We start from the raw sequence: 72,089 nt of genomic DNA, 5'->3' as shown, positions 1-72,089 counted from the left end.
TTGGCATTTTCAACCTTCAATCTAAAGGGTGAGGACCTACATCAATAGACCAAGTGTACATGGGTACAGGTCATGGTGACGAGCTGCTCCGTTAAGTTCAAGATTGTTTGAACTTGTTTCAATGTTTACCAAGCGGCAGAAGGGATGGATAAGCTGAAAATAGAACATACTTGAACCCTGCACAGCCTTCATGTGCACATCCAAAGTGTGTGTGTGTGTGTGTGTGTGTGTGTGTGTGTGTGTGTGCTTTTTGACGCATACTTATCATATTGATGTATAAAACAGAACTAAATTATCAAGTGACATGTTTTCAACAAAAATAACAATTGACTTTTGGCCTACAATCGCAAAATTCTTTTAAGTGCACCCCAGTTTTCCAAAAGGTTGTATAAGTGCATGGGCCTCCAAGATGATTACAGCCAAGTCTTAAAGTCTTGTTAGTATAACCATAAAGAAAAAACATACGATGAAGCAGTGGAAATAGGTTTATTTCCTTATTTGCTGCTGCACAGCGTTTTTTTTTTATATGAAATGGTATGTAATAGATATAAGAAAAAAAGATCAATCTGCCAAAACTAAACCTAAACATGCAAAAGGCCAGTTCATTTCCATTGCTTTATCCAATAAGCTCTATCACAGAATCACGTCAACATAATAAATCATATAAAATGAAAATACATAAGGTGTAAATCTTCTGGTCACAGATTGTCATGAGGGCAGTCTTTAAAAAGGCACCCTTTTGATTTTCATCACACAAGATAAAGTGTTGTAAGTGCTACGTTTTGTAACAAACTTGTGTTCCCCAAATGAGGTATTTATCAACAGAATTTGTGTGAATAAATTATCATGAAAAAACCGTGTAAATGCTCTAGAAAGATAAACAAATTATAAAAAAGAAAAGAATTTGTGTCATGCACAGATATGATGGTAAAACAAAACATGCGTGCTAACTCAAAACCTGATCAAATTTTCTCAAACAGTTCAGTTGCAATGTACAGACATCTGGAGATATATCCACTGAAATATAACAAAACAAGTACTGTATGCTGTAAGATGAATAGGTTTATTGAGGACAGCAAAGTAGAGACCAGTCAAGGGCAGACAACTGTCAGTGGGCTGCCCCGTCTCCAGAGGGAGCTGGCTCTCTCGACAGAAAGCATGGGCAAATCCAAGTTTACATACCTGAACCATATCATCGTGAAGAGACAAGAAAACAGCACTTGACAGAAAATATTTCATAACAATGCCATTGTATCATTGACATCTCCTATTTTACAATGGCTAAATAAATATATGATGTATGCATAAAAATTACAGAAAATAGTGACATGATGGTCGACAGCAGGTGAGAAATAGATGGTCAATTCAGATCAGGAAAAATCAAGAGGAATGCACTTTCAGAGATCGAACTTAGTTGTCTTGTGTACTTTGATGTTAAATGCAGATTTAAGATGAGTAACACAGGTCATATTGCACAACGTGCGAGACAGTCTACAATGCCATGCTTGTCACATAGAACGGCATTAATGGATTCTACCATCAACATTCAGTTTACAGTAAGCGTAACTGTACAATATAATCAACGAATGAAACGAAATTCACCCACATCACTTTGTTGTAAACCAACTGTGGACCTTGTCATGGCGACTCAACCAGCAATAATCGTCAGAATATTGTTTGAAATTGTGAACAGGCACACAGAAATGACTTATGGGTGAACAGCAAATATATCAAACTGTGCGTTTGAGGTAAAAACTTTTTGTGGGTTATTTACAATTCATCATATTCACATTTGTGGCTCAAACACCACATCCAATAGTTTATCATTTGATTTAAAATGTATGGAACAAATGAAATCAAAATAACGACATTACAAACTCCCTATACCTTGAGACTGCAGGTTTTGTCAAATAATAGCAGCCCTAATACCGAAACTATCTAGTTACCTAATATTGGTTAGAAACATTTAGGAACTAAATGGGTACAAAAATTGATCCCTTTTGGCAAAAACGTGCAAATAGTTTGTATGGAAGCCTGAGCAGACCCTGCTTGTAGTTGAGTATTCAAACTACCTCCCTTCATGTTTAAACGCCACTGTCAAACATGGATGCACTCAAAGTCAATGAACACTGAAAGCGTTTCCGATGAGAAGACGTAATTGTAATTTCACATGGAAAATGCTGGTGGCAAGAACTTACAATTTAAACATTTAAATGAAAATATTAGAACAGTTGGCAGTGCTGCCAGATGAGGCGCTGACTTGAAACCATCAAATAAGCATACAAAGAAATGTTTACAGAAGCTTTGCTGATTTGATCCAAACCCACAGTAAATACAGTTTATCCAAACTCAAAGAGCAAAGCATGTGTATATGTCAATATTCATAAAAATCCAGGTATGAAAGAACAGTAACAGAAATCATAATATACAAGCTATTTTCTCAAACTCAACAGAAACCAACACGAACTGAGCTGGTATCCTGACTTGGAGTTGTGGCTTCAGTTGTTGTGTGGAGAATGATACATCCATGTCAACGATAGGGCTCCTTCAGGAAGCAGCCAGCTCAAGTGACCAAGCTATATGCACCAAGCGGGCCGGAAGTCCAAACATGAGTTCACCACAGTTTGTGGGCCACACCCCCAGGGGGGTTGAGGACTCGGGAGGAGGTGTGCACCCCGGGCTGTGCCTTGCCCTCTCCGGCCTGGAGGCTGGCGTCACCCTGGCCACTTTGGTCTGATGCAGCAGCTGAGGGGCTGGCCGTCTGAAGCACAATATAGAACATTGTTACATGTTGGGGAAATGCTACGTTACATTTCTAAATTGCAGTTAGTTTGGTTTCTCTTTTAGGACCAGTTTGAATAACTGGGTTTTATTGATGATGGAGTAAGCATTCACAACAGATACTGACTTATTGATTGTAAATTTACTAAATTATTGATGAACCCCTGAACCAACCAACAACAGTAATTTACAAGGATATGTGTGGAATAATACTAAACAAATAGGCTTGAGCTTTTATGATGATTTTGAGTGAGTGAGTGAGTGAGTGAGTGAGTGAGTGAGTGAGGTTCTATGCTGCTTTTAGCAATATTCTAGTAATATCACGGGTGGGGGCACCAGAAATGGGCTGCACACATTGTACCCATGTGGGGAATCCAACCCAGGCCTTCAGACTGACAAGGAAACATCTTAACCACAGTCAACCTTATCGCCCCTTATCTTGTTTCAGATATTATGATCAAAATCGAGTGAGTGTGCTCTCGGGCTGCTTTTAGCAACATTCCTGCAATCATGACAGGGGACACCAGAAACTTGCTTCACACTTAGTACCCTGTGCAGAATTGAGCGTACACTTCAACGAGCGTACACTTCAACCACTTGGCTACCACATCTATTTGTGATTCCTGGGGACTCTCAGTAACTCTTGTTGTTTATTACCCCGATCAGCAATAATCTAGCCTATCATGACAGCTCACAAATAACTGTCCAGAGACAAACCTGTGATTTATATTATGGCCAAATTCCTACAAAAAGGGGCTCAGTGACTTGGAATTAAACAAACTCACCGTACACCCATTTAGATGCCTCTTACAAACAAATTTAAATGTTACTGGGGACATATTCGAATCCCCGCGGGTATACCATCCCACCGAGACAATTCATACTTTGGTGAGTGAGTATGGTTTTATGCCGCTTTTAACAATATTCCAGCAATATCAAGGCGGAGGACACCAGAAATGGGCTTCACACATGTGGGGAATCGAACCTGGGCCTTCAGGGTCACTATGAACACTTTAACCACTAGGGTACCCAACCGCCCCTCGATTCAAACTTTAATTATTGGGATGAAGTAGAGGTATTCTGACCTGTTGCGGTTGCTGTGGCTGTGGCTGCTGCTCCTGCTGCTGCTTCACAACAGGAGCTGCTGGGGCTGCAGCGGGGGATACAGCATCCTCGTAAGGTTCTCCAGTGATGGGGTTGAACTTGCCTGGAAAGCAGATCAGGTACACAATGAGTAATGTTGTTTTTGGTGTTTGAAACATTGATAAAATTAAATTTAATCACTTGATTATAAGTCGTTATATCAGGAAAAGAATGTTTACTCATTTATTTACAATAATTACTGTTATGAGCTGGACACAGCCTTACAAACAATCAGTTTTCCATTGCACACTTATCAAACTAGTTCTCATAGAAAGTGCTACAACTAGTATGAGTAAAAACACTATGGATAGTGTGGAAGAGTTTTGATGGTGCACTAAACTCCAAGCATAAAATAAGATAAATAAAGATATGGCAAGCCATTATAATAATTCGCTACAAACCTGACCCCAGAGGTTGGCCTAATGAACAAGAAACCAAATATATTTTGGGACTAAAGACCACTGCAACTGTCGACGTCCTTTCACAGAACGTGTGTCCTTGGATCCAGGTTTTCTATTTGACTTAAAATCCAAACTTTCACATCAAAGCCTGACAAAAATCATACGATCACTCACTTATAGACATTATGAATACTAGTTCTAATGTACTGAAGTATTTCTACAGCAACAGAAACCTTTTGTATACACTGCCACAGTTGTTTTCAGCTCGACCATGGGATGTAGGTCACAGTGACCTACTTGTATATATTTAAGTCGTTTGCAATGTACCAAAAGCCTTTCAAAAAGTTAACTTTTGCATGAAAGTTACACAAATTCTAAATAATGTTGACGTTAATGATATCCCTCTTACAATGCTAAACACATTCTTCAAATATTTGTCCATTTTTGAAAGGATTTAGTCATACAATTTAAGTCCTCCTAACGTTAATACACGTACTGCTGCCACGCCCAGTGCTGTTACAGGCAAAGGTCAAGTCCCTGGGGCAAATTTAGCTGAGGTCTGTCATGCAAGAAAGGATACACCAAAACCCATGCTTTGATAATATCCTGAAATCCAGTTATATAAAATCATTCTGCACCAAACACTTTCCCGCCTGAAAGCCCAAATTTGTTCATAATGTAGCACACTCAAACATATGGGTATGCTTACATGACCAAACAGGTATAACTAGGCATGGGCTTCAGGCTAGTAGATAAAGGTGCAGACTGATTGACAAGTACCACAGGCCACGCTAATATAGAGGGTTTACTAGACTCCACAAAGCAAACAGATACCTGACCTACTTTAACTCACACCATAGGATGCTCAGTGACATCCATTCAAAAGAACATGAGCAACTGAGCGATATTTAAGTGTAAGGAAAGATGTCTCATACAATTTAAAACATGTACAATAAAACTAAAAGATGCAACAAATGACCTTTTGGCAGTGCGCAAACATGCGTCACTCGACCACACATCAAAATCTTCCAAAATTTAGATATTTCTAATCCTATATTGTGTATTTCGGGCAGTATTCTAGGCCAGCCAAAACTATCAATTCTAAAATTTATGCAACTGATTATACAAAACATCTTTCATTCAAGAGCAGGGCTCGATTTAAGGAACTTGAATTTACTTGCACCAGATGCATGTTGACATGAAAACCCAGGTGTACCAGGTGTGAGTCCAGTACGTATAAATGTAGAGAATGGACGCAGAAAAAAATATAATAAAAAATACTGTGTAACAAGGAATGTCGTGTGGACAAATAAGGGTTATGAAGACAGAAATCTCGACTCTTTTTTACATGCATGCTGACAATAACATTATTTCATTCTTCAATACCAGGTTGCACTGGTGCATGTTATACAGCTAAATCGAGCCCTGATCTGCAATATCAGTTATGCTCTTACGTCCTATCATGCGTCAGCAAGCAGTATCATTGATAAGGTCACGACAAAAAGAAAAGCGACATCAAAAAGTGTGTCACAAATGTGTGACCAGAGGGGCAAAGCTGTACTAGAATCAGACACTACATGAACGCTACTAAAGCTGTACTGGAGACAGACACTACATGCATGCCACTATCAGTGCTGGTGCAGGTTAACAGTGCAGGTACAATCAGGACACCTACAGAACAAAGCAGTCACCGTCACACCTACCAATCAACAGCACCTTTCCTCAGAACATACAAAAATATGTTCACATGTTAAGCCCATATCCAATGTTACAACAAAAAGAAAATTCTTACATCAAGATTAGTAAACTATATCTGTCAATGAATCTGCAATGTTACCATGGTTACTTTAAGTATGCACAGTGCAAGATAATAAATTCTGTAACTGGTTTCCTCTATCAAACAAGTTGGATAAAATAACAAAAAAACAAAAACAAGTCCCATCTGCACCCTAAAGCTGACTCGCTGCAGATCAAAAACTCAAACAAGCCCTTTTTAAATCAATCTTGTCAACCACAACTTGATCTTGTTGATTATCGATTGTAGAATCGAATACCAGAATTGGTGCAATGACTGCTCTGATTGGTGTGAAGAGGAGGTTACATCTTTCACCAGAAGGTAGATGGTTCCATTGGGCAGCCACCTTCTGTTGAACTGTGTTGCGATAGGTAAGAAGACATGCTAAATCTACAGGTACCCCTACTCTGATTGCGGCCTTTCCCTGCCAGAACATGTGGCTCCATTCCAAACAAATTGGACTGAGAGCTATTGTTGGCTTGGGCACGCGATGGAGAAGGTTCCTCGGGCCCGCCGAAGATGTTGGATCCGTTCCTCTGGTTCTGCTGTCGTGGAGCACTTGTAGGAGCAGTACTTGTCCCGAAGATGTCGCTGGACGCACCACCTGGGGGTCTCAGCACTCTGTTAAACAAAAGGCAATGATGAATATACAGTACAACACGGATATAACGAACTACTAGGGACCAGAGAAATCAGTTCGTTATATCCGTTGTTCGTTATACACGTTTTCGCTCGGAAATGTCCGCCATCTTGGATAAGACAAAACACAATAAACACGTAACTGCAGCATTATTTGTATTAGCAGTGATCATTCAATTTGATACCAATTTACAACATTCATTTAATAACATTAAATTCATAACATTTTCTGAAGATGTTATCAAATACATGTAGATTACATGTACAGGTAAGATTAACACAATGCAAATTTAACAAGGTTGATCCGTCACCGCTGATTGTATTGATTCGCCGCCATTGTTTTGATTCACCGCTGATTGCATACAGCCAATTGTCAGTGACACTTGACACTGAGTGAGATTTCTCAGTTCGCTATACACGTTGCTAATTAGTGATAAATGGGCTTGTCGGTGATCAGATATCAGTTCGCTGTATCCGTTAGTTCGCTGTAGAGAGTTCGTTATATACGTAAATTTTATATGATATTATATAGGAGATAAATCGGGGATTTTTTAACAGTTCGTTGTATCCGTTTGTTCGTTATATCCGTGTTCTACTGTATGGCCAAGATATATGACACACAATCTGAATCAGCCCACACAATCCCCATTCCTGTTGGCTCTAAGAAACGTGAGATTGGGAATCTTTGTTTTCTTATTTACATGTCATAACAACTGTATACTACTGTACAGGTGAGGTTTGTAATATGTATATTCATAAAATATTGAGGACCTGTTCCAATACTGGATGCTCACAAGGTACTTCTAATAAGAGTGAGTTAGGTTTACATCACTTTTTACAGTATTCCAGTTATATCACATCTTTCCGAGGCAAGAGAGTTAACTGACCTTAAAAGTCCAGTTTCCACCCTTGCTGAACTAGGCTGGAATTACTGGGGTCGATTGTATTACCCGTTATTTCCCTTCTATGCCTCTCCTATGGACCAATCAGATTCCACCCCTCATATCACTTGCATTTGCTTCGAACAAAATGGCGGCACCCTGTAAGGAGGATCTGATAGATAATCAAGATCTATATTGTGATTAAACGGGTCTTACATCGCGAAATGCATCAAATCACGTGAGCACATTGATTAAAAACATGAAAAGATTTGGAAAATATCTGCTTACAAAGATTTGACAGTACACATGCTCTGCAAACCCTGTAATCGACCGAAATCTGTACGACAGTTTACGAACCGTATTTCGATTTATATAAACTCGATGCATAAACTCGTTAGTCCAGCCAAAATGTAACTCCATAATACAAGCCTAGTTCGGCAAGGGTGGAAACTGGACTTTTATAGTCAGCTAGCTCTCTTGCCTCGGGAAGATGGTTATATCAAGTGACAGTTTAGTGGGAGGAAAGTACAAAGTGATGCAGGTCTCAAACGTTGACGAAATTGGTGAAACCCATGAGCACGGGATTCGAACTGGGATTCGAAAACCACTATTGAATAGGGCTGGTGATTTAGATCGATAATCGTAATTATCATCGATGGAAGAAGGTTGTGACGATTATCGATATGAATATAATGCTATCGATAATGACATGTATTTTTTCGACAAATAAAAGTTTTTACTGCAACACATTTGACTTATTTGTTTTGCTATCCTTGTAATTATCGCTAGATATAAACAGACAGATTCACCCTAACATACAGTTTTCTCCCCTTCGCTTGATGTTTAGTCGCAAATAAAAATCAAATGTTTGAAAAAGTAAAAAGTTCTGCTTTGAATCGAACGACGACGCCATTACGTGTTGATAGTGGGTAATTAAAATGTAGTCACAGGCATCTAAATGCGGAGTCAGGATTTTAGAAAATATGTATATTTTCGAAATAGTATGAAGTATCATGATTAAAATAGGTTTCATAATACTTTAATTCTTAAAAAGAATTCTTCCCATTCTATTTCCTAAAATTTCAAATTTTATGTCTATTTGGTAACTACGTATTCCAGTCTGTTTCGATTTTTTCAATGATCATGGTTTTCGTTTTTGCCGGTATTCTCAACTCACAGCCCACGTGAGGTCCACGTGGGGTTTGACATTTTTACGATATGGCAGCAAAAATTCCTAATTTCCCCGTTATAATCGCACGATGTTTGTTTAATATCAGTCTGCCACCCAATCTATTACGTATCACACCTGTGAACCTAGTACAACCTACTACGTAGCACACACCTGTACACACCTGACATTCACAATGGCGGAATATTTGATGATTTTTTATCTGAATAGTTTCGTGAATACTGTACATAAATGACAAACGACTATATCAGGTGAAATTACATTTAATTTCTCAATTACCGTATTTTCTTGAGTACAGTGCGCACCCATGTATAATGCGCACCCCCCTCTAGCGGGTTCAATATTTTGGAAAAAAAGAAATTTGAATATTATGCGCAGAAAAAAATTACACCGTACCCTTTCAGCGAAGTCCGGCACACGAACGGGTGATGAGAAACTTCGTCAGTACAAATTCGAAATTTGAGAAAAAAAATCACCAGACATGTTTATTTACCGTTTAAATAGTATTTATTGTTCTGCTAGGCATTGTTTTATATCCCGGGATTAAGATTACCTTGTGTATTTTCTCGTAAACTAAGCCGGAAACAGCAATCAGCTGTACACACGTTTTCTTGGAATCGACCGGTGATTCGGTCAAGACACACCCAATGAAATAACTTAATAGGATTTTTAATGCAAGGATCGGCAAAAATTGTATATGAAACTATTTTTTTTATCAAGAATAATATATTCCATTATTTTCTTAATTATATACAGCCTTTACTAAACATATTTAAAATAGATAATAACCCTAAGCGAAGCAGCTGATCGCTATTCCCGGGTATTACTTTTTACATGGACTCAGTCTGACCAGTCACCGTCAAGGCTCACGCGCACGTGATCGCGAGAATTTCATGTTGACATAGAATCGTCAAACAAAAACAAATATGACTTTAAACGAGTCAAAGTATGTCATTTATGATATATGTATCCATTCTCTGTCAACTAAAGTTCGTTTCAAGACGTCAATAGCGGTATTCTGACCGTGGTTGCTGTTAATAACGGTGAGTTGTGCGATCTTCCGATCGCTTCACACACGATTTCGCCGAAATTAATAAAAACAATATTAAAAGGAATACTCAAGAAAATACGGTATTCTCACTTTATAGAAATAATAATTGTCTTTGACGACATGAATCTTAAACTCAAATTGTTCATCGCTAAAAATGCGATGTAACGTGCGTATTGTTGAAACACTGAGTCTCCGGAGAAGTGAAATGCCATTTTTCTGTAATGTCATTTTACCAAAATAGAATTCTTTGATATTTATCGATTATTGATCGATATGTGACTACCGATAATCGATCTGAGAAATCCATATCGATAACCAGCCCTACTATTGAAGGTTTTCTTGCGTGTCCAAGGGACGGAACTCTGCACAACAAAGTGACGTCTTTGGCAGCTGTGCCACCTGTGCCCCCAATAAGAATAAGAACTAAAATAATAAATAGGGCTTTGTATTGGCATAAAACAATTGAATTGAGATATATTACGAGCTAAAGTGCAGATAGCGTTAACTTAGAAGCCTAAATGCTGATTGGCTGTGTAGAAAGTTCACCTGACATGGCAGATCTTCAGGCAGAGAGTTAACGTATCTGGAGCTCAAGATTTTAATGAGATTGGGTACCACTGCTTAATTTGCATTTGGGCAGATTTCTAAGACAGAACAAAAAAATGAGTGAGGTCGACTGGTCTTCTACATTCCTCCAAAATTTAAACACTTTACAGGCCAGTGATTTACAGTTACAGAGATTTCTAAAACTGAAAACTGTAACCCAATCTTAATATTGTCACATCTGCGTCCCTTACAAATATAATATTTCAAAATTGGAAATGCCTCGCCTTATTCTGATCAATTTTGAATACACTTATTTTGCTGCACAATAGTTTATGCATAAATCTGCGCATTTGTCACATGACTTACAGCTACAAGGATTACATTACAAAGCTCTATAACACAATACCTTCAACCTTAACAATATAAATGCTGAACATCATAAAACCATGATCTATTTCATATTAATGACAAGCCGTTCTTTCTCTCAGTTTAGGTAGGTACATTGTAATCATCTTCAGTGCTTAGGGAGAAATTAGATTTTTGATAAATCATGAGGATGATGGTATTACAGAGAGGGGTAGGAAAGATGTGGTAATGGTCCCAGCTATTTTAGACTTGTTTATACATGTTAGACGAAAATCTTTTGTTGCTGACTGAAAACAATTGGCAACTAAAATTTGAAATGTTACTGGGAGACTTTAACTTATATGTCTCTAAATCAGACAGATTGGTATCTCCGAAACAATCATGTAATATAGATCTATATTTATCAAATTTAATCACAGATGTTTAGGGTGTGTAATGAATGATCAAGCATCAATTCCTCACAATTATCCATGGGCAGATGACAAAACAATTCGTGACCAACTTGTCCAATTCTGGGACAAGCCGAATGTTGACTCATGCCCGTCTGCAAGGTTTCCATATTGGTGTATGAACATGAGAACTATTTCAAACAAGAACAATAACTTTTATTCTACCCACGTCTTAAATTAAAATTAATGTAGGTGTTACAACAGGGCTCTCTTGTTCCTGCTGTAACAGTATTGAACCTCTCTGATACAAATATATTCATTTGTACAAAAGTATATTGAGCCATTCAACTCATTCTATCTCAGCTGTTTCTTATATTCGCAAATTATTGAGTTTTACATCAGACATTAAATTTAGATGAAGAAAACTGACTAGACGAAGGTGATTTTTGGACTTCAGTAATTTCAACAATGAACTTTCAAGACATGTTCAAGTCTAGCAAATTTGACATTGTCTGTTCAATGCTCCAAACAACATTTCTTCAAACTCATTTATTTCATGACTGAACTGCTCCTTTCATAGACAGCCTTGGCGGATAGTACATGTTTCATATGAATTAATTACAACAAAATTTTGTAGGAATATCATATCCACCATGTCTAGAGATACATAGAAGTATTTCTAAACATATACAAACATCATAGTGAGACCATGTTAATATTCAAATCCTGCAGGGATTCCTATGTAGCCTATGCTCGTCGTAAGAGGTCAAACTCGGTAACTTGGTTGATTGCATACAATCATATCTCAATCATGTGGATCGTTTATTACAATACCAACAGTTGGTTTGCCTGGTGACGTCTAGATTATACAATGTCTGAGCAGCCGCAATATAGTTTGAATATCTCTTAGTGTGAACAACAAACAAACTTCAATATTCAAAACTTGTTGAAGTTTAAGGTGTAAAGAAAAAAGGAAGAATTACAATCTTTTTAACTAATGCAAAAATGTGTAGCTGAATACAATACATGTGCTGGCTATAACTCATAGCTTTGTTAAAGTTGGTATTTAACTTATTAAATTGTGTGGGAATATCATTCTAGTCTCTTAAAGGTTTAATAAACCAGAGAATATGTACGTCATTCATAATGTTTCAGGGTAAACAGAGCTCCAGCTAAGCTTTAGCTTTTCAGTAATTCTATCTGGGTATTCAAATTTCTGTTACCCACTAGTTTTTACACATGTGGGTATTTAAGTTAAATATTTAAAAACACTATTCATCTAGTCCCTGCAAACTGGTATTGTGTGGGTTCGAGAGCTTTTATAGGACTCAAAAATACCACGATACTTCCACAAGAAAGTGTTATGACAAATGATCATGATGTAACTGTCATCGTGGAGTTTAGCAAGGTTGATGGAATGCCCGTTTATAATTTCAAAATAAGTTGCTGATTTGCTAATCGAATACGCAGGGTTACTTCACAATATTTTGATAATACGCACAAGTTTTATTTTTGTAGCGTATCTGTAATGTTCGTTGCATATTTGATACACTTGGATTTTATTTTACTGCGTATTTCTGCATTTCTGATGCGTATTTTACGCAGATACGCAGCTTATCTAGAAATCTGGTATGTCATCATTTCCACATACTTCTTGTGTTAGGACCTTTCTTGTCCTGATTGAACTACTACAGACAGAATAAATCCAATGCCCCCCACCCCCACAGAGTTTGATAGGTATGTGAATAATTTGTTTTGCTATCTATGCTTACTTAATTACTTTAATACATATAATATAGAAAGGGATATTACACAGAATGTCGTTTTTGATAGCCAGGTCTAGTTATATCTGAAATGAACAGATGTCGCAGTCTAGTGAGCCATTTCCCTAATGCAAACAAATGCATGTGAACGTTTGAATTTATCATCCAAGCAACAATGTCTCTCTCTATATATATCACATTTCTGTCATATGTATACACTGTGGTGTGGAACTGACAATCTACATTTTTCCACATTTTTAAACAAACGCATATTGCCGAAATATGTAAATACTCTGCATCATATTAATTGAAGTAATCTTATCCTGATGCGCATTCTGATTGGCTTGTGCCGTTTCATCGCATGGTGACCATCGAGAGGGGGACAAGCCTTGTAGGACATGGAAACATGCGAGTGATGATAAATGATGACAATACATCAATGACAAATTAAAATATGAATAATAAACATCAACGCTGCACTCGCCTACCAACTGACATCATGAAAAACACAAAAACTACATTTGTATTTGCTTTCAAAAGCAGTTGATCCCAAACATATTTTGCTTGAAGACGTGTGTGGGTATCCATTCAGGAAACGATAAATGTTTTCGAGATTATCAGAGGTATAAACCATTAGTCCTAAATGATCTGCATACTAGCAACATTTGCCAAATGGTGCCTTACCCCTGATGTTTTACCAGCAACTTCCGAAGCAATCAGATTATCAACTCAATCTATATCCTGATGGATCTGTACGGATTTGTCATGTCGGACAATGTTGGGAAATCATTGTCATGGCCGAGATACTTGCCAACCTATCACAATACTATTGCAATGGACCCACTGAATTTTCTGGATAAAAAACATGTCCCCAGCAAAATAGAGGCCATCAAATGGATGCAGTGGTCAGGCTCTGTGACTATACCCTATTTTGCGTTTTTACATTTTCAACCAAAAGCGAGGAGTGTTTTATCCTTAACATACCAAGTGAGCAAAGTATTCTGAGCAGCTTATCCAATTTCTGTGTCTTGAAAACAAACTTAAATGACCTATTCCGAATGTTAATGATGAAGGTTGTGTGATTATGTTATACTTTGGATGTTTCACACAGTCTAACCTTCTATGGAGAGTCGTCAGACCTTCTCAGAGCGGTATGATATCCACATATAGACATGGCTAATCTATCTAGATGGACTGGTTGCTTAATTCCTATATTTAGTTACTTTACGTAACCACTAGACTGAAATGAACAGCTGACCAGTTGGATATGACCAGCCATGTCTACCCCAGATATCGGAGAAAATGACTTGATTTCAATTAGATTTGTTAACACTTAAGGTAGAGGCCTGCAACGTCAATGTCTAAATAGGGGCCTTTGAAATACAAACAATACCATTATCAAGGATATCACAATAAACATATAATCCTATCTATGAATGACATGATACATGAATTTATAAACATCTGCACTGATAAAAACCTCTGAAATATTTTACAACTGAAATTGCAACTGCAGTCAATGTATATCCTTGTTGACAGAAGAGGTACAAACTGTCTTTGAATTGATTCTAGTTAACAAATTAACTATTAACCTCTCTACATGTATAAAAATACAGACTCAGGTATTAAGCTGTCAGCAAAGTCACAGTGAGTGAGTGAGTTCGGTTTTATGCCGCCTTTAGCAATATTCCAGCAATTTCACGGCGGGGACACCAGAAATGGGCTTCACACATTGTACCCATGTCAGGGTTCAAATCCGGATTCGGCGTGACGAGCTAGCGCTTTAACCACTAGACTACCCGACCGCCCCAGCAAAGTCATGGTCTATTGTTAAAATCAAACCAGGGTATGAGACTGAAAAAAAGTAATCAGCAGTGAAGATAAAGGTGTCTGTAAACCAGTCTGCTGTGCCAGCGTTAGAAATTGGCACTAGTCCTGTAGTCCTTACCAAACTGCCCAATAGTAAAAGTATCCTAAGGCAGCGGTAGAAACTAACATTTTTGGTCCTCTAGTCCTTATAATGATAATATATAGCAAAACCCCTAAAAAAACCCAAATATCTACTAGTCCTTATGATACCTTAACTATTGGGCAGATTTGCAAGGACTACTTCAAGTGCCAATTTCTAACCCTGCTAAGGACGAGTTGAAAATGGCCCATTGAGGGTTTTGCTATATGTTATCATTGTAAGGACTAGTGGACAAAAACTGTTAGTTTCTAACCCTGTGTGCCAAGTGCATCTTGGAATATAGGGCTGGGACGTGTACAAATTTACAACCCAGGTACCCGATCCCCTATTAACCAAAACCTACCCGGATACCTGCTGTAGTGTCAATAGTTGAGTACAGAGTGTCCAGTTAGGAATTGTTTTACTGGACCCCCGGCAAAAAGTATTTAGGTACATCTATAAAAAGATGTGGTCATGCATACACGGAAGTTGACTGAAGCTACATCTTTACTCAAAACATAAAGTTGGAAGGAATGGGCATATTGTCAGAAACATATGCGAACATTAGTGACTTGTAGGTAACCATTAGTTGTAATAGTAAATTTTTCCCATTAAATGATACATCATGTGACTAATCAAGGTCCAAGTAGTCCTGTGGATACCCGGGTCCTTCTCAGTACCCACCCGACCTGGGTAACCCGTCCCAGGCCTATTAGGGATATATCATTTAGTAAAAAGAAATGGCATCATAGATTCTTTTGTAAGACTTCTGCCCATATCTCCCCTAAAAAATACATATAAGTAAATGGATTCCGCGGCAATGCATACATATATAACTTTTGGGCGGGGGATACAGGCGAAGTCTTTCCGATTTTTTACTAAAATAATCTTTTTGGCATCATAAGCATACTATGTTCCTGACCAATTTACTCCAAAAGATACTGTTTCTGTTGTATGAGACTGTTAACTGTTTAATGCTGCACTTTTCCAGCTATATGACAGCCGCCTGTAAATAATAGTCTCTGCCAGATAATTATGTGATTCATATTATGATCTATAATTCACGCCTTAGGGGCATGATGACATGGATGTCAAACAAGTCACGGAGTCTGACATCTTTGGATCTGCAAAGGTAGCTGGGGCCCAGTTCTAACCCAGAACAATGACAGGGCTGGGAATGCAACACAAAATCAAGGAAGTTACTGAAAATCAAATTTTCTCATTATAATTTAAAAATAGGTTAACAAGTAAAGGCTCCAGAGGTAACGTAGGTATAACCTAATGGTGATGATTCATGCTAAAATTGATTGAAACCCACATGACATTCCGTGGGACGGTGTGGCCACAGCAGCACGATTCAGACATGCATAGTAAGTAGGTCACCCGAGTATGCATTACAATTCCTAAGCAATCAGGGGCACGTTGAGACAGAGTGTTGATCCAATATATAAACATTTACATAAACTGTACATCTCATTGATTTCACAGGAAGTGGTCACACGGCAGCCATGCCTTGCCTGTCTTTCATTCATAATCTATGTCACAAAACATGAAATTCACCTCGATGATGGCTTTTCGTCTTCTTTCAGCCCGCACATGTTCGATGTCGTGGTCATTTTGACGTGGAATGTAGAATTCGCTGTCGCTAATGTCCTACTCAATATTTCTTCTGCTGAAACCTCCCTCAAAGTAACACACAACCAGCTTGACGACTGTCTCGCTCACCAACCTTTCGAATTTCACGCACACCTGTGTGATGTCATTACATTCCGTCTGATAGTACTACCCTCGTGACAACAACCTCAAACTGACATTATATCAAACAGGCTTCTGTTGATAAGACATCAAAATCTCTTGTCATGTCGGCATAACGAATATGGTCCATATTATCCTGGGGGATATATATGAATTTTATCCACATGGTAAATAGATTAAAGTGGCCAAAAATAAACTATTTTGTTTAATTTCCCCGTTCTGTATTTATACATAACGATAAACACTAAACTAACCTAGCACACGATCCATTTGGGCGTAACAAAGCAATGAATAAGCCGCACTATTCAACGTCGATTAATCCCATTCTATTCTTTATTGCTAATCCGATTGTTTGATTAATTAAGTTTGTTATCTGCCTATTGGCAACAACTGTTTCTTTAACACACACGCACGCACGCACGCACGCACGCACGCACGCACACCGTGTTATCATCGGGTGTAGGTTAAACATCAGGCAGCTAAAAATATAATTAGTCATTGCGCAAAGTTAGTATATATTATAACACCTGATTCAGAACGACAACAGAGTCAGTGGGAACTGTATACTCAAATACTTATTGCATAAAATAGATTAAAATTGAAATAAAATTTAGATTGAGCTTAGAATGAACTTTTCTTTTGTCTAAATGGTAATTTAAATTGTTTGTACAATGGTGTATGAGCGTCGTTGGAGATTACATAACGTATCCATGTATGTAATTATATATTTAGGGAGCAATGTTTAGGTCAGGAATAATTGTAGCATGTTCATAACAGCGTGATACTCAAAGTTGAAATCTGTTACACGATACTCGGATTGAAAACATTTGAATATTTATAATTTTAGGTAAATACAGAACAGTGTTTGACTATCCTTGTTTGGAACTAAGCTGCACGCCATATTGAATGTGTGTGGCAGTGTAACTCGATTGCAAAAATATCACTCTGCTGGTAGTGAATGTAAAAATAATTTGTGAATCATAAATAAACTTTACTTCTTCACATATGAGGACGAAATCAACAAAATTCAGTAAGTTATAGAAAATCTAAAATGCACATGTCCAACAGACGTCTTTGTATTCAAAATCAGCCTTTAAGTTGTGGACAAGAAAGTAGTTTACGATTTATTCCAGCTGGTGTGGTGTCGGTGTCGCTTGACATTTGTTGTAAAAGGAAAGGGGAAATCGCAAACATAATTCACTATTGTAATAGTTTACAGTGTTAGTATTTGATACAATGGTATCGCTTGGTTTGCACGTATAGGCACATCTTTGTGTATAAAGAACATTTCCCACTTTGACCAATCAGATTCTTCGTTACAAATGCGAATGTCAAAATAATATATGTCGGAAATTGTCTCTCTGTTCGACTTGTATAAAACATAACGTTAACAGTTTTGACAATAATTCAAAATTCTATCATTTCGCTTTACCCGATTTCGTTAACTGTTGTTTCTATTTTAATAGTGGGCGGGCATTAGGGGAGTTTTCCAGTCATGTGACTCCATTGACCAATCACCGCTTGGGATTCCCCTGTGTGATTCCCGCCAAGTCAAATGACAACAATCCTTACTTTGCCGGTCCTGTGCCACGAAAACAAAACATAATCGGTCTCAGGAAAGCTGGTAACCGTTATATACATGTGATGTGTTGGTAATAACATTTCACAGAAGCACAACCTTGCTTGTCAACGTATTATTAGTCAATAAACAATGTTTTAACGCAATATTTAAACCAAAAAACATGAATTGACAATTACATAGTGTATGCGTGTAAACAGTAAGCACTTGAAATAGATTCGTCATAGTATCAAGTATGTTTCAACTAACATAAAATTCAAAAGGTATAATATTTATAAGAAAAAGTGTTATTGATGTTTCTTCATCTACGGGGACAATTAAACGACAAACTACCAAAACGCCATAAATTTTCAACTAAAATGTTTGGAGCATTTTTTGCGTTTTCTATATATCGGAAAAGTAAGATGAATTTACCTTATACTTATTGTTATTACTATGAAGAGTATTTATTTCAGTTTCATATACACATCTAAACGTGTATTTCATAATGTCAGTAATAATTTCATTATGTATGTGTCTGCATCAATTTATTTTCCCTTGAACCTAAGCAATATCGTGTGATATAATGGGTGTGCGAAAACCTATATTTCATTGAAAACCATCTATTCAAACATGTGTTTTATTTTTCTTTCGCTGCCTAATTTTACAAATCTTTATGCAAGTGTAGAAATAAATAAATAAATTTACAAGTGTAATATTTTTATTTTGTATTTCAATATCCAAACCTGAGAAATCTGTCACATGACCTTGTACTTGGGCTCTAGGACTTGTCATGTTAGAACATAACAAAAGACGAGCTCAAACGATGTTTAGTTGATATTTTATTTGCGAACATAGCTTATTTCACATGTTGTCCATAAATGGTCCATAGAGTTTTGTAGTTAAACATAGTTTGAAAGAGGTGGATTTATCTGTTCTTTTAAATATCACCACTGTGCATCGGAAGAAAGAAGCCAGTTCGCCGCCGCTGCCGAGTTGTGGACTGACGGGATTTACACACAGGCCATTTGAGGACACTTGTGAAATTATGTAGACATAAACTTGTGTCAAGGTTGCGTGCAATCAGTGTATATGCCACCGGGAAAACGAAGGAAAGTTTCTCAGGATGAAAACAGTGTTCGGGACGGTGTTGGAAGTCGGTAATGTTTCGTTTGTGAAATTGTCTAGCGCCATATTGCCATCTCAAAACACGACATGTTTTCGTTCTATTTCTGAAGCTGTCGCACTATCTGTTGCCACAATATTGCGTACGGTTAATCCATAGGGTGCTTAGAATTTAATGGGTTTGTCAATTGTCGTTAGAACCTCAAAGTATAATTATTTTCGGCTAAATTATTTTCAGTGTTGCTTGGTCGCGAGTTTCGTGATGGCAGCCATGTTGAATTTTACTTTATCGGTAATGAGATCCTTGTTTTTGTTTTGACGCCTTATTTATTCATCTATCCCGCAATCGACTTGTATATTGTATCATAAGATTGTGCAACGTATTAATTCTTGATACTGACAACAAGTTACGCGGTAACTACGAGGAGGGAGGGTCGGTCGTAAACGCGGATCGTTTGAACAGCCCGGGCGCAGATTCGGATCGAGAGGTCAATCTGCATGAAGTAAACAAAACTTAATTTAGCTCTTTCAAAAGTCTTCGTGCTTTATTATTTATTTAATGTTATACACACTATTTTCCACATCAGTTACGATTAATTCAAACAACTTGGCAACTTTTTGCCTAGCGTTTATTGTAATGTTGACACATGTAGAACTGGATCATCAAACACATTATGAGTGTCGTGCCATTTCCCAGGAACAGACGCATATGATCTAGATCTAGGCTTACTATAATCTTACTGATACTAGCATACAATTTTACTATTCTCTCATTACCTGTCACATTCTAATCATGTTATACCTATCCGCTAAGGCAAATGTGAATAAGCATATGAATTGTTATGAATATCACAACAGTCAATGAAATGGATTTTTGCAAGAATGTTTCACAGATTTAGTGAGCGGGTTGGGGGTCTTTATTAGCCTTTATCAAAGCTTTCATTTATATTCTCTGTAACACAGAGGTTTAACACAAGATATTGACAAACTTAATCATGGATCTCTTTATATGAATAATAAATATGTGAGTGTGAGTGAATGGCACAGTAAGCATTTTTTTATGCCAGTCTGCAAATAATCAAGTCAGGATCAGCATTGTCAGAGAAACCAGTGGTTGATAACAAGCCTCAATGCAGTCAGGTTACAGTGACATAGTCGCCCAGGTCACACCTTGTATCAACTTTGTCCACATTCTGAGACATGTATGTCAGCTGTGGGCTCTGCCCCCAATTCCCCACTGGGATAAATGGATGATATCAGATGAACAAAATGACATTACTTTCATACATTGAAAACACTCATTAACAAGCTATGATCACTCTGTCATACTGATAATTTATTTTTGTCCAACCCCAAGACCTTATTAAGTGTCATGGAGCTTTCAGTCAAGTAGGGCTGGGACAAGTCCCAATTTAGTACCCTGGTACCCGACCCCTATTATCCGACCCTACCCGGATACCCGCTGTAGGTCTCAAGAGTTGGGCACAAAATGTCTGATTAGGAATTGTTTTACCAGACCCCTGGCAAAAAGTATTTAGATACACATATAAAATATTCTGGTCACGCATACACTGAAGCTGTATCTTTACTCTACTCATATAACTGTCAGAAGGAATGCGCATATTGTCAGAAAGATGTCTGAACATTTGCGACTTGTAGGTAACCATGGAGTTAGTAGCGAATGTTTATTATTAAACAATATGTCACGTGACTAACCACAGGTCCGGGCAGTCCTGTGGGTACCCGGGTCCTACTCAGTACCCATCTGAACCCAGTACCTGAGTTACCCGTCCCAGCCCTGTTCAACAAGATGAAGATACCCGTGAAGATACGGGGGAGAGTAGGTCTCCAGCAACCCATGCTTGCTGTAAAATGGCGACTATGCTTGTCTTAAGATGCGACTAACAAGATCGGGTGGTCAGACTCGTTGCCTTGGTTGCTACATGTCTTCGTATCCCAATTGCATGGATAGATGCTCATGACATCAATCACTGGATTGTCTGGTCCAGTCTCAATTATTTACAAACCACTGTCATATAGCTGGAATATTGCTGAGTTAAGCGTTAAACAACAAACAAACAAGTTGAAGAAATCTCAAACTGAAATGTTTATTATGATCACCATATGATCCATGTTTGTTATTTCTTTGTAGGGTAACACCATCCCCTGCTGAGGAAAAAGGTTCTCAAGAAGAGGAAAATGCCAGTCCAACATCAACCAGTACAGAGAGGCGCATGCGACAATCGACGAAGATCGATGTGCCAGAGGCTGCAGGGGATGATGGGAAGGGGGCCGCACCCCAGGTGACTGCCCCCCAGGTGACCACGGCGAAGCGGTCAAGTACACGTGTCGTGAAGAAGACGAGGCGGGATATAAGCCCGCAGTGGTCACCTGTCAAGAAGGTTTCATCTGGTTTGTATATTTTGTTTATATTTTTAACAATATTGTGTTTACATATGTTTATTATCTTAGAAGTAGAAATGTGAGTTTGAGATGACTGATCTTTTTGGTTTATATTTTCAGAGTTTATACTCCTCTCAATAAGTGAAACAGCAATAATCATTTTGAGTAACTGATTTAGCTTCAACTCCCAAAAGATACACACTGAATTTTGTAACCCACATGAAGATACAAATGGGGAGATACTAAATTTGTCTGTCTCAGGTGTGTTGTACACGGTTGACCTCATTTTATTTGTTTTGATTGGATAGCTGTGACCTCAGTCACCCTGGAATTACATTTTTCATTTATGAACAATCACAAGATGTCATTCACTTTAACACCTTTATACACAAGGCAGAACTGAATCAGATGAAAACGAGAGACATTTGTGGACACTTTGTTCGACAAAACGAGGTAGTCACACGCATCCATTTTGCTTTGCATTGTATATTAATTACTCATAGATCTAAGACCGACATTATATAATCAAATTAGGCCCATTTGCCATGTACGAATAGACATAGATCATTGTCCCTTGGAGACATTAAAATTGATTTAATTTAACAAGTTTGATGTGGCAAAATAAGTCAGTTTAATCTGTCTCCTTATAGATATCTACACACATACATTGGATGCTACGGCTGTGTCATCATTATCTTCTTTGAAACATTTTTTGTGGCACTGTTTCTGAAAATGTTTCTGAATGAACATAGATACTTAAAGTGACCAGGCCTTTGAAACGCTTTCCTACCTACTAACAACTATTCCCGTGAATTGCAGATGGTTGAAGAAATTCTACAATAAAGATATTGTTCATCGGTGTTATGTTTGCACATGCATAGAAATGTCAACAATGGCATATTTGGGCATATATAAAAACCCATCAAATATAGTAAACTAAGTTATAACGATGTCCAGTAATCTGCAGTTGTAACAAACTCAAAGGAACCACTAATTTTAGTTTGTTATAAGTGTAGTTTGTTAAAAGCATATTTACAACATAAATATAGCGAATGGACTGGACCAAATAAAACAGTTTGTTGTGTCTGTCATTAAAATCAGATCTTAGTTCTCGCTGCAGCTAAACAACGATCTGAGAACACCCCATTACGGGTCATGTCAGACCGACCTTGCGCGAACCTTGACCGAACAATGGAATGACTGACAAGAAGTCGACATTAGCCATTTAGAAAGCAGCTTTCTCGTGCTTTACGGCACTAATTTCAAATGGGCAACTACACTTCGAAACATGGTTTGACAAATTCTCAATTAAAAATTTGAAACCTGGACAAAAGAACAATCTGGAATGGCTAATAGATGGTCTAGATTGTATGGTTTCAGTCGTTTACCCCGTAACTATCATTCGGAATACCCCGTGTTAAGTTTTCGAGGTTGCATGATGTCCTCAGGTCTTTGTTTAGCAGCAGTAGAGCTAAGATCTTTTTTTAATGAGATTGGTTTCAAACAAAATCAGTAAATGTTTGCAAGACATCTTATTCTGAAGATATCTTATTCTGAAGATATCTAATTACGAGAAATAATACAACATGACAAGCAGTATGGGAATTCTATTACTGTTACTATTTTCTGTGGCAGAAATAGTTAACTTAATAGATCAAAATCAGTTTTCTACATCAAATATCCCTGATTTAAAATTTGCCCAGTGAAAAAGAATGCTACTGCTATGATCTCAAATGAAGACTTCTGTAGATGGACAAAAATCAATAGCTGGGCAATCATGGCAAGTGGAAGAATAGGTCCTAGCCACTTGCTGGGTTTGATATGTAAGCCAATCAAGTGTGGCTTTGCCAGGTATATTTACTCACAGGAATGACTAACGTCAGCTAATTACCTTAATGGAGAGTCAGTGTCAACATAAAGATCATTAAGGAGATTAGGCATGCCTTTTTCGTACTCTAGGTACCTTGCTATTGATTTTGCATATATAGGATGATGTCAGTTTTTTGTTTATTTTCTATGAAGATCTGAATTTAGCCCGCAGAATCAATGATAATACACTTGTGATGAGTGTTATTTAAGCATTAATTATGATGAGTCACCAGTTTGAAATTAAGCATGACGTTCAAGGGATCCTTGCCAGAGTCCTAATTTTAAAGTTAGATATGAGTTGTGTGGCAGGACTTAATTTCTTACACAGCAAATAATTTCACAGCTTTTTAAAAATTTGACTGATGGGCAAGCGTTAACTTTGATCAAGGGAACTTGCAAATAATCTTTCTTTTCACCTGCCTCACTAACAAAATGATATTTTAAGGTGGAAAATTAAAGACCTCATTGCAATCTATTTTACGTAGCACCAGTAAAGATCCGGGTTAGAATAGGTCTTCAGCAACCCAGTCTTGTCGTAAGAGGCAATTATGCTTGTCGTAAGAGGCGACTAACATGATCGGTTGGTCAGGCCTTGCTTGATTTATGTCATATCCCATATGCAGAGGATCGATGCTCATGATGTCAATCACTGGATTGTCAATTATTTACATGCCGCCGTCATATAGCATGATACAGCTGGAATGTTGCTGAGTGTGGAGTTAAACAACAGGCAAACAAAGAAATAAAATTGATGCAGACTGATGTTGCCGCACAACTCTTCATGCATCAGTCTCTGGGCATTGTGACACTATCACTCTGAACAGGTAGATGAACCCTGTGATGACCCCCTCGTGACCTGCAGCTGGGTCCATCTGCACAAAGCAGTCTAAGCGCTACAACTATCTTAAGTCTTACAGTATGGAAGTTATTATTGTCGTAGCGCTAAGATCCTTTATGCAAGAGGATCCTGACTCAGAAATGTCCCCAGGGACCACTTGCACAAAGCAATCTTAGCGCTAAGATTATCGTAACTCCCATGCTTTAACATGGACTTATAATAGTCGTAGTGCAAAGATTGCTTTGTGCAAATGGGCCCTGGACCCACTTGCACAAAGCGATCTTAGCGTTAAGACTATCCTGAGCCTATGTTAAAGAATGGGAGTTACAATAATCTTAGCACTAAGATCGCTTTGTGCAAGTGGGCCCTGGACTCTATTGCTATTGTTACAGCTGATTAAATGGGGTGATGAGGCCAGGCTTGTTTGATAATTTGATTGTATGCCTCTGTATCCCAAGATGGACTACTGGTTTGTCTAGTTCAGCCTCCAGTATATCCAGGCTGCAGTGATATGGTGGAATATCATCAGTTGTGTTTCTGTCTTGCAGTTCAGTCCAAGTTGAGTACCCCCGAAGCCAAGACAAAACGCCAGTGGGAACAATGGATGGAAGAAGACATCAAGACGTTCTTTGATGCCTTGTTTGAGGTACCTAACTCAGTCCTGTGTACCTACCCGTGAAGATCAGTGGTAGAATAGGTCTTCAGCAACCCATGCTTGCCTGTAGAAGGTGTAAGGGGTGACTAACTGAATCAGGTGGTCAGGCTCGCCGACTTTATTGATGTAACTATGTCATCGTATCCCTATTGCGTGGATCGATGTTCATGACGTCAATCACTGGATTGTCTAGTCCAGACTTGATTATTTACAGACTGCCATGATGTAGCTGGAATATTGTTGAATGCGTCATTAAATAACAAACCGAACCAAACCCAAACCTCTACAGTTTCTTTGTTTCATTTGGATTCGATAGTTGTCCGTTTTAGCTACGCACAACCACCTTTGAACCAAGTGCGCATGATGGAAACACAACTGTTGCATTAGGGGTAATAAATAGAAGCACTGAATGGCCAAACAAAAGGCTGATGACCTTGCTCAGTGGATATGAGCTTAACTGTATCTCTGATGAAGGCTAAGCTGTTAAAACTGCTTGTTAAATAATTGTTTAGGAATTGGTGAATTGTTTAGGACTTAACACAAAACTTGGATATATTTCCGTTTCCATTCCGATTATTGTCATCAAAATGTTAAAGATCGCTATTCTTTTTGTGAAAATTATAAAATATGGTTAGTTCATACTTAAACAAGTTTATCCCAGCATTTATAGGAGCATCTGACCCATGAAGATGAGGGGTAGAATAGGTCTTCAGAAAGGCGACTAATGGGATCGGGTGGTCAGGCTTGCTGACTTGGTTGATGCATGTCATCGTATCCCAATTGCGTGGATCGATGCTCATGATGTCACTCACTGGCTTGTCTGGTCCAGACTCAGTTATTTACAGAATGCTGTCATATAGCTGGAATATTGCTGAGTGCGGCGTTCAGCATCAAACAAACAAAACAAAGAGGAGCATGTAATAACCTTAGTTGACCTTCTCCTTCAGCATGGCAAGGACTTCGATGCCATCCAGTGTGTACTTGCCCAGCGATGCAAGAAGCGGGGTGTCCACCCATCTCTCATCAAGAACAAGAATCAAGTTCGATTTTTCTACTATCGTACATGCCATAAGATCAACAAGTTCATTCAGACCACAAATGGTATGTCCACAGTAACCCTGTGCTATATTGGATCACATTTTTTTGAAGCATTGGAATTATTTTTTTTATTCAATGGAAGTAAAAATGAAATATGCGGCAGACTTTATGATGATGTGGCAGTGCCTGAGAACCAAGACTGTTGTTTTTAAGCCTTATGGATGAAGAGATGACTTTTCAACTACAGTCAAGTCCTGTTAATCCGACATCGATGGTTGCATATAATTATGTCGTATTAACGAGCATGTCGGATAAACGAAATTAAGTAGTATCAATGTTTGTGATCGAAAATGGGACAACTACATGATAGACAAGGATTCAAACACGTAATAAAAAATATAAAATAGATATTCATATTGTTATGTTACACTGTTGGTGGAATCTGTTTTCTAATCATACAACCTCTAAAGTTTAACACAAAACAACTGTTACGGACTGTATGACTTATTCAAAATACTTTAAAAAGCATAGTCTGGAAGTCGCAACTTTGAAACTGGTACCCGAAACTTAAGAAAGCTGCTTTCTAAGTGGCAAACGTCGACTTCCTGTTGGTCATTTCATTGGTAGGTCATAGTTCGCATAAGGTTGTTCTGACGTGACCTGTAATGGGATGTCCTCGTCGATAGCGAGAACTTTTATCTGATTTTAATAAGATTGAGGTAATCTAAGGATGTGATTTATCCTGTTTTCTTTATTTAAAGCATTAATTGTTTATTGTTAAGCAAGTTTTTCTCTGCAGCTGTTGTAATATGCAGCTACCAGCCGATTCGTTTCGCATCAAAACATGGGCTGTGCACTTGCAGGCAGATGACCACGGAGTATGCTGATCACTGTGTCGGATTAACGAGACTGTTTAATGAGTGATTTCAGTAATTCGTTTCAAATTAGGTGCGTCAGAGTCGGAGTGGTACACTGTCGGATTAACAGGTCTAAATGACACTCATTTAATCGGTTCCAATCATTAGTGTCGGATAAAACTGATTGTCGAATTAATGAGTGTCGAATTAACGAGACTTGACTGTATTTTGATGCAATGCAGTGTCACCCTTTCCTGTGTGGTAGAATAGGTGTTCAGGACCCCATTTATTTACAGGCTACTGAAATGCTGCTGACTCACTCACTCACTCATCCATCTTCCCGAGGCAAGAGAGTTAACTGACTTTAAGGTCCAGTTTCCACCCTTGCCGAACCAGGCTGGAATTCCTGGGCTCGATCGTAGCGCCACCAGTGGCTGTTACGAGTTATGTCACTTCTGAGCCTCTCCTATGAACCAATCAGATTCCACCTCTCGTATCACTTGCATTTGCTTCAAACAAAACAGTTGCTCCCAGTCAAGACGATCTGATCAATAATCGATAATTGTGATAGAACAGGTCTTGCATCGCGAAATGCATCAAATCACGTGAGCACCTTGATTAACACTCAAAAGATTTTGAAAATATCTGTTGACAACGAGTTGGCGGTGCACATGCTTTGCAAATTCTGCAATTGACCGAAATCTGCACGACAGTTTACGAACCGGATTTCGATTTTGTTGCACAATTTTGATTGGACTATGCATAGACTCGTTAGTCCAGCCAAAATGTAACATCATAATACCAGCCACGTTCGGCAAGGGTGGAAACTGGACTTTTATACTCAGTTAACTCCCTTGCCTCGGGAAGATGTCACTCCTGACAAGAAGTGTGTGCACAATTAACCAATGATAGACTACTCAAAAGAAGTTTAAGAACATATTACGCCATGACAGATTAATAACCTGGTGTTCTTTAACTTCTTTTGAGTAGTATATGTTACATTGTTGAAAAACATGTCCCTGAGATAAATGATTGAACGTCATCATGATCATGTTTGACTGGGAGCTTGGTTCGCTGTGCAGAGTTGCATCCCTTGCCATTCCAGAATCCTATGATCTTGGGTATAAAAATCAGATTCACCTTGTTTAGGATGCTTGGTTTGTCCGCACCATACCTGTGCTCATAGGTGTCACCTTATTAGTTGATATCTATGACCTTGTGATGTCAGGTTTGCCTCCTACATTTAGCAGACACACTGCGATATGACTGAAATACTGTTCACCCACTCACTCATGTTTGAACTATTGTGTATTGCAGATGTGAAGAAAGATACTCAAGAGTTGTATGCCCTCATCAACTATGGCATTCTTAGAGAAACAATTAAAAGCCGTAAGTAAACCATGCGTTTAACTTTGATAAACTGGTATGGCCATGCAATATTTGCAGCATATCTTCACTCACCTTAACATACTCAATATGATGTAATGATATTTTTGCACATGTTGCATGTCACAGTTCTTAAACTTTCAACTAGAAATTCTTCCAATGGCTTTGGGGGGCACGGGTGGCCCAGTCGTCTAAGGCGCCGCGATTCGCTGTGAACCTATGGTTGTCGGTTTGAATCCCGGTTCGCCCCAATATGTTTCTAGGTTTGTCAGCACCATACCCGTGCTGGAGGGTTTCACCAAAGTGGTAAACGTCTGAGACCTGCATCACTTCGGGCTTTCCTCCAACATTAAGCTGACACGCCGTGATATAACTGGAATACTGTTAAAAGCGGCGTTAAACCCAACTCACTCACTCACTAACTCTTACATTGTTTCATAGCAAGTCAGGAGCACTCTGCTGTGACCTGGCTAGATGTATCACCACTTCACGAAGTGTATCCACATCGTGTGAAGGGGTTTGGGATACAGGGTTAGAACTGGCCCCCAGCAACCTATGTGAGCCGTAACAGGCGACTCTAGGGATCAGGTAGTCAGGCTCAGTGATTGGTTGATGGCATGCCAACGTACCCAGACAGTGTGAATTGCTCATACTATTAATCACTGGATTGTCTGGTCCAGCCTCAAATAAATTACAGGCCACTCTCATATGCCTGGAATATTACTGAGTCTTGCGCTAAACAACAGCCACTAGTCGGAAGCCCATGTTTAGTAAAATTCTGTTCAGTCTAGTAACATCAGCTAACAGTAGTCCATACGATTACACTGAAATGGTAGAAATATATGCTGAAGGCCAGGTTCAGGCTAGTGGACAGACTGCCAATACCGTATTTGACGTAATAAGCGCCTAGGGCGATCTCATAATTAGAAATAGGGGTCTCTTATTAGAATATAATTTTGGTGAAAGAGTTGAAAGATCGTAAATGTTGTGGTTTATGCTGACAGACTGAAATGATACAAAAGAAAAGTCTGTGCGTTTTGTTTGTACACGACAAATATCTTTTTCGAGAATTTAATTGCCCGTAATTAAGGGTGCATATAACACACGAGTGTGTATTATACACAAATAAATAAGTCTTGTGTACATTAATCAATTGGAAGGGTGCCAAATGGGATTGTTCACTAGCCAATATATTAGCAAATATCGCCACGGGTGTTTATTTAAAAATAGAGCAGGGCGCTTATTACGTCGAATACGGTAGTTTTCAGACAACACTCAGTTGGGGATTGCTGCCATTTTACAACTGTTTAAACATCAAAATCTGCACCAATCTCATTAAAAATCATATCTTTGATTAGAATACAATAGGTCTCAGCTTGAAGATCAGATGACACATAATAAGGTCTTGTGGATATTTTATGCACACTTTCGTTTCTGAACATCTTTATCTTAATAGAAGTTTCATTGAAGGAATATTTGTTTTTCTGTGGGTTTACATCAGAATTTACGAATTGAACTGCCGAAGAAATCAATCCAAACTGTTTGAGAAAGCTGACAATCTGATTGGTTGAAGAACCCACTCCTCCTTCATTCAGATTTGGCAAGTCAAAGGTCGATCATAGTTTTCCCAAACCTTTCTATGGCAGTGTAGTCCGGTCTTCATGAGGAGAGATATCTTATCAGAGTAAATGTCTTAATGATATGAATTCAATGAAATTGATCCCAGCTAATTTATGTGGAGACAATGAATAAATAAGATTGGAATTCCTCTGTCAAGAAATTATTTCAAATATGCTTGTGGTCATGTGGCCTATCAGCAGTAGAAATGGCATTATCATACCTCCATGTCAGAATGATGAGATCTGATTGGTCCATGTGATCACGGATAAAATACTGTGTAACCCGCCCTGGAGGTAATAAATTTCGCAGCTGGGGAATAAATCTTTTATACCGTGCCACGAGCACTACAGTCTGCACGTGCATTTCTGAGAGAAAGAGTAAATCCTTTATACCCCGCTTCAAAGAAAAAGCTGATGCTTTTTCCAAGCAAATTGTTGTCAATTGACTTTGCACAAGCTTACTTCAGCTCAATGGAGCAGCTGTTTTATATCAGTGTGGAATTGATTTGAATGTTTTTACAATGTCATATTAAAACATGTGGGTTAGATAAATTTGTTGCAGCAGGATCACTCGGGGTACATGGGGTTTTTATGCGTCCCTTGTTTGGTTTTATACCACGAGATGGGGCATAAAACCCCACGTACCCCTCGTGGTCCTCCTACAACATACATTGGGCTTGAAAATCTGTGGCCAGGTTGGCCAGATGAGATAGTGGTGAACTTCACACCATTTTCATCAGTGAGTTTGTTAATCACTAAACATGATGAACATTTTGATATTTGATAATCATGTCATCTTTTATTATCCCCCGTCCAACAAAGTTGGTGTCTCAGGTGTCTGTTGCTATTTGGAAAATTTAGAAATTTTTATTTTTTACGTTTCCATGGCAACAAGATTGACTTAGGTTCTGTGAGGGTAGGGTTCGTTTCCAGAGCATAACTCTTAAACCGTTCAATATTTTTTCATGAAATTTTCAGGTCTGTAAGGTACATGCTGAACTGGTGCCTTTTGCTGTTTTTAGAAATTTTAGGAATTTTTATTTTTACATTTCCATGGCAACAAAATGGACTTAGGTTCCAAAGTCTTCTTTTTTTACAATTTCCATGACAAGTTCCACCTTGGTTAAAAAAGTTTAGGGTTTGTTTAGATTTAATTATACCATAAATTCTGCAACAGGGGCGGGGGATATAGCCACGTGGCAAACTCTTGTTTTTTGTGAAATGAACATAATCTTTGAATTAGGATTCATGTGGCATAGTGAATTTCAATATTCTATTTTGAAGCCATTCAGTGAAGCATTGTGTAACTTGTATTACAGGTTTAAATGAGAAGACAGCTCTAAAGCTTTATGAGCTTATACACAAAGGGTGAGTACACTGCCAGAGATGGTAATAATTTAATTTGGTTATCATCACTGTCAGACTTGAGTTAAGTTATTCGGTTGTTGTCATGAAGGGATTTCACCACTGGTGACTAGGAGTGTGTGGTCCAAGGGACACAACTCTTGTTTCAGAAAATTAACTTGCATGACACTCATGGTTGTCATGGCTCTACAGTCGGTATTATTGACAGAAGATATGTATGTTTAGTCCAGAATATAGGATGTAAGTTAAGTTCTTTAATATTTGGAACCAGATATAACTGAAATACCTTTGTTACTGTTACTGTCCTCTGTACAAATATAAGAGGAATTATAGTTCAAGATGTCTGATTATCTCCCCCTGCCTGATAAAGAATTTGATGTTGGCTGAATGATCCACAATTTATTTATAAAGAAATTTTTATGTTATAGCAATTAATAAATGCATTCCCTATATTGTTTGCTATTGATACAAGGGGATCATTTTGTTCATGATTTGAAGATAGCTTGTTTTTTATTTCTTCCGAGAAATTCTTTGATTCACATTATCCTATTTTTTTATCCATTGGTAGGGTAGGGGTATATTTACCCCTGAAGGTTTATAGAATCTAAACATAGAACTTATGTCATTAGAGAGAGAGAGGTTGATAATTGAGGTGTTGCTGTCTGTCTGTCACAGGCATACGTTTGACAGAGGAGTAAGAGATAGATTTCTACTCACCAAGTGATAGGTATATTGAAGGGTCTGTGTCCATGGATCACTTGTACTGTAGGGAAATGTTTGTGGAGTGTGTAGATGAGGCTGAAGCTCGTCCTTTTGCCTGTTTCAGGTAGGTCGACATTGGAATGTTGATCAATGGGGTGGTCATGTTTGATGATGGATAAAGTCAGCTATTAACAGCTCGGAGTATAGATCTGTGATAGTACTCAGCTTTGTCATCATGTGGGTGGGGACGCATTCTTTGTAGGTTTTTTTCGGTTGTGTTGGTGTTCAATTAGCTATTGTTAGTGAATATGATCAGTATTAATATTGATGACTGGGCATTTCCTTTTTAGGGGAGATAACTCTGAGATATTGTGATTTGTAATGATTAATTTATTCCATTTTGGAAATATGGCACTGAAATACTAATTCAATTGTTTTGAAATGACAAATTCCAGTATTTTATTGTGTAAAATCCTGTGTTTTTTTGTGTTTAATATATATGTGACATGTTTTGTTTATTAGTCTAGTTTGGTTTGATTATTTTCCACATTCATGAATCTTAGTTTGTAAATATTATGAACGTTTTTTTTACTCATAATGATAATGAAAAGAGAAAACAACAATTATGAATTTTTTGTTATTCTATTTTTGGGGTTACAAACATGATTTGACAAGTTGCTGTGACTTAGTAAATCACAAGGGAGGTAACTCTGCTTTGATTATCTGGCATATATCTGTTTTATTACTTCCTCATGTGATTGAGTCTGTTAGTTTCAATGAATTCTGTCATGATTTGTCATATGTATATGAGTCATTTTTTTGTTTTCAGTGTGACAAATGTTAGGATCAAAGGGAAGAACAAAAAGTAAGTTTTCTTTTGATCTAAACACAAGGCTAACATTTTATAGTTTGATGCCTTTTATATTTTCCTCTAAATATGGATGAACAATATAACATCCCATAAGTGATACATAGTTTTTTATGTTGCTGTTTCTCTGTTTCATAGGATTCGGACGCCAGCATGTAATGCCTTGAAAAAATTGAATACCTTTGAAGGTATGTACATATGTTTTTTGTATTCATGAGATTAGTTGATTTCAGGAGTACCCTGGTATAAGGGTAACGCTATTTATCAGGGTATTATCATTTGCAGAAGCTCGAGGTCTTCCATTAACCGCCCGACGAAGGAGCGCGGTTGAAAAGACCAAGGACTTCTGCAAATGATAATGCCCTAAAAAATAGCGTTACCGTTATAGCTCAAAATGGATGGAATTTGTTTTCAGATCAAAAGAAACAACAATATCGGTTTGGAAACATTTACTGCAATCGACAAGAATGTCACTGACCCTCTTTTACAAATATGGAAACATTAGAGAACAAACCAGATGACGTCACTATTGAACGTGATGTCACCAATCCCTATGACTTCACCTAACCATCGGCATTACAATGGCCCGTCGTAAGGCAATATGAGGGCATTATCAAGTTACAGTGGCCTGCTCATTTCTGATAACATCTATCCATTTTAGCTATGATATTTTATAAGATGCTTTTAAGTCTGATCTGTGAATATTCTGAGTAAGAATGTAGTTCCCCAGCAACCTATGCTTGTCATAAGAGGCATGGTTGCATGTCATCGTGGTCCTGTTATCAGTGAAATACAAGACACTTTGACCAAGCCATCATCACACTAGTTTCAACAGCAGGCAGTCGGAAATTTGTGATTTCAATTTCGGAATTTTGTTCTGACAATTGCTGCAGACATGGGGCCAAATATTGGCCTCTAAGTTGGTCTGAATAAATCCCTGTCAAAACAGTGTCAGCTTGATTATTGGAGGAAAGCCCAAAGTGATGCAAGCATTAAACTTACTACTTAAGTGGCAAGCCCAAGTCATCATAAGGGTACTGTTATAAGACATAAGTGACAATAAGGATTCTGCTGAGAAAATAAAATCTTGCATGTTTGAGTTTGACGAAACAGGGTTTCTCTGTATGTTGATTTGTGGTTAATACAAGAGAAATATTTCATTTTCCTACAGAGCCCAGAGAAGAGCCATTACTACAGCCAGTTCCAGATAAGATCACTGTGGAGCTGGTTCCAAGGACGAATGAAGCATGGTCACACGTCCAGTCCGTAGCCCAGAACCCCAGGGTCCGCTTCAAGCTGGCGGGGGATCGGAGCGTCGCATCCATAGTTGGCTATCTCACACGCAAGTGGAAGGAGCACAGAGTAAAACTTGTATCCTTTCACAGCTTAGCTTTAGATTGATGTGACTGTGGATTGGTAGACACACCCATAATGTGTGAATGTGGGGTCATGCTGTCAGAAACTTAAGGGTCAGGGAGCTGGCATTTTGTAGAAGTCTTATGTTGTTAGGGGCAGAGGTGGCCCAGTCGTCTCAGGCGCTGCAATTCGCTGTGCAGAGTCGCATCCCTTGGGCACGCCAGAAACCTGTGATTGTGGGTTCGAATCACGGTTCACCCTGAATATATTTCTAGGTTTGTCAGCACCATACTCGTGCTCGTGGGTTTCACCGAAGTGGTAAACGTCTGAGACCTGCATCACTTCGGGCTTTTCTCCAACAATAAGCTGACATGCCGTGATATAACTGTAATACTGTGAAAAGCAGCGTTAAACCTAACTCACTCACTAACTCTTACATTGTTTCATAGCTTGTGTAGGGCTAAGGATTGATGGGAATACCTATGGGGTGCCGTGTGTAAAGTGGGCGAGGTGTCCACACTTAGGCACCAAAGGACTGGTATTGCTCATTATTGGAGGGTCATTTGAGTTTTGTTTTAGGGTTAATGATTTGCTACTTTAGTATTTGAATCTAGGTACGTCTTAAATGTTTGAAAATGATGACTTTTTAATTCATTTATAGTCACTTCAGGACTACCTGATAGTCACATGATGAAGGGGCAAGTTATGGTCAGTTAACTCACTTGCCTCGGGAAGATGGGTGTTAAACAACAAATAAACAAACGTGGGTTCTGACAGTTTTGTTTCATGTTGAACACTGAAGAGTGCCATAATATCCATAAGGTAGAAAACAGGGCTGTCAGAGTCAGATCACAGCAGGGCTGGTGTTTCCATGTAGACTGTGCCTGGGACATTCTTTTTGTCGTAACGTAATTCTTAGCTCCACTGGATTAGATGCTATGGTTACGTCTGGACAATGCAATTACTTCGAGACATTGTGTCTGGACGTTGCAGTTAAGCCTTGATTCTGCAATTACTGCAAGACACTGTGTTTACTTTTAAGACTTTACAGTTCAGTATTAATTCTAGACACAACAATTATATCTAGACTTTGCAATTTTGTCAAGAAACTGCATTGCAGTTACATTTTGACATTATAATTACTTATAGAAGTTATGAATATATCTAAGACATTGCAATTAGTTCTAGCTAGTTCCAGCTATTGCCGCGCGGTCGGGTAGCCTAGTGGTTATAGTGTTTCCTTGTCACGCCGAAGAACCGGGTTCGATTCCCGACATGGGTACAATGTGTGAAGCCCATTTCTGATGTCGCCCACTGTGATATACTGCTGGAATATTGCTAAAAGCGGTAAACCATACTAACTCACTCCAGCTATTGCCTCATGTTATTTAGACATTGTGTTTCTCTAATTTTGGAGTAGTCTTTCATTGATAGAGCTAGATCGTCAAACTTGAACCACAGAATAAGACAACACTTTCCTACTCCTTGTTTGTATCTTGGGTATATTATCTTGTATCCAAATAGTGATGTGATTCAGAGCAACACAAAGTCTGACATACTTAGTTGATTTGATTAGAAACAATGTCATTGACCTTGACTGTGATCAGAAAGAGGCTGTGAGCAGTGCGGAGGAGGTGCAGATGAAGATGCTGACAGTGTTTCCACCAGCAGACGTCGCTCTCAAGCCTGTCCACGTCACTCCCTACACTGCGCCTAAAGTAGATGTCACCTTTGCCAGCTATAAAGAAAACCTTATGGGTGAGTTAATTAGCGTCAGTGATCCCCTAAGCCGTTCTTATTGATTGAATGGATGTTTATGCCAGAGTCAGAACAAATACATGTATTCGTGTATAATACTTACAAAGATCATGGGGTACTGGGGACCTAATCTACCTTAGAGTGACATGAAGACTTATGTTGTTGATACTGTTTCATCTCAGGTTCCCCCAGCACATCAGGCAGCAGAACCTCCAAGAAATCCATCTCCGTGGAAGAAACTGTGAAGCCGAACAGCGACAACTCCTCTGAGGCTGAAGTTGCATCCAGCACACCACCAAAAGTTGCCAAAGTCGCATGTGAATCTAAACCAGTAGAAGCCAAGGAGGACCCCACCCATCCAGTTAGCTCCACCCCTGAGATCAGCCTGCTGATCGGGGATGACAATGCAGTATTTCCAGACAAACCTCTGTTCTATGACTTTGACCCATTGCCATCAAGTAAACTGTCCCTCTCCGGACCCTCCATGTCTGTCCACACAGAACACCGGACCGACGGGGTGCAGAAACACGTGGAGGGAGGGGGCAATGACAATGCCAATCACGCCACATGCAAGAACAGTGATGCTGGGCAGGAAAGTGTTGACAGTCAGGACAGTGAAGATGGCTTGAAGGAGATGGTGGCTGTGGCCAAAATGGGATGGACTGTTGAGAGTGGTCGGACCATCACCCTGGCTCAGCTGTACCTGATGTGTGGACAGGAGGAGACGGTGAAACTGGAGTACGACTGGTGTGACACCAAGACCAAGGGAAACACACATTTCACTTCCACTCTCACCAACATGCTGCGACGCTTGGCACACATTGCTACCGTTGAGTTCAGGGATCCTTCGAGAGTTAAGCCGGTAAGTCTGTTCCATTGGGTGGCTGTTGTGTATTTCTTGGGCCTTCAGACCTGTAGATGCATTCGTGTTTGAAATAGTTGCTCCATTCGATATATACATGGAGAATCTCACCCTTGTGACTTTTGGTATCAAATTAATCAGTGTTGATATATGTGTTGAAATATGTTTTGGCCTGTTGTGACTTGCCTGGGAGTTTTTAACTTTTTTGATGAGTGTTAATATATTTGATGTCAAAAGAAACAAGGTTACGATTCTATTTATTGTGGGGGGCATGGGTGGCCCAGTCGTCTAAGGCGTCGCGAGTTGTGTCCCTTGGGCACGCCAGACACCTATGATCGTGGGTTCGAATCCCGATTCGCCCCGATTATGTTTCTAGGTTTGTCAGCATCATACCCGTGCTTGTGGGTTTCACCGAAGTGGTAAACATCTGAGACCTGCATCACTTCGGTCTTTCCTCCGACATTAAGCTGACACGCCGTGATATAACTGTAATACTGTTAAAAGTGGCGTTAAACCCAACACACTCACTCACTCTATTTATTGTGCAAGATATTCCTTCCAACTTTTTCAGTTTGTAAACAGTAATAACCAGTGTTTTGATTGTAAGAATTACAGATTAGTGATGTCATGGTTACAATGGTCTGCAAAGCATTGTGATCCAATCACATTGCAGCGATATCTCTTATTAGATATTGCTTGATCTCACCCAAGTGACATATTCTGTCAAAGCTAGTCTTGTATGATAAACAAAGTTGAATGACAAATGAAATTGTATCATATTTCATGATTCAGATATATATATATACTGAATTTCAAACTTAACAGCCAATGACGGGCAAACTGGGAAAAATGTGTAAAGAAGAGAGAATATTTATTTAGGATTTTCTCAAGTCAGTAGTATTGTCATGTTATGCGGGCAAATAATCCACTATGCTACTTCTGTTATGTTGAACAACTACAAAAACACACACCACTGAAATTGAAATTCAGTATTTCCTACATCAGGTTATCACACCCATGACTTACTTTACCTCTCAAATTCTATTCCTGTTTTACTGTCCAATAAATGTAAATAGAAAAGTGATTAAGCATTGTTAAATATTATGCAATGTCAATATTATGTTTGATATTATGTTTAATATAATACGATTGCAACCTTTTGGTAATAATTCTTAAATTCTTTGGTGAACACATAAAAAATGGATTTATGAAATTACATTTTACGTTACATAAGTGGCACACTTACTTATAATGATAGGTATTGGCCTGAATTTCGTATCAAAGTAATAATTCCATCTTCCCGAGGCAAGGGAGTTAACTGACTTTAAAAGTCCAGTTTCCACCCTTGCCGAACTAGGCTGGAATTACTGGGCTCATTGCGCCACCAGTGGCTATTATCAATTATGTCCCTTCTAAGCCTTTCCTATGGACCAATCAGATTGCACCTGACTTTTATAGTCAGTTAACTCACTTGCCTCGGGAAGATGACATACATGCTGAAACGCTAAGTTCATGATTAAAGGGTCTAAATGAATGCAAACAATGCTTCTGTATTTATTCATGCTAGGGAATTCCCAGGCCAGGGCTTGCCCCCAGAAATGTGGAATACCATCTCATGAAAAATGTAGGAACATCAAAATGTCTTGTTCATATACTTAACAACGACCTCTCATTGTCCAATAGAAAAAAGCCGCATATTGAGGAAACTTTACATGCTAATATTGTACCTTTTTTCAGATGACAGAATATTTGACAAATGACCTACTGGATTTGGGGAATAATTAGAAGTTGTTTACTGGGTTTGTTGATATTGACACTAATAGCATACTGGATTAGCTGAATATGTAGAAATTGGAAACTTGATGAATTCAGCATATATAACAAAAATGGCTTTCTGCAACTTTCAGAACACCGATTCTGTGGCCAGGAAGAGTGTGCTGTGTTCTGTGTGTGGTGCCGTGGCGGAGAGGTCGAAGAAGGAGAAGTCGCGGAACGCTAAGTCCAAATTAGGAAAGGACGACCAGTTTCAAGACGATAACAGAGGAGGAAGTGATAGGTGCAGCATGGTGAGAGGGGACATGAGTTGTGCGGACTCTGAGGGTCAGGATGTGGCAGTGAAGGCTGAAATGTTGGGGACCCATATCAAGCATCCAACACAACAGATAGTGATGTCTAAACCGGTAAGCCCTAAGGTGCCTATGGACCCGTGAGGATCCGGGTTAGACATGGGTAGAATAGGTCTTCAGCAACCCATGCTTACCATAAAAGGCGACTATGCTTGTCGTAAGAGGCAACTGATGGGATCAGGTGGTCAGGCTTGCTGAGATGGTTGATGCATGTCATCGTATGCCAATTGCGTGGATCAATGCTCATGATGTCACTCACTGGATTGTCTGGTCCAGACTTGATTATTTACAGACCACCATCATATAGCTGGAATATTGCTGAGTGCGGCGTTAAACAACAAACAAATAAACAAACAAACCTAAGGTGCTTATGTGTCTGTTAAGGGTGTCCTCTGGTCCTTAAAGTTTGCTGCTACTGTATTTGAATATATGGACCCCATTTAATGTTTGACATTGGGGTTATGACAAAGACCTTTGACTTTTGTGCTGGTTAATATGTTAACTTTACGATAGTAATAGCTTCACAACCTGTAAAGATCTGGGTCTAATAGGTTGGGTGGTCAGGTCTAATCCATGTCATCATATCTCAATTGCATAGATTGATACTGATGGTGTCAATCACTGGGTTGTCTGGTCCAGACTCTATCATTTACTGACCTCCGTCATGTTGATGGAATATTGATGAATGTGATGTTAAGCAACAATCAGTCGATCAATACTAAATGCATGACTTCTTATTTAAAAACGATTCGGTAAAGGGCACGTCAAATAGATCATAAAATCTCTCATTTCACACAACAGAACGACCTTTATGATAATTCGAAGGAAAGCTCAGTTTGATTTCATTGCTTTCTAGAATACAGTAATGGTTACCATGGCTCTTTTTGTGAATGTAACATTGATGATGTGTTTTCCACGAGCGGTTTCTGATAGAGGCCAAGGACATGAACCTTATGTATGGGTAGGACATGATGTGCCATGTTTGCCTGTGTTGTAACTGAGATATTGCTGACAGTCCATATGGTTCTTATCACTCTCTCAGCCTGCAATTGAACACTAGACAGAAGCCATGTCTAGTAATAAACGTCTTGTCTAGTAATATCAACTTATGCTGGTCCCTAAACTAAACTATAAGACTAAAATTGACGAAAATAATGCCAAGTTCGGGCTGGTAGACTAAAAGCTTTCTCACACTAGATGTTGCTTGCATGTCGGTTTGATCATATGAATCGCTACATTTCAGTTAATACCCAACTCTGGTGATGGCGTGTTCCGCGTGCCGGTGGGGGTCCCCCTCGTCCGCTACCCTCAAGCCGGGGTCAACCAGATGATACAGTCCCTGCAACAAAAGGTCGGTACTGAGTCCGGGGAGGTATTTACCTAGACCTGCTCAGAGGCCGATATTTGACCCTAATACTAGTCAAATTTCCAAAGTTGGAATTCCAGATTTCCCAATTCTTGTTATATAATCAGAACAATTGTTATGGGTTTGTAGAAGTCATGTGTATTTCACTGCCCAATTTGAACAAAAATAACTTTCTTTGGTATACTGGATAAATCCCACAATTCAAGCCCTGCATGATGTTTTAGGACGGAAAATTGAAATTTTCACACAAGTTACAAACCTCAAACTGAAAAGAGAAGACTTTGATTTATGGAAATAATAGATTTGAGAATTTCTTTAGCCTTGAAGATAACTTTCTTTGTAAGAAGCCAAGGGGCTATTGACATCTTTAGGACACATTTTGTATATTAAAACTTTACTAAATGCATGACTTCTTATTAAAAAAAGATTCAAGTAAGATAAAGGACACGTCAAATAGATCCTAAGACCTCTCATTTGACGTAATTAACCTTGGCGATAGGTGTAGCTTTCAGCCATGGAGTAACATCACCACACTTCTTGTATTTGACTTGTCTAGTACATGAACGTTTTGAGGCTACAGCAGTATAGGGACCGTTGCAGAATGCTTTATATCAACCATAACATTTATAAAGGACATTGAAACAGTGGCAGTGGGAGGCTAGGTCTTAGGATGCTTTGTATATTTGAGGGTATTCATTGTACCGTATTCGACGTAATAAGTGCCCAGGGCGCTCTCAAAATTAGAAATAGGGTGCTCTTATTAGAATATTATTTTGGTGAAAAAACAGAGTTGAAAGATAAATTTTGTGATTTATGCTGACAGCCTGAAATGTTTATGTACGACATATATTTTTCAAGGATTTAATAGCCCATAATTATGGGTGCATATAACAAACGAGTGTGTATTATACGTGAATAAGTAAGTCTTGTGTACATTGAGCAATCGGAAGGGGTGCTAATTGGGATTGTTCACTAGCCAATATATTAGCCAATATCGACGTGGGCGCTTATTAGAGCAGGGCGCTTATTACGTCGAATACGGTATTTGTAAGAATACTTTGAATATTTAAAGATCTATTATTATTTACTGTTCATGCATTTCTATTTCAGCAATCTAATTTTTTGATGCACAAGAGGAGGAAAATGGTTCGGCAAAAGCCGTTAATAGTGCAAAGAACTTTGTTACCCAAAGCTCCAAGCGGACAGATTGTGACAATACTGCCTTCAAATCCGACTCAACTAACAACAAATATAATCAGCCCTCAAGCATTGAGTCGAAGTCCACAGTCGTTAACACCACAGACATTTTCACCAGTTAGTCTGAATTCACCGATTAATGATACCAATCGGCCGATGGAAACACAAGTGATTACTAGTCAGAACGTCACCCCTCTTGGTGCAGGTAAACTTACCTTGATTTCTTATTTATGAAAAAGCAAGATCATGTTGTTTTGGGATAGAGAGAAAGATTTCACTACGACCACGAATATCCCGAATCATCCCGAATCGGACACCTTCGAAATTTGTGATGATTCGGCCAATAATGTAAACTTTCGTGGAGAATCGGTAGGAGGTTAGGACAAACGTACGACAGAATTACGAAAACTCGTGGCTAATCGGGTTGAAAAATATGAAGAGTGTCAGGAATGGGTAAAGAAACATGTATGAATTACAAGATTCATGTACACACTGGTACAGATCATGTACGAATTGTAAGAATCACCTACGACTAAGTAACGAATATGCTGAATGCATGTATGAATGCAGGACAATAGCAACAAATAAGATACGACTAATACGACATATTTACAAGTAGTTTACGAAAAGCGGTACTGTTCCTGACACTTCGGCATGTTCTTGGGTCCCGAAAAGCTGGCCAACCAATCATTTCCACCATGGAGGTTCAACGGAGAGCATGTGTTGCTCTGGTCCTGGTCCTTGGGAAATCGTGTTGTTCTTACTTAATTCTTACATGATTTGTAGTTAACACAGGAGATTCGTGGCTGTTTCAGCATGTTTTCGGGTTGAGGACAAGAAATTTTAGGAGCCACGAATCAATAAGAATAGCCAACAATGCAAAAGAATCAATTACGAAGCTGTTACGGAACATAAGAATTAATTACGAATGGATTACAATACAGCCACGAAATTGCAATTCGGGGACCCTTCCACGAAAGAATTTGGCAAACAAACATTTTTTTCGCTGATTCGACGAACTCCAGCGAACTGTACGAATGTTTGAGAATCAAATAAGATTCATCTAAGAACTTCAAGAAATGATTGAGATTTATCTTTGAACATGGTGATTCAGGATATTCGTGGTCGTAGCAAAATGGGGGCATAAGATTGATTCCCTTAACATAGCGATTGTAGAGCTACGACTGTCAGAAGTCTATGTTAAAGTAAAGGTATTATGAAAGTCGTAGCGCTACAGTTCCTTTTTGAATCGGGGCCCTGGTAATATAAACACATGGGGACCAGAGGCCACTTTCACAGAGCAATCTTCAAGCTACGACTGTCGCAAGTGTATGTTAAAGTATGGGAGTTAGCGCTATGATTCCAAGCAGACTCCTGGACTAGAATATGCCCCAGCTCTGTTGAAGGCAGTGAATGATATGGAATGGGGGTCTGACTTGGTTACTTGGCTGTTTGCGTGTCACTGTCACACGATTATTCCTAGAATGCTGTGCCAAGAAACTGATCACATTATACCAAGAAATTGATAATGTTCTTCCAGGAAACTGATAATTTTAACCAAGAAGTTGATATGTTATGGCAAGAAATTGATTATGCTATATTCCAGAAACTAATGACACTACCAAGAAACTGGTTATGTTATTCCAAGAAACTGATAATTTTTTTTTTGAAATCTGACAATGATGATATTGATATTTTGTATCCCACATGGGAAACTGATTATGCTATTATCCAGAAACTGATGACACTATACCAAGAAACTGATCATGTTATTCCAAGAAACTGATCATTTTAGGAAACCTGAAACTGTTCATATTGATATTTTCGATCTAACATGGTCATACGCTAATGGTATTTTGTACCAACTTGTAGGCATCGATGACAACTCCCCTCTCCTATCTCAAGCAATGTGTGCAGCCAGCCAGGGAAACAAAACACAAACACTAACTCTGGGTGTGTACTCGTCTACTCATCAGCACTATGTATTGGTGTCAGAGGAGTGTACTGACATGCTTCAATCATTGACAGACATCTTGAAGAATACCTTTCAGTATAAAGATGACTAGCGTTATCTTGAACCTATACTTTGATTTTTGTTGTGAAAATAAATCGGATTTTGGAAAATATGACCTCGCTCCACTTTAATCCCCCAAAATAGATTTGTCTGATGATATATTTATCATTGTGGGACTGAGGCCCCAAGTTGTTAGATCTGTTTCCTAAATAATCGAGTATTTGTTTCTAATGTTCATCAGAAGTACTCCGGTTTTTTTTAAAACAATCCTTTTTGACAATGACCCCAAATCTCTTCAACCCTTTATGTCTTTTCATGAGTGTAATGTTTTTTCAATTACATTAAAGACACAGATAAAAAAGAAATCTGTCTCATTTGATGGCAAATTGTATATTATTGCCAGTCTTCTATTGTGTGGTGCATTAGGAGAGAAAAGTAAAATGTCCTGTTTTGTTTGAAGAATGTAGAATGGTGAATTATGATTGATGAACGTTTAGTGAATGGTTTCCCTCCTCTCCTCCCAGGAACAGGCCAGTCCCCTGTGATGTCGACTGGTCAGCCTCTGAATGTCCCTCTCTCTGTCAACACTGACATCACAGCCACTACGGTAGGTGACCACATCGTGATGTTGCTTTCAGGGAGAAACTGAACACCCGGGTTGTTTCATGAAGATGGTTTGTGTTTCAGTATTAAGTTAGGCAGCTTTCCAAGTAGCTGGACGTGAAACGGATATGTCCAGGAAGATGTTGAGCAATATGTTGAGTAGTTGTTGAACGATATGATGGGTAGACAAGGAACTGATATGTGGACCGATATCTTAGGTAGATGTGGAAAGATATGTTTGGTAGACATGGGAATGATGTTTTAGGTCGAAATGGACCTGATATGATAGTAGGGTACAGCTGATATGTTAGGTACAGCTGATATGTTAGGTACAGCTGATGTGTTAGGTACAGCTGATATGTTAGGTACAGCTGATGTGTTAGGTACAGCTGTTATGTTAGGTACAGCTGATGTGTTAGGTACAGCTGTGATTTTAGGTACAGCTGTGTTAGGTACAGCTGTGTTAGGTACAGCTGATGTATTAGGTACAGCTGCTATGTTCTGACCTGCCTGTACATATTATGTGTTGTGTTGTAGCCTGGGCTGCTGCTCGGTACATCTGCAGGTTCGGCTGTACCAGCATGCTCCACCTCCAGTCAGATGGCTGTCAAGAGGGTCGGCGGCAGTGACCTCAGCATCTCCCCTCCCAACCTGTCCTCCCTCCTGGACATGTCCCTCTCCTGCCCCCCTCCAGGTGAGTAGACCGCCCCAGTGATACTGCCTCTCTTCACTTCCAGGTCACCCCTCGTGAAATATCAATGGTAGGGGGTTGAAGTTGAAATACAGATAACTTTTATTTTTGTTTTAAGAAACATGTTTTTATGGTGATTTCTGTGAAACATTTGTGGGAAAATTAGTGTAGTGACAAGTCAAGGCGTTACTTTACTGTTTAGGACCCGTGAAGATTCCGGGGTAGAATAGGTCTTCAGCAACCCATACTTGCCGTAAAAGGTGACTATGCTTGTGGTAAAAGGCGACTAACGGGATCGGGTGGTCAGGCTCGCTGACTTGGTTGATTCATGTCATTGATCCACATTGCGTGGATCGATGCTCATGATATTAATCACTGGATTGTCTGGTCCAGACTCGATTATTTACAGACCGCCATCATATAGCTGGAATATTGCTGACTGCGGCGTTGAACAACAAACCAACCAACCAACCAACTTTACTGTTTACCAAGTTATTCAGAATAGGATGTCTGAGTTTGATGACTAAGGATATACCCTGAACTCCATGGACACTGCTTGAGATGTATATGTGATGTTGCAGGTAATGTGATGGCTGACAAGCTGTTGGACATGGCACTGGTGAACTCAAACTCCAGCTTCACAGGTATTTCCTTATTTTTTGTTTAAGAAATAAACAATGAACATGTGTCATTTATTTCCTGTATGAGATATCAACATTACTTACAGCCTCTTGTAAGGATGTTAATAACATTTACAAGATTCAAACAGATGTACTCGTATTTAAATAATGATGCCTCCATCATTACAATCTGATCTTGGCAGTGTTGGACAAGTCAATTTTATGAACAAGGGGGGTTAAGTTTGGTATTCCTGAATATACTCGCAAACATCCAAACAATTGATGGCCATTATCTGTATCTTTTTTCCCATTACAGATTGCCATATCTCCCCCATTTTTATTGCAGCCATTTGGCCATTGCATTTATCTGTGTTGTCCCAATCGATCTAATCGATCATTCACCCTCTCAACCCGTGAAGATCCGGGGTAGAATAGGTCTTCAGCAACCCATGCTTGCCGTGAAAGGCGACTATGCTTGTCGTAAGAGGTGACTAACGGGATCGGGTGGTCAGGCTCGCTGACTTGGTTGATGCATGTCATCATGTCCCAATTGCATGGATTGATGCTCATGATGTCAATCACTGGATTTTCTGTTCCAGACTAGATTATTTACAGACCTCTGTCCTTTCCTCCCACATTAAGCTGACACACCGTGATATAACCCGAATACTGTTAAAAGCGGCGTTAAACCCAACTCACTCACTCACTCACTACAGATCTCTGTCACATAGCTGGAATATTGCTGGATGTGGTGTTAAACACCAAACAAACAAAGAAACAAAACTTAGCCTCTCAAAAATAGCGTCATACTTTTGGTCAAGTTAAGCATCTCTGTTTTTGCTTGACCCTAATGCAAGTCTAGCTAGGATGTGGTGGTTCATTTGAAACAAGTTGTGACTATCTACCATTTTTTAGTTTGTTCTGAAACTAATGTTTGTTCCATCTTTGTTTTAGCCCTCCTGGACTCAGCCTCACCCAAGTGTGGAGGAGGGGATGCTCCAGTGTTCCGCTCAGTCGACGAGAGCAGTCGACTGATCACACCCCCTCACAGTCCCAGCCATTTGGGGCCAGGGGCAGACACACAGTGGCTCAATGGGGAGGTATGTATCTAGTCCTGCTTGGGGGTCGATGGATGAGTGTAGTTGACTGATCCAACCCCTCACAGTCCCAGCCACTTGGGGCCAGGGGCAGACACACAGTGGCTCAATGGGGAGGTTTGTATCTAGTCCTGCTTGGGGGTCGATGGATGAGTGTAGTTGACTGATCCAACCCCTCACAGTCCCAGCCACTTGGGGCCAGGGGCAGACACACAGTGGCTCAATGGGGAGGTTTGTATCTAGTCCTGCTTGGGGGTCAATGGATGAGTGTAGTTGACTGATCACACCCCTCACAGTCCCAGCCACTTGGGGCCAGGGGCAGACACACAGTGGCATAATTGGGAGGTATGTATCTAGTCCTGCTTGGGGGTCGATGGATGAGTGTAGTTGACTGATCACACCCCTCACAGTCCCAGCCACTTGGGGCCAGGGGCAGACACACAGTGGCATAATTGGGAGGTATGTATCTAGTCCTGCTTGGGGGTCGATGGATGAGTGTAGTTGACTGATCACACCCCTCACAGTCCCAGCCACTTGGGGCCAGGGGCAGACACACAGTGGCATAATTGGGAGGTATGTATCTAGTCCTGCTTGGGGGTCGATGGATGAGTGTAGTTGACTGATCCAACCCCTCACAGTCCCAGCCACTTGGGGCCAGGGGCAGACACACAGTGGCTCAATGGGGAGGTTTGTATCTAGTCCTGCTTGGGGGTCGATGGATGAGTGTAGTTGACTGATCACACCCCTCACAGTCCCAGCCACTTGGGGCCAGGGGCAGACACACAGTGGCTCAATGGGGAGGTTTGTATCTAGTCCTGCTTGGGGGTCGATGGATGAGTGTAGTTGACTGATCACACCCCTCACAGTCCCAGCCACTTGGGGCCAGGGGCAGACACACAGTGGCATAATTGGGAGGTATGTATCTAGTCCTGCTTGGGGGTCGATGGATGAGTGTAGTTGACTGATCACACCCCTCACAGTCCCAGCCACTTGGGGCCAGGGGCAGACACACAGTGGCATAATTGGGAGGTATGTATCTAGTCCTGCTTGGGGGTCGATGGATGAGTGTAGTTGACTGATCACACCCCTCACAGTCCCAGCCACTTGGGGCCAGGGGCAGACACACAGTGGCATAATTGGGAGGTATGTATCTAGTCCTGCTTGGGGGTCGATGGATGAGTGTAGTTGACTGATCACACCCCTCACAGTCCCAGCCACTTGGGGCCAGGGGCAGACACACAGTGGCTCAATGGGGAGGTAGGTATCTAGTCCTGCTTGGGGGTCGGTGGATGAGAGTAGTGACTGATCACACCCCTCACAGTCCCAGCCACTTGGGGCCAGGGGCAGACACACAGTGGCATAATTGGGAGGTATGTATCTAGTCCTGCTTGGGGGTCGATGGATAAGTGTAGTTGACTGATCACACCCCCTCACAGTCCCAGCCACTTGGGTGGGGGTGTGGCTGGTGTGGATGAGAGTAGTTGACTGATCACACCCCTCACAGTCCCAGCCACTTGGGGCCAGGGGCAGACACACACTGGCATAATGGGGAGGTATGTATCTAGTCCTGCTTGGGGGTCGGTGGATAAGTGTAGTTGACTGATCACACCCCCTCACAGTCCCAGCCACTTGGGTGGGGGTGTGGCTGGTGTGGATGACAGTAGTTGACTGATCACACCTCTCACAGATTCCCAGTTCCAAATTCAATTTAGTATGGTAACATCTACAGGAAACCTAGTTCGGTATTGAAACTCAAGCAAGCTCTAGATTGTAAAAGGTGTTTATCTCCTAACTGAATACAACTGGGATAACATTGTTATATAGTGAAGATTACATATACACAGATTAAATAACACAACCAACAAACAGGGTGTTAAATGATGCAGGGATGAATCCAGGAGCTCTGTCTTCATTGATTCTGCAGCTTCACAAATGCCACTTATAGATATTCCTGGGAGATAGTACTAGAGATGTATTGTTCTATTTTCCAGGTAGCTGACATGTCACTGACCAGCTTCCTCATATCCCCAGCCAAGAAGTCCGACTCACAAACATCGCAGCCACCAACTTCCATCGCTGCTCATTTCCCCTCATCCATTTTCAGTGAGAACTCGCAGGAGTCCATCGTATCGAAGCTAGATGTGAGTTGTGTTCGTGACTTCCTCTCATGCTTGGAAACCACAATTACATTTGTGTAAAAATCTGTCGTGACGCAGTTAGACCCAGTGATGTGCCACAGCTTTGATAAAGTCAGATTTAAAGAATCGACATGAGAAGCTTGGCATGGATTTAGAGCTCAGTTCCACTCAGTGTCTGGCAACATAGCTTGTGGGTCACATGGACTCTAGTCCCATGTAGACACTTGTCCACTCACCTGCTAGCCCCAGACTTCTAAATTGTCAAGTAAAAGTTCAGTGATGGTCGTCCTCATTGACTAGTAGCATTTGAGTTCGATGAGTGTGAACCAGTTCTCAATGTTTCAATTTTGCTACATATTAGAACTGAATAAAATTGACAAAAACTTTAAGTAAAGAAATCATTTTTGTCTTGTTCAAGCAGGACAAGTTACAGACTCTTCAGGACAACTGAAATAAGGTTTTAAGAAATACCAGCAAATTTCTAAGGCTGCATTGGCCTTCACCCTTTGTCATGTAGGAGCACTGACCTAGTGACCTACCTGTCGCTTTGGACATGAAGCCTGGCTTTTGATAAAAAAAATTCATGTTATGTGGGGGGGTCTGGGGGGTCAGGGGGGGCCAGTCGTCTAAGGTGCGGCAATTTGCTGTGCAGAGTTGTGTCCCTTGGGCACACCAGAAACCTATGATTGTGGGTTCAATTCCCGATTTGCCCTGATTGTGTTTCTGTTTGTCAGCACCATACCCATGGTTGTTGGTTCACTGAAGCGGTAAGTGTCCAAGGCCTGCATCATTTCAGGCTTTCCTCCCACATTAAGCTGACACGCCGTGATATGACTGGAATACTGTTCAAAGCGGTGTTCAACCCTCTTCACACACTCACTCATGTAATGTGACTTTAGATGGTATGGGAAAAAGTTAAGTATAATATCATTGAAGTCAGATCTTTTTCTCCCATGCTCTACCTCCATGCATGAAGAAATGAGGATACTACCAAAGGATGTTGCGTCATGTTGTACCTTGGGCGGTCGGGTAGCCTTGTGCTTAAAGTGTTCGCTCGTCATGCTGAAGACCTGGGTTCGATCCCCGACATGGGTACATTGTGTGAAGCCCATCTCTGGTGTCCCCCTGCCGTGATATTTCTGGAGTATTGCTAAAAGTGGCGTAAAACCAAACTCAATCATGTTGTGCCGTGTCTGATAAGCCAATCAGCTTTGAGGCTTCTAAATTTTCAGTAAAAGTGAGCAAAACATTCGGACAAGTATATCTGATTTCTGAATATAGCTGGGGACTTCCGACTGCCGAACAAGAGAGCCTATATTGTTGTGTATGTTCTATTCAGTCGGCTGTTTCTCCTCTTTTATTGCATCTACACTCAAAAGGTATCACCATCGAGGGAATATTTGTGTTCTACGTGGGTTTTAATTTTTATAAATTCACAATTTTCAAATTGAGATGTTAAGGAAATGTAGCCGAATCGTTTTAGAAAGCTGGCATCTGATTGGGTCAAGAACCCATGTATCCATTGTTGAAGGTCAAAGTTTGCTGAGGGTTCATTTTTCGTGACCTTCTATGGAGATGTACTCAGATTTGATGGATTAAGGTATGATCGGAGTAAAAGATCTGATTTTTATGAGATTGCCATTCCACTCGCCCTCCCACTCACTGACATTGATTGATATGTTGGTTGTTCCAGGTGGACACAACACTTCAGGTGATGATGAACGAGAACAGTATGGATTACGTGAGCAAGTTCGAGTCTCTGGCAGCACACATCGCAGGTTCAACACTACCAAGACATAGAGACGCCAAGCACTGATCTGTGTTAATGCATGGAGATTCTACCACACTACCAGGACAAGAGCCTTGATGCACGACTCGTACTTCTGTCTCCAGAAGCATACATTCAAGTTCTACATTACCACAATCTAGTGACACACTGATCACAAGTTGTGATGATTTTAAAACCAAACACTGAAGAGCTAGTCAATCCATTGCTGTACTGATCACAGAGTCCGAAGCAGTATTGTAATTGCCACTACCCCTCCACCATCCAGTACTCGCTGGAGGTCAGATCATGCCCAAGTCACCGACGCCCATCTAGGAGTTGAGCGGGATTCACGAGTTCCAGCACATCTCACCAGATGGTTAAACTAGTGGAGCTTATTGCATCAAGTGGCTATAGTTTTTGATCTTTGAAATGTATGCTGATACTGTAATTAGGAGTCTTACGGTTTTAGTTCCGAGATGCAGATCATACACTTCTTGCTTACTTATGAAAGCTATTTTAAAGTAGACAAATTATTTTAATAACATTGATAACCTTCGATTACCGATGTTATGTATACTTTTCTATAAAGTTAATAATAATAATAATAGGCTATTTATATTGCGCTTATTTCCACATCACTAAGGGGCATGCTCAAAGCGCTATTATTACCCCAGTCACTGGATTAGTGTACACTCAAGAATCATTCTCAGCTCCCTTTTAGGCGCTAGAAGGTTAACCAACCACATCTAATCCTACCGGGTACCCATTCACTGCTGGGTGAACAGAGGCACATTTCGAACAAAGTCACCTGCCTCATTCTTGCATGTTGCTCCAGTTAATCTGTCATGCCATGACAGATTAACTATAGTAATATGAAAGAATCGTATGCCATGCCATGACAGATTAACTTTAGTAATTATGAGGTTCCTTGACTTTCTTTTAGAACTATGTTTTAAGGAGAAAAGAAATATAAGATACAGGTTCTTATGCAAAGATTGACGTGGGGCAGGTATTGAGGGGCACTGATGTAATAAGAGAAATCTAGAGGATCGCTCAGTCTCTGAGGCACAGGTTATGGGGCGATTCTACCGGCAAGAGAATCAATATTTATGTCAGTATCAGTGGTGTCTGAATGCCTCACACAGCTGTGTTTGTGGTAGTGTTAGAGCTTGAAAGAACTCCAGGAGATAGTCTGATTCAGCCATATGATCAATGTCCTTCGTCACCATCGATTTAGAATGCCTTCAAATGATATCATTGCAAGTTACTCATGGATCTTTTGCCAGTGATAAGAACGAGAAATCCTGATGCTAGGGCTGGCTATTGATATAGATCATAGAAATTGATAATTGTTAATAAAATAGCGATCCACTATCAATACATATCGGAGAAGTAACTTTGAACAAATATGCAAAAAAGCCTGAAAGAAATCTACATATTTCACGTCACTCATGAATTGTGACACATTTATGCATGGATTACTTTGTGGACATTTAAGATATAACAAAAACAGTTGCTTTCCGTCTTTGGCAATTGCTATGATTGACAAAATCAAGTCTTTTATGGTAAATTTAAACTTTATTTTATCACTAATTTATGCAAGATATTATTGATAACACAATTTTTATGCTGATAATTGTTAATATTTCTTTTGATTATTGATCTTTTTAGCCAGCCCTACCTGACACGAGGGTGTTGCTTTCTCTACAGAGATTCCCCCGGCTATTTCACTGCTGTCATTCTCCATCCAAACCTTAGGCTATGAAACAATTATTTTTTATACTTAAGGCCTTCATCATCAGTCGAACAACCTTGCTGGACAGTATACTTCTACTTAAAGGGGAAAAAAGATCTTTCTGTCCCAAGATATCCCACTAACGTTAGGGGGCACGGGCGGCCCAGTCGTCTAAGGCGCCGCGATTCGCTGTGCAGAGTTGCGTCCCTTGGGCACGCCAGAAACCTATGATTGTGGGTTCGAATCCCGGTTCGCCCTGATTATGTTTCTAGGTTTGTTAGCACCATAGCCGTGCTCGTGTGTTTCACCGAAGTGGTAAACGTCTGAGACCTGCATCACTTCGGGCTTTCCTCCCACATTAAGCTGACACGCTGTGATATAACTGGAATACTGTTAAAAGCGGCGTTAAACCCAACTCACTCACTAACGGTAACAAAAGACACTACAGCATCCATACCAAGTATGGTATGCAATGGAGAAAGCCTTGTTTCTGTTGATTTCAGAACTAGAATCAATGAGCTCATTTACGGACCGTTGATTCTTCTTTTCCCGAATCAACAGATTTGAGTGATTTAAATGTTATGGTTGATGTATAATTTCTCTTTAGTTTTGCATATTGACCTGTAGCTGTGTCAGTTTTACTTGTTAAAATGCACATTCAAAAGGGCCATGGACCACCAAATTTATTGTAATTGTATACATCGGAATCACTGCATTCTTTCATTGGTCTTTCCCTCTTAAAAATAAGTTACTATTTTGAGTAAAAATACCTCATACATGGCTTATGAGAAGAAATTAAGGATGGGATGGGTAACTCGGGTGCTCGGGCCAGGTGGGTCCTGAGTGGGGACCTGGTACCCACAGGACTACCTGGACCCCAGGTTAGTCACGTGATATATTGTTTGATGACAAAAATTATCTAAAACTCCATGGTTACACTATAAGTCACTAATGTTCCCATTTCTTTCTGACAATGCACCCATTCCTTCTGACTTTTATATGTTTGAATAAAGCTAAAACTTCATGCAGTAAACTTCAGTGTATGCATGACCAGATTGTTTTACACGTGTATCTAAATACATTTTGCCAGGGCTAAGGTCAAACTTTTCCAAATCGGACAGTTTGTACCTATCTCTAAATATCTACAGTGGATACCCCGGTAGGGTCGGGTAATAGGGTGGCGGGTACCCGGGTAGTAAATTTGGACTCGTCCCAGCTTAGAAGAAATAACACAATTCCAACAACTATGATTATGATGTGTTTGTCTGACTGATTTGCTTTTTCAGTGAAGGCGGGCTTATGAAGTTTTTAAAATGTTGTCATGGTTGAGTTGAGGCCAATTCCTTTTTGTGAAATGAAATACAGTAAAAGCTCGTTTGTTAAAAAAAATCTGAATTCATTTAAGAAAAACAAAACATGTTTCAGGAAGACTTGTGAAATTTGTTATGCTTCATCAATGAAAGGGTAATAATTTAATAACTCCAGACATTGACAAGATCATTTCTTGACTTTGAAATTGGTACTGTTATGTAATACCATTCAAGAACAAGAGTGCCTAGCTTATAAGCCCCTCCTGATTCAGGAAGACACTGTGGCATAATTACATTACATTGTTCTATTTTTGTGCTTTAATACACATTTGATATCAAACAAACATAACAGGTCACCTGGTTGCACATTTTAAGCTCATTTCCGAAGAATCAACTGTTTTTATTTATCAGCTTTGCTTGTGGTTAATAGATATATATGTTTTTACTTTTTATGTTCTCTGAGAATTTTTAAACACCCAGACCAATAAATATGTTAAGTATAGAACTGCGTGATATAGCCTCATCATAATGGTATACCATCTATTTATCAACTGGTAGTCATGAGAAACAGCAGGTTGGAATGGGTGTTAAAGTTTTCCAAATTTTTATCATTACAATTAAGGGTAAACGCCGTGGACGTGTCACCGCCGTCATATAGCTGCAATATTGCTGAATGTGGCGTTAAACAACAAAGAAATAAACAAATCATGGATTGTGTCCCACACATGACACGTTTTAGAGCAAGTTTACTTATTATCAGTGGTTGATGTCAATCACTGGATTGTCTGGTTCATACTCGCCTATTTACAGACCGCTGTCATATAGCTGGAATATTGCTGAGTGCGGCGTTAAACAACAAACAAACAAACAAACATTTTATGAATGATTTTGACTTAGCATTAGCAACCAGAAGGTAGTGATATTTTCTTGATAGCTTAACAGAACCAACTTAGTGGAATAACATGCCATGAACTTGTGAGTCTTGTCTGACTGGAGTGACAGTATTGATGCTTGAAGAAGCTGGTGTAATGTACAGTATATGTATAATTATGATGATGTGGTATATATATATATATACATGCATGTATATATATTATGGTTTGTCAGTTCTGAGGGCATCACACTGATGTTGAAATCCATGAGTTTCCTGTCAATGATGTATTGTAGACAATGTGAGTGTGATATATATATACTGTAGTTAAGTTAATTTTCATGAATTGTTCACTAGAGTGTTCATGTTTGTAAATATGGAACGTTTGTACAAAGTACATGTTACAATACGAAGGGATTGCAACCTGCTGTAGTTGGCGGTGAGATCTTGATGTCGCTTGCAGACATATCCCTAACATGCTTTACCTGCTTACTCCAAGCTGCACATTAGATGTCCACTTGACGGTGCTAGGTTGAGATAGTCATCCTCATCCTCAATATCAACGTAGCAGTTGCGGTCAGTTCATGGTAAAGACGTCATATGTAGCTCATCACATTGGGCGTGTTAGGCAGGACTTCTGAAGTTCAATGTGGACTAAAAAGGCTTACCGTATTCGACATAATAAGCGCCCAGGGCACTCTCAAAATTAGAATATTATTTTGGTGGAAAAAAACGAGTTGAAAATTAAATTTCATGGTTTATGCTGACAGCCTGAAATGTTCATATACGACATATATTTTTCAAGAATTTAATTTCCCATGATTAAGGGTGTGTATAACACATGAGTGCGTATGATAAGTCTTGTGTACATTGATCAATCAGAAGGGGTGCTAATTTGGATTGTTCAGTAGCCAACATATTAGCAAATATCGCCGTCTGCGCTTATTAGAGCGGGGCGCTTATTATGTCAAATACGGTACTTTTTATGGGTGGGCTCAGGTGACGTGATAAATCCGTAAGTTTTCCTTTCGATAAATTAACTTTTTATGGATTACAGTTAAAGTCAGTAGATGATAGCTCATATTACTCTGAAGTTGAGTGAGAAAGTAGTCAATTTGACATCCTCAAAACACCCTGCCACACTATCATTAATACATGGTGGAATTGGATTTGTATGACTGAAGAACTACATGAGTGTCATTTTAACAATAATTTTGTATGGGTGTGTGTGTATATTGTGGGGTCTGTGTGTATATTGTGGGGTGTGTGTGTATTGTGAGGGGTGTGTGTGTGTTTGGGGGGGGTACAGAGATGTCTTAAAATTGGGTCGTCTTTTGTCCAACATGAGACTTTGTACCATGAAAGGCTTTGCCCTAGGCTTGGTATGTCTGTTTTGTCTTCATCATCACTACAAGCCGTCTCTGAGCAGATGCCATCCTATTACGCAGCATACACATGGTGATTGTGTTTCAAGCCAGTATTGATGTTACCTTGCCAATCAGACTACTGTCTGTCACCTTACTCTGCTCTTTTGCAGGTTAATATGCACGTCATGGCACAACATGTAAACCTGCACGATGCATGTTGCACTGTGTATATTTACATCAGTGTCTGTATCCAAGCATTAACACCACATCACACAGTATTTATGCTATATTGCAATGTGTAAGTCTTCCCTGCATGGAGTGTGAACATACACATGCTATATTACACTGTAATGCAGGGTGCATTTTTCTTGTCTGCAGTTAATTGATAAACTGGCTGCACCATATACTGTACTGGAGAATTAAGACAAAAAGGCCTTTTAGACAATGTTAGTTTACTCATTATGTGACATATTTTTTTAATATTACACTGAGCAGTGACTGTCCTGGGACCCCCTTTCTTAACCCCCTCATTTTAGGTACGAAAAACTCGCCTTATACACAGCGATATACGGTACATTTACACTTCAAATTTACTGTAATCAGGGGTTGATTTAATTGCTAGCCCGTTGGCCCATTGCCACTTACAATTATAAAAGGCTTGCTGAATCAAAAAGTAGATGGCCCGTCTGGCTAGTCAAAATTTCTCTTCTCTGTGTATGCTATTTTTAAAAAATGGAAACTAGGTAATTCTTTATGAGAAAATATTTAGGGGGGATGAATTCTTGTGAATGGTTAACACAAAGATCATCTCGGTAGAATGACACAACCGACGGCCATTTTGTAATGTTCTGTACAACAACATCTTTATTTGCTCTTAAATCGCCACAGATGAGGCAAAAGGAAGCCAAGATTTAATCTCAGAGTGCAGGAAATGACGTTTTAGGGGTGAGGAGTTCTAAACTTTTCAGAGCCCACACGAGAAACTCAACAGTGGCCTCCAACATTTAGCTTTGGACCAGTTATTTTGGAGAAGTGCCAGTAACTTTTGAAAGAAGCAAGCCCTGCTGGCTACATCGAATTTGTTGTTAAATCTACCCTTGCTGTAAAACATTATAATGTCGTAATGACTAACATGTTACAATAAAAACATATTTTTAGCTGACATGTATAAAGGGAAGTTTGTCGATCTCTTCAAAAATGAAAGTTAATATATTTGCATTCTTTTAGATCTTGTATACATGGTATAAATTTGAAGTAAATATATTATAAATACTCATGTATTTTACTGATAGCAGTCTTATATAACTGGGCTGCTCAAGCCAATTTTAACCTGCACCAGTGCAGTCTTGTCAATGTAAAATTGCACCCTGTACCCTGGAGTGTGTAGGTGTGCCGTATTGCAGTGTTGAAGCTTGTACATTGCATAGTATTAAAGCTCATACATTGCATAGTATTAAAGCTCATTCACCATATTGCATAGAGTATGCACACATACTATAATGGACAGTGTTGAGGCCTATGTTGCCTGGTGTGAAAGGATCTATACACCATTGAACACTCAACATTTGAACTATATTACAGTGTGTATTAAGAGGATGCACCAATGCAGAGTTTCACATACAAAATGTTGCAAATTGTGTATGCATATACATCATTTTGCATAGTGTATATGTACATGTATATACTGGATGGTGTTAGCATATGCATATTGCATACCGAGTATGCAGGTACACCTCATTTTGCATAGTGTATATGTACATGTATATACTGGATGGTGTTAGCATATGCATATTGCATACCTAGTATGCAGATACACCTCATTTTGCATAGTGTATATGTACATGTATATACTGGATGGTGTTAGCATATGCATATTGCATACCTAGTATGCAGATACACCTCATTTTGCATAGTGTGTAAGTGTATGTATAAACTGTAGCTTGGCATGAGCTTATGCCGTTATATATTGCATTTCTGGTATGCATGAAAACCATTGCATAGTGTGGAAGCATGTAGTACATATTGCACTGTGAGCATACACATCAAAGATGCCATCTCAAGCTTGTCACAATATTGACCAGTGTATTACTCCAGCATAACTACCAGTATTTTTGCCTCCATGTTGTGTATGACTGCACATTATTCAAGGACAAGAGGAACATAAGGCCATTATGTTATTATTTGTTTGATCACAGATTTTTCCTGCCAATAAAACAAAAATCATGGCCATCGCACAATCAAGGATTTTTTTTATTTTTAAACTGTCAGTGTGCACAATGTTGGCTTTTCTCCCTAACCTATTGGTGTAAATTTAGGCTAGGCGTATTGAGGACAAGGGACAGAACTCTAGATTTTTTAATTTTTTTATGTAATTCTAAACTGCCAAGAATTGTAGAATATTTGTGCATGGGTTGAGGGAAATTGGAGTTTAGTTTTTCATTCATGTTGGAAATTGGCTGGTGGATCCTTGATTGAACAAATTAAAAGAAATCTTGGCCTAACATTGGAGATGTAAGGCCTCAATAGTTCTCCAGTGCCACATTCTTGTCTTAAAGTAGGACTGAAACTGGTCATTGGGCGGCAGCAATGGCAGAGAAGTATGGAGAGAACAACACACAGAGGAGACGAGATGGCCATGGCTAGTTGTTCACACTATTAACCACTGTTTGTCACTTCTAAGTTGTATTACTTGGTTGCCGTCACATGGGGCCCGCTGACATTTACCCACTTCATGCATTATCTTATCGGGGGCACAGGTGGCCCAGTTGTCTAAGGCGCCGCGATTCGCTGTGCAGAGTTGCGTCCCTTGGGCACGCCAGAAACCTATGATTGTGGGTTCGAATCCCGGTTCGCCCCGATTATGTTTCTAGGTTTGTCAGCACCATACCCGTGCTCATGGGTTTCACCGAAGTGGTAAACGTCTGGGACCTGCATCACTTCGGGTTTTACTCCCACATTAAGCTGACACGCCGTGATAGAACTGGAATACTGTTAAAAGCGGCATTAAACCCAACTCACTCATTATCTTATCACAGATTATTTTATGGAAGTCAATTTAGGAAAAAGGGAAGTGAATCATCCATATGTGAAAGGTGATGATGGTGATTATTCAAGATTTTTAGTTCTATTACAAATTTTATGGATGTTTTATTTGTGTTTTTGTCTCCCAAATTTACATTGCTTCCGATAAACATCTCAATTGTGACAACAGTATGTGTGTGGTCTTGTAGCTTATATTTCTGTTTTGAAAACAGATGGTCACCTCATCTTCCACTAAATTGTAATTTTCTCATTAAACTTCATGGCAGCTTGAACAGGTAATGAAGAAGTCTTTGTAGTATTATTTCACAGCTTTGTCAGGCCGGAACTTAAACAGTGTATTTGTGTTAATCCTGCCAAAAGTTAGTACCAAAAACAGAAGTGTCATGACACTCCCTCCATCTTAGCATATATTGGCTGACTTTGTGACTATAATTCTTTTGTATGAAATCACGGCAAATATTTTAGAAAAATGTTTAAATATGAGACTATGATCAACATTCAATTGGCCCATCTACTATGTACTGATGGAAACGAGTAAGGGAACAATGAAAAATATGGGGAATTAAGCTATACTATCATTACATTTGAAATTAACATACAAATTCAACATATGTCAGTATTCAAATGTTAAGATGTGTTTGTGTGCATTGTTTCCAGTGTGTATTTGGAAGACAAGGCTGGGAAGCAATAGCATATCATTTCACTATGTCCAAAACTAAGTGTTACTTATTCATTTCCATCAGTATATCATACAAGATGAGGGGGGCACGGGTGGCCCAGTCGTCTAAGGCGCCGCGATTCGCTGTGCAGAGTTGCGTCCCTTGGGCATGCCAGAAACCTATGATTGTGGGTTCGAATCCTGGTTCGCCCCGTTTATGTTTCTAGGTTTGTCAGCACCATACCCGTGCTCGTGGGTTTCACCGAAGTGGTAAACGTCTGAGACCTGCATCACTTTGGGCTTTCCTCCCACATTAAGCTGACACGCAGCGATATGACTGGAATACTGTTAAAAGCAGCGTTAAACCCAATTCACTCACTCACTCATACAAGGCAAAGATTGGTAACCATATACCTACAATTAATGGACTGAACCTACATCTGTTGTGCTTGACGTGTATATTTTGCCGTTTAAATCTGCGGGGTCCACTTGCACAAAGTGATCTTAGCACTAAGACTCAAGTCAATAGGAGCTACTATGTTAATAGGGCTAAGACAGCTTTGTGCTATTAGGCCCTGGTGCTGACTTTTACTTCCAGTATTGGAGGACTTAGCACTTCTTATTCAGGGCAGTATTTTACTTTTGTTAAGCCAGACTTGGGAGGTTGTGGATGAAAAGTGAGACTGGATTTGTTGTTAGTTGGCTGTGGTGACCACGCATGGCTTTAAAACAATCCTTGAACAATTTGGTCAGGCCTTAAACAAGGAATTCAGGGTCATTTTCTTGTGTCAATGAGTTTTTTTGGTTCATAAGTTCCTAAAAAAAAAGCAACCTAATAATTCTGTGCTCCAGGACATTGTAAAGTGTTCTGAAGTGATAAAAGTTTATATGATTTTTTAAATTTTTAAAGCTGAGCCCATCTCAGATTTCACAGCCTAAGTTTGTTTGTTTTGCTCAAGACATGAGGTTGTGTGGGCTTGACCTCCGAGTGTGAACTCACACTGAATGTACATATGGACATCTTGCATACAGGTATAGTCAAATTTTCAATACAATAAGCATATTTTGCTGTGATCTTTGTTTATAGAAAAAAATAAAATCTTTATTTCAGTGTCTTGTTTTGTCATTCTTGGTGTGAATGAGGAACTTTGGTCAGTATTTCGGTTGTATTTCCATTTCAGCTGTTATGTGCTGTGGGGCTTAGTATTAATCATAGGGCACTTCACAATGTGGATAGCATATGCCTTGATCTTGAATCCATAGTACTGACAAATGTCATGGCGGAATACACAAGATGAAGGAACACACAATTAATTAAGCGAGGTAACTCGTAATTTGAAGTGGCGGCACGGGTGGCCCAGTTGTCTAAGGGGCAGTGATTCGCTGTGCCAAAACCTATGATTGTGGGTTTGAATCCCGGTTTGCCCCGATTATGTTTCTAGGTTTGTCAGCACCAAACCGTGCTCGTGGGTTTCACCGACGTGGTAAACGTCTGATACCTGCATCACTTCGAGCGTTCCTCCCACATTAAGCAGACACACCGTGATATAGGAATACTGTTAAAAGCAGCGTTAAACCCAACTCACTCACTCGTGATTTGAAGTAACAAAGATTGAAAACATTTACTGCTTTAATGAAATCTAGGACTAGGCTTTTACAGTCCCAAGTACAAGGGGTGGCTGAAAGGTTCTGAGCGTAACTGCGTTCAATGAGTTATTGATAATTAATATTCAACATAATCCACTCCAATGTCCACAGAATTCTGTCAATGGTTATGGAATGCCTGGATCCTACTGGTGCAGCAGGTCTCCTGGTAGTGTTAAAAGTTAACAGCAGAAATGATATCATTTACGAAATGTTTGCCTGACAGTTCTTCCTTCAAGTTAAGAAGAGGTGGAAATCGGACCGTGCGAAATCTGGTGAATACGGAGGGTGTGCAATAGGTTTGAGTCATGCTAAGCAGCCATGGTGAAAACAAACAGACTTGTGCACAGGTGCTTTGTCCTGGAGAAACACCACATTCAGAGTTTTTCAAGCTGTATCTAACGTAACAATCATTGTGGCTTCCTTTTAAAGGAGTGCGAATCGAGAATTGCCTTCTTCTCTAAAACACAAGTGTCGCCACATGGGATATATTACGAGCACATCACCCAACTAATAGCAGTAGTCGGACAAGGGATTTAGAGTGATCTCCCTTCGCCCCAGTCAATATGGCCTCAGACCACAGTTATCCCCCCTAAGTTTTACCATGAACCGGAAGGAAAATAGGAGAATATAGTACCCAGTTGAAATGGGCTGTTCAGCCAGTGGCAATTTTTTTGGAGTGACTTGTGATAGCTTAAATGAAAGATAAGACATTGTAGTTTGCTGTCAATTTTTTGTAAGCCCCAATCTGTGAAGGTATTGATTCCAGCTTCCCATGATTTGACCCCAAGTTGAAGGCCGCTGTGTGTGTTTCGGCTCGAAACTTCCGGTGAGCATTGTTGACAGTGGTTACTGCGAAAGCAAGGTGGTGGATCCTGGACGTAAGTTTGCGTTTTAAGTGACAAGTGGCAGGTTGGTCAGCATGCAACAGGAGAACAGCCTACGACTGATAATAATTATGGTGGGCTGTCATGTCACTGTAGATAGCAAAGAAGGAAATTAATTGTGGTCTGAGGCCTGATATGGTGAGGCTAGTGCATATGTTTGATTGACTATATCTCTATTATTATGCAAGATTTTGACTTGAAACTTGGCACATATATTCACAGTAAGTGTTGAAATCTGTGTACATGTGTATTCAGGTTGAAATATTTTTTAATTTTTTTTAATGATTTTGTGTACTTTTTCGAACGTGCGATTTTATGCATGTTGTTGAAATGAGTGAATGCCAGCATCATAATAAGTCATATGAGTTCCAATATGGTAGAATCATGTATCACTACACCTGTCGTGCCTCGTTTGCACTTGGACACTTTTAATATGGCCAACATCAATGCCTTTTTTAAGAAATACAGAGAGTTATTTGCTCGGCATTCAGCCAAAACTGACCAACACGGCACCTGTCAAAACGGCCAATGTCAGCTGTGGTCTAGGGCATGTAAGCCCAGTGGATATGGGGTTTTGAGATACTATTGCCCCATATCCAACAAGTGGCGCACCATAAATGCCCATAGACTCAGCTACATTGTGCATAGGGAAGATTTCGACATAGGTGATTTGGACATCAGCCATTTGTGCCATAATTCCAAATGCACCTATGTCGAACATCTTTCTGCTGAGCCTCATAGCATTAATGCAGAAAGAGTAGCCTGTGTGAACAGGGGTGCATGCAAAGGCCATGCGCCATATGCAGATTGCCTTTTGGCTTTGAAGCTATGAAAAGAGACAACAACAAGCAAAGTAAATGATTAAGATTTTATTCATTAACTGATGTTCAGCACAGTGACAGCTGATTGTTAGCATTGCATATACAAAAAGCATAGCTGTACAGCAACTGTTACCTATTTCAACTCAATTGTTTACACAAAGTCAGTCATAAGCTAGTCATTACCTACAGTATTACTGCACATGTTCATTTCTTTGAATATGAATGGTCAGCTTGTTTGCTAAAACATGGCACAGGGTCAAGTTGACCCTTTTTGTAGTCCCCCCTCTGTTTGTCACTCAGTTTTGACTTTAAATGTTCACTAATTTTGCTCCCATGCTGTACGAGCTTTCTTTTCACAACACTGGGACTTTTCTGGTATTCCTTGTGATAGGCAGCTTCCTTGTCCATTTGTTCAAGTGACCGTACTGCTCGACTTGATAGTTCAACACCAGAGTTTTGGCACTTGTCGATTGCTGATGTCCCGGGGCCATTGTTGAGCCTATGAATAGTCGATGAAGCCCTCCCAATCATATTTCTTGAAAAGTTCACGTTCTTTGGCAAAGAAATACTCATTGATCGGTTCACGGCTTCACATTTCTGTGTGTCTGTGTACAGTTTCATTTGTTCGACAACTTCGACACTCAGCTTCATCTTGAGAATTTCATTCATCAAGTGTTTATCATTGTCATCCATATTGAAATGAGTGATTTTGTTGCAGCCGAGGAACATGGACCGCTGCCACCAGCTGTTTGTTACACCGCCTCGACACACAACAGAGTACCGGGCACACCTGGAGCAGTCGCCGCTGTAGCACTTGAGGGTTGCTTCGAGCACTCTAGGTAAGATACTACGAAGTGTTTTCATGTCGCCTGCATGATCCTTCATGAGTTCTTTCAGTATCAGGCTGCACCGTGCCTTTACATCCTGACTTAGCACCTTCTTAGCCTCCAATTTCTGTGTACGAGTAGTGCCGGGGAACATATCTGGGTTGAAATCAGCTCTGTAGCATTGCCGAAACTGTCCTTGAGCCAAGTGGGTGGGATCAGCTAGCCTCTGCACCTTCCACATAGGGTCTAACACTTTCAGAGCCTTGTCTATACCATCTGCAGACTTAGAATCCCCATCGGTAGTAGCATACTTAATTAGCACACCCTGTAGCGCAAGCTGATTTCCAATGTCCTCTCCCATATTGAACTCGGAGAACGGAGCGAAGGCCGACATGTTTGCAGTACAGTCTGGGTGCCCCCCTGGACACTTCACATCCATTCCTTTTCCTTTCAGCCAAGCACCAGTCCAGCACAGCTTATTCTGGAATGACGCGCCGATGATGAACTTCTTATCGGTAATAGTTTCGCAGGCTATGCCGATTGCTTGTGATGCATTCTGCCCTGGCTTCTTCCTGCTTGCTATTGTCGTTGAGTTGTATCGGCCATCCATGGCAATATTCATCTCGCATGGCTCAGTACCCCTCTTCCGATTAACTTCCTTTACCAATTCAACTTTTTCAGCCATATCCTGTGTATTCAGTTCAGTAACAGCAATAGCCACCTTGTTGGAGGTCCTCTGCATACTGCTCCTGCATGGGGGCGGAATGTCCATGTTCGCCATCAGTAACCTGGCTCTTGTGTTCCCAATAGGGGTGTCTTGAAGACCCAAGGCAAGTCCTACGTTAGGGGCTGCTGGGTTTGGTCCAGGTTTGCCTGTCTTGATTTCTTTATACAACTTCATTTCAGGTGCTGTGAAGTCACATACAACACATTTCAGTGTCACTTTCCAGCATGCTCCCCATTTTCTCTCCTTGGCTATCTGCAGCTGAGGGTCGTCGCAGTCAGTGGATGTCGAACGATGCAGTCGCAGAGCTGTGTTCCATGCTTCGGCCACCTTTTCATTGTCGACTAGTCGCATACCCTCCAAGTCATCTTTGCTTGACTCTTGTTTCAGGTTTTGCTTGCTGGCCGGAGTAGGCCGCAACAGCCTCACAGAGGTAGAGATGCCCTCACAGTCAGGTGTCGACAGCCCAGTGCCATCCAGCCTAGACTTGGTAACCAGTGAGAAGTCTTCAGCACTCATCCTAGTGACAGTCCTGGGTATCTGGGGTGGAGAGTCACTTTCTGTCTCTTCAGACTCAAGGGTGAGACCTTTGTTCCAGGGAGTGTGGCCCTTGCTGAACTGTGACTTGATTCTCTTGCGATCGCCTTTCATTGTGATTGTCTCGGACAGAACTAATGAGCTCTGAGCACAAGATGTACCTATATACCCCATGACTGTGTAATGTCAATGGCAATGACAAGCGTGTAAATGTATTAGAAACTCTCAAGACATACATATGTCTTGTGCCAGCAGTCCAAATTGCAGTTGAGCTGTACACGCAGTTTGACACCTTGGCGTGTATTGGCCGAGTGTCAGCTGAGAGTGGTCACACCTGGTGACTCGCTGCACTTGATTGGCTGTACACAGCTACCTGTCCCACCAATCATTTTAATGAGTAAAGACAGGGCTTTCATGTGAATAAAAATTTAACAGTTTCAATTTTCATTTTTGTTGAAAAATATGAACTTTAATTCAATTGTTTTGTTAAAAAATGCATGCATGTACCTAAAAATAGGCCAAAAAAAAAAGAATTGATATACCGGACTGAAATTGATGTCTGTTGATAGTATATGTCATGACGAGACAGGAACACTTGCTTGTTTTGTCAATTTCCTTTTGGTTATGGAGTTATGGACAAATTAGAATTGCATTTGAAATGAATTCATGCCAAAAATGTACTCTCAAGTGCTATGGATGCAGCATGATTTCAAATGACTATAAGTCAAGCTGTGTATGAGTTAGGGATTCCAAATTTTCTGTGAGCCTTCAACAGTGTATGGGCTTAGTATTGATGAAGTTGTATTTGAATTGCATACTTTTTTCTGTCCTGATAGGCCTCAGACCACAGTTATCCCCCCTAAGTTTTACCATGAACCGGAAGGAAAATAGGAGAATATAGTACCCAGTTGAAATGGGCTGTTCAGCCAGTGGCAATTTTTTTGGAGTGACTTGTGATAGCTTAAATGAAAGATAAGACATTGTAGTTTGCTGTCAATTTTTTGTAAGCCCCAATCTGTGAAGGTATTGATTCCAGCTTCCCATGATTTGACCCCAAGTTGAAGGCCGCTGTGTGTGTTTCGGCTCGAAACTTCCGGTGAGCATTGTTGACAGTGGTTACTGCGAAAGCAAGGTGGTGGATCCTGGACGTAAGTTTGCGTTTTAAGTGACAAGTGGCAGGTTGGTCAGCATGCAACAGGAGAACAGCCTACGACTGATAATAATTATGGTGGGCTGTCATGTCACTGTAGATAGCAAAGAAGGAAATTAATTGTGGTCTGAGGCCATATTGGATTCCACTCGTCTCATCATTATGGCTTTCCAGGAGTCGACCTCACTGCTGGTCCTGTGGCCCGTGGTCTTCAGATATTGCAGAGGGCATGCTTTTATACATAGGCCGTACTCGTATGCAAGAGTAGATTGATGTATATATATATGACGTAATATTCGTATCTTGCATTCTACAAAAATACCTAAAAAATACAAGGGGTCTGAATTCTACCCCTGTACGTCCACATCAGCGTTTTCAAAATGGGACGGTCAATAGGATTTCTCTGACTGTGAGTGTGTGGGTGGCTAGGATTTTTTCAGAAAATAAATATATTGTCTCCGAAATTGATTGAAAACTAATTATGCTTCCATCTGTTGGACAAAAAGAACATGTCAGCCACCAAAAATACGTTGTTGGAAGGTGGAATTTTGCAAAAATGTTTTATTTAGTCTCATAATTTTAGCTGATTTTGCATTTGTAACTGAAAAATATCTAGTCTCCATACAAAATCCAAGGTCGCCCACTCCCCCTTCCAACAGAACATGAAATGGTCGGCCCCTTAGGCCTAGTATAGTAATAACCAATATGCTTGTCATTTATCTTTCTCTCCTATTAGCTATTTTCTGTGGTCGTCGTTTTTCCAGATTAGAAATCAAACCAAATAAGAACTGTCGCTGCACACGTTGGTATTTACCAGTACCATTTTACTTTTATTTTATCCCTGTAGGCTAGGGAATAATTCCCCAATCCCACTTGGATTATCAGAGATGGGCATTCTTACTAGCCTGCTAGCCCGTGTCAGTCTGTCGAATGTAAAAGGTATTGTGAAGGCTGGTATAATAGAGGGTCGTTATATGGTATTGCTATTCGGCCTAGCAAACGTTTAAGGTTAATGTCTACAAGAGATGATCCATATAAAAGTGAACAAAATTCACCCTGTTTCGAGTAATGGAGGCACGAAAAACAACCAGTTTCACCTGCACAATGTTTTCAAACTGATGTAGGCAACGTTTCAGTTGTAAGTTACAACTTAATCCCGGTGTTCAGACGAAATAAACCCGGCAGTTTCACCCTCGGCAATGCCATTAGGCTTGACCAGGCCGGAAGCTGGCGATGAGCCTCGTTCTGACTCCTCGAACTCCGTAACGTAGTTACCGTTGCCGTTATCGACGTCCCTTCTGTTTTCAACAGAAAAACGATCGCTTTTGCTCCGCTGACCTCTACGTTTTGCTAACTGCTGTATCATTCCAAGTGTTTCTTCTTCCAAGATGAATACAAGGCTTCACATTCAAGGTATTTAAGATCACAATTATTCCACTTAACAGTATTAAGATGTTAAATTAGACGTGAAATTGGTCGTTGTTAGGCAGCTGTATCGGGACTGAAGATGGCGGCCGCCATTTGCAATTGTCTTAACTGAACATTTTAGATGGTAAACTTGACATGTGGTGCTCAGATGAAACCTGTTCGTACATTATAGTGTCGGGCGATGTAGTACAGATGTAAGATAACCTGTATTACGTGAAAAGCAGCTGTTTGGCCCATTTTATTGGTTAAATGTCGTCTTGCAGCACAGCCTGTAACCCTACATACACTTGGAGTTCGAGGTGTCAAAGGGCCGAGGTCGAGTGACATACTGTAGCTGTCAGAAGTCGTAAATTGTGATTTTTTGAACGTAGCCTTCGGCGTACATTTAACTGAGCCTAGCTTTCGTTTTTCTTTTTCAGCTCGGGAGGACATAATTCGCTATTATGGCACTCCTGCGGCTGTGAGTTTGTGGCCGTCTCAGGATGAGGAGTCCGACTGTGTATGTATAAATTTACATGCCCACCCTGTAAATTCTTCCGTCTAGTATAGCTGATTTGTTGCACATTAAGTCTGCCAAGTCCCTATAATAAACTGTGATTCGTTTTCTTTGCAAAAGTATCCCGTATTTCTGTCTGACCTGACTTCCTTTGTCCCTCCCTCCACCCCCTCGATGTGTAGCGTTCCCTGGCTGTGTCCCCTTCCCGTTGTCCCGACCCCCTGAGCGTCTTCACTCCGTTCTGGGCCCGCCCTGTCTACGGTGAGACGCTCCCCGCCCCCGTCACCATCAACCACGCTGATTACTATCCTGCCCCAAGTGACGATGATGACAGTGACTACTGGGTGTACGAGGACGAGGACGACCACAGCTTTGTGGATGACAGAGAGATTCATCCCTTTAGAAAGGCGCTGACGAGAGCGGCTGCCTTCTTTAGGAAGATCTTCTCTTAGACTCCTTTATCCTTTTAATGTCTGAATGTGTGCAAGTGAGTGAATGAATGAGCAGGTTTGTATGTATGTGTGCGTTTGTGTGAGAGTAAATATAAGATTGAATGAGCATGTGTGTGTGTGAGAGAGAGAGAGAGAGATAGAGAGAGAGAGACAGAGAGAGAGAGACTGAATGAATATGTATGTTTGTGTGTGTGTATTGTGTGCGTGTAAGAGTAAATGAAAGATTGAATTATCATGTCTGTCTGTATGCATGTATGTGTGTGTGAGTGTTTGTGTGAGAGTGTGAGAGAGTGAATGAGCATGTATGTATGATGCGTGTATGTATGTGTGAGAGGGAGAGTGTACATTGTGTATATATTTTAGAGATGAGAGTTGGAGTTAATGAACGAGCCTACATGTAAGTGTGTATGAGAGAGAGAGAGAGAGAGAGAGAGAGAGGGAGAGAGAGAGAGAGAGAGACTACCATTCCAGCGTATTTTTGGCGTATTTTTAGGCTCACAGTTTTGGCCCAACTTTCAGTTTCCTTTTGGCAAACCTCTTGGCTTATTAGCATGGCACAAGACCATACTTTCTATACAATTTTGGCCCGTTTTTGGATCTCCCTTGAGGCATATTACTTTCGACTTTCAGTCATCTGAATAAATGTTTCTGTAATCTATACACAAGTTGTTTGTTTTCTCTACAGTGTTTCTTCCTTACAGCTAATAATATCTGGGTGACAGCAGCATCGCAATATTGGCATCTGCCCAAATCCCAGGGTTTCCGAACATGAGACATAAATTCATATGGATATTGTTAAAAAGTGAATGTTGCCCCTATATTGCTGTGCTGCTGTGTCCCAGTTTCATGATCTGCACTTAGCAGAAGATTTCTAAGTAGGTGGGGTTACCTTAAGATCAGACACTTCTAAATGTTTATGTGGCGACAATTGTGACACGGGATATTCTCTGAGGACAGCTCTCTGACACTTTGTTATCTGGAATAATGTTTTTATTCCAATATAATAGCTCATCGTTTCTAATGTAACAATAACTGTGGCTTCCTTTTAAAGGAGTGCGAATGGAGAATTGCCTTCTCTAAAACACAAGTGTCGCCACATGGGATATATTACGAGCACTTCACCCAACTAATAGCAGTAGTCGGACAAGGGGTTGAGAGTGATCTCCCTTCGCCCCAGTCAATATTGGATTCCACTCGTCTCATCATTATGGCTTTACAGGAGTCGACCTCACCGCTGGTCCTTTGGCCCGTGGTCTTCAGATATTGCAGAGGGCATGCTTTTATACATAGGCCGAGGCCAGGCGCAAGTAGAAAGCCTATACTGACACCTACTCATATGCAAGAGTAGATTGATGTATATATATATGACGTAATATTCGTATCTTGCATTCTACAAAAATACCTAAATAATACAAGGGGTCTGAATTCTACCCCTGTACGTCCACATCAGCGTTTTCAAAATGGGACGGTCAATAGGATTTCTCTGACTGTGAGTGTGTGGGTGGCTAGGATTTTTTCAGAAAATAAATATATTGTCTCCGAAATTGATTGAAAACTAATTATGCTTCCATCTGTTGGACAAAAAGAACATGTCAGCCACCAAAAATACGTTGTTGCAAGGTGGGATTTTGAAAAATGTTTTATTTAGTCTCATAATTTTAGCTGATTTTGCATTTGTAGCTGAAAAATATCTAGTCTCCATACAAAATCCAAGGTCGCCCACTCCCCCTTCCAACAGAACATGAAATGGTCGGCCCCTCAGGCCTAGTATAGTAATAACCAATATGCTTGTCATTTATCTTTCTCTCCTATTAGCAATTTTCTGTGGTCGTCGTTTTTCCAGATTAGAAATCAAACCAAATAAGAACTGTCGCTGCACACGTTGGTATTTACCAGTACCATTTAACTTTTATTTTATCCCTGTAGGCTAGGGAATAATTCCCCAATCCTACTTGGATTATCAGAGATGGGCATTCTTACTAGCCTGCTAGCCCGTGTCAGTCTGTCGAATGTAAAAGGTATTGTGAAGGCTGGTATAATAGAGGGTCGTTATATGGTATCGCTATTCGTCCTAGCAAACGTTTAAGGTTAATGTCTACAAGAGATGATCCATATAAAAGTGAACAAAATTCACCCTGTTTCGAGTAATGGAGGCACGAAAAACAACCAGTTTCACCTGCACAATGTTTTCAAACTGATGTAGGCAACGTTTCAGTTGTAAGTTACAACTTAATCCCGGTGTTCAGACGAAATAAACCCGGCAGTTTCACCCTCGGCAATGCCATTAGGCTTGACCAGGCCGGAAGCTGGCGATGAGCCTCGTTCTGACTCTTCGAACTCCGTAACGTAGTTACCGTTGCCGTTATCGACGTCCCTTCTGTTTTCAACAGAAAAACGATCCCTTTTGCTCCGCTGACCTCTACGTTTTGCTAACTGCTGTATCATTCCAAGTGTTTCTTCTTCCAAGATGAATACAAGGCTTCACATTCAAGGTATTTAAGATCACAATTATTCCACTTAACAGTATTAAGATGTTAAATTAGACGTGAAATTGGTCGTTGTTAGGCAGCTGTATCGGGACTGAAGATGGCGGCCGCCATTTGCAATTGTCTTAACTGAACATTTTAGATGGTAAACTTGACATGTGGTGCTCAGATGAAACCTGTTCGTACATTATAGTGTCGGGCGATGTAGTACAGATGTAAGATAACCTGTATTACGTGAAAAACAGCTGTTTGGCCCATTTTATTGGTTAAATGTCGTCTTGCAGCACAGCCTGTAACCCTACATACACTTGGAGTTCGAGGTGTCAAAGGGCCGAGGTCGAGTGACATACTGTAGCTGTCAGAAGTCGTAAATTGTGATTTTTTGAACGTAGCCGTCGGCGTACATTTAACTGAGCCTAGCTTTCGTTTTTCTTTTTCAGCTCGGGAGGACATAATTCGCTATTATGGCACTCCTGCGGCTGTGAGTTTGTGGCCGTCTCAGGATGAGGAGTCCGACTGTGTATGTATAAATTTACATGCCCACCCTGTCAATTCTTCCGTCTAGTATAGCTGATTTGTTGCACATTAAGTCTGCCCAGTCCCTATAATAAACTGTGATTCGTTTTCTTTGCAAAAGTATCCCGTATTTCTGTCTGACCTGACTTCCTTTGTCCCTCCCTCCACCCCCTCGATGTGTAGCGTTCCCTGGCTGTGTCCCCTTCCCGTTGTCCCGACCCCCTGAGCGTCTTCACTCCGTTCTGGGCCCGCCCTGTCTACGGTGAGACGCTCCCCGCCCCCGTCACCATCAACCACGCTGATTACTATCCTGCCCCAAGTGACGATGATGACAGTGACTACTGGGTGTACGAGGACGAGGACGACCACAGCTTTGTGGATGACAGAGAGATTCATCCCTTTAGAAAGGCGCTGACGAGAGCGGCTGCCTTCTTTAGGAAGATCTTCTCTTAGACTCCTTTATCCTTTTAATGTCTGAATGTGTGCAAGTGAGTGAATGAATGAGCAGGTTTGTATGTATGTGTGCGTTTGTGTGAGAGTAAATATAAGATTGAATGAGCATGTGTGTGTGTGTGTGAGAGAGACAGAGAGAGAGAGAGACACAGAGAGAGA

General features: G+C 40.1%; 3 protein-coding genes across 7 annotated transcripts in view; 2 read left to right on the top strand and 1 right to left on the bottom strand.

The window, feature by feature from the left end:
• Positions 1–1,042: 1,042 nt before the first annotated feature.
• Positions 1,043–16,670, bottom strand: LOC124149610 (jupiter microtubule associated homolog 1-like). 2 transcript variants are annotated; one of them, XM_046521312.2, is made up of 4 exons: positions 16,453–16,670; positions 6,521–6,741; positions 3,867–3,988; positions 1,043–2,761 (listed from the first exon to the last, which is right to left on the bottom strand). In XM_046521312.2, the coding sequence occupies exons 1-4, from the start codon at positions 16,506–16,508 to the stop codon at positions 2,615–2,617; spliced, it is 546 nt and encodes a 181-aa protein (XP_046377268.2). In that variant the 5' UTR covers positions 16,509–16,670; the 3' UTR covers positions 1,043–2,614. The 2 variants fall into 2 exon arrangements, with proteins under 2 accessions (XP_046377268.2, XP_046377269.2); XM_046521313.2 differs by having other exon boundaries at positions 6,527–6,741; positions 16,453–16,668.
• Positions 16,671–18,992: 2,322 nt separating this feature from the next.
• LOC124149609 (protein cramped-like) lies at positions 18,993–51,291 on the top strand. 3 transcript variants are annotated; one of them, XM_046521310.2, is made up of 21 exons: positions 18,993–19,365; positions 21,483–21,742; positions 24,989–25,086; positions 26,043–26,196; positions 28,308–28,379; positions 31,315–31,363; positions 32,892–32,927; positions 33,069–33,118; positions 34,102–34,301; positions 35,894–36,044; positions 36,227–36,906; positions 38,814–39,086; positions 40,276–40,383; positions 41,509–41,800; positions 43,468–43,548; positions 44,140–44,216; positions 44,750–44,906; positions 45,485–45,547; positions 46,478–46,623; positions 48,612–48,761; positions 50,452–51,291. In XM_046521310.2, exons 1-21 carry the CDS (start codon positions 19,298–19,300, stop codon positions 50,572–50,574), a joined length of 3,288 nt encoding a protein of 1,095 aa, XP_046377266.2. In that variant the 5' UTR covers positions 18,993–19,297; the 3' UTR covers positions 50,575–51,291. The 3 variants fall into 3 exon arrangements, with proteins under 3 accessions (XP_046377266.2, XP_046377265.2, XP_046377267.2); XM_046521309.2 differs by having other exon boundaries at positions 44,134–44,216; XM_046521311.2 differs by lacking the exon at positions 43,468–43,548 and having other exon boundaries at positions 44,134–44,216.
• A 15,805-nt stretch (positions 51,292–67,096) lies between these two features.
• Positions 67,097–72,089, top strand: part of LOC125376135 — a 24,412-nt gene continuing 19,419 nt past the window's right edge. Inside the window, exons 1-3 of one of the 2 annotated variants that reach the window (XR_007219061.1) lie at positions 67,097–67,512; positions 67,947–70,967; positions 71,402–71,481. The gene's annotated coding sequence lies outside the window, so the exon portion shown is untranslated. Of the gene's footprint in view, positions 67,513–67,946; positions 70,968–71,217; positions 71,482–72,089 lie in introns of those variants that run through there. The other variant, XM_048387921.1, reaches the window with a different exon arrangement.

Source organism: Haliotis rufescens, unplaced genomic scaffold (assembly GCF_023055435.1).
Source record: "Haliotis rufescens isolate VD_foot unplaced genomic scaffold, xgHalRufe1.0.p SCAF_7, whole genome shotgun sequence".
Taxonomy (NCBI): Eukaryota; Metazoa; Mollusca; class Gastropoda; order Lepetellida; family Haliotidae; genus Haliotis; species Haliotis rufescens.
Note: the sequence above shows the minus strand (reverse complement) of the source record. Positions and strands in the feature narration are given on the sequence as shown.

Bases quoted from the DNA above. Each gene is read 5' to 3' on its own strand.
- LOC124149610 (XM_046521312.2), bottom strand. From the start codon at position 16,508: ATGACCACGACATCGAACATGTGCGGGCTGAAAGAAGACGAAAAGCCA. The intron at 3,989-6,520 runs GTACCTGTAGAT...TCTGCTTTCCAG, and splicing joins AGGCCGCAATCAGAGTAGGG to GCAAGTTCAACCCCATCACT. The intron at 2,762-3,866 runs GTCAGAATACCT...ATTGTGCTTCAG, and splicing joins AGCCACAGCAACCGCAACAG to ACGGCCAGCCCCTCAGCTGC.
- LOC124149609 (XM_046521309.2), top strand. From the start codon at position 19,298: ATGCCACCGGGAAAACGAAGGAAAGTTTCTCAGGATGAAAACAGTGTT. The intron at 26,197-28,307 runs GTATGTCCACAG...TGTGTATTGCAG, and splicing joins GTTCATTCAGACCACAAATG to ATGTGAAGAAAGATACTCAA. The intron at 41,801-43,467 runs GTAAACTTACCT...ACCAACTTGTAG, and splicing joins CGTCACCCCTCTTGGTGCAG to GCATCGATGACAACTCCCCT.